Source organism: Vulpes lagopus, chromosome 2, assembly GCF_018345385.1.
Source record: "Vulpes lagopus strain Blue_001 chromosome 2, ASM1834538v1, whole genome shotgun sequence".
Lineage (NCBI taxonomy): Eukaryota > Metazoa > Chordata > Mammalia > Carnivora > Canidae > Vulpes > Vulpes lagopus.
The window spans coordinates 57,204,736-57,275,224 of record NC_054825.1 but is presented as its reverse complement, the minus strand read 5'-3'; the positions used below and the strand labels follow the sequence as shown (position 1 = coordinate 57,275,224).

Here is a 70,489-nt window from a genome sequence, read left to right as displayed (position 1 = left end):
GTGTGAATGGTTTTTATAAACCACAATTTGAGCATTAGGAATGCTCTTTGCTAGTGAGTTGTCCACTGAATCAAAGGGCCAGGAATCAGGGGATGGTAGAGAGTGAGAATGATTCTTCTCAATGTTACACCTAATAACCTACTCACAGAATTTTGACTTCTGTACCTACAACTTCAGGATCTGCTGGTTGGGTCCCAAAGGAAGAAATATGTCCACAAGGAAATGAACAGTACTCTCAAACAACTGGAAATTGAGATTCCCATTTGGGCATCTAGGGTTCTTGTGCCACTGAACCAATGGGAAAGGGGGTTTATTGTATGGACTAGGGTGCTTGATCTCAGTTATCAAGGGAAATATGGCTGTTGCTAAACAATGGAGGGGGCTGGGCTCTCTGGATGCCCCTGTAGTGCTTCCATGTTCAGTAGTTAACAAGGCTACAGTACCTCACCAACAGCAGAATGAATAAGGACTTAGACACTGCAGGAATGAGGTGTAGGGTCTCTCCACCCAGGAAAGAAACCCCAGCCAGCTAACTGACTGAGGGCAATAGGAAAATGATATGGGCTGTAAAAAAAAAAAAGGCCAGAGATAACCATTTGATTTATAAAAAGGAAGATTATGCCAGCTGTTTCTCACATTTTTACATGTTAATCACCATCCCCCTCTCTTCTGTCAAGTGTAAAAATTTTGATGGTGACTGATTTACAAAGAGTCTTAAGATTTCAACATATCCAGGGGGGTTGACTTAACTAGAATTATCATCACCCAGATGTTCATAGTGACTTTTGGGACTTTTCAACTTTATTTTGGGGGACAGATTAAGTATATGTTGTACAAGAACATTTTTGTGTGTGTAAATCACAAAAGAGGCAAAAGGATGGGTGTATATGCTGAGTAGTTCAAGGAGGGTGCTGGATACGGTCTGTTCCTTCAGTTCTGCATCAACTCTTCTGTATTTTCCTCTTTACTTTGTGGTAGGAGATCCACAAGCCACATTTCTCCAGACTCCCTGCAGCTGGATTTCTGTTTAGTCTAACCCTTCAGTAGTGTCACAAGCCATGGTCATGGCAGCTGTGGGAGCTGGGATGCAGCATCAGCATGGTGGCAGCTGTGGCTGACAGGGTAGGCCTGCTGGCTGCTGGTGAGGCAGTTGGTGTCACAGCAGCAGCTTTGGTGGAGTGACTATGGGTCTTCCTGTTTCCCCTTTTGCTCCTTCCAGCAGTGGGGATGGTATGCTGTTCCTTAGTCTTCTTTAGATACACTTACCTTTCCTCTTTTGATCCTCTAGCCCTTTGAACGTCTTTGTAACAAACTCTCTGTATTATGTTCCTTCTGTTTGGAATACTTAATGTGCTTTCTATTTCATGGATTGGAGACTGACTGATACACTTCCTCTAAGGTGCTCTTGGGACCTCCAAACCAGCTGAAGACATAGTATTTTTCTTCAGGGGTCCTAGAGATTGTCAAAACAAGTAGATAATTCAATACTAAATACAGTGGTACAGGAATTCAGGGAAAGTTGAGAAACATGGGAAATAAAAAGGTGAGGGAAAGCCTCTTAGAAGTGATAGGGCTTGGGACACCTGGGTGGCTCAGCGGTTGAGCATCTGCCTTTGGCTTAGGGCATGATCTCGGAGTCCTGGGATCAAGTCCTGCATCGGACTTCCTACATGGAAGGAACCTGCTTCTTTCTCTGCGTCTCTCATGAATAAATAAAATCTTTTTTTTTTTTAAGTGGTGGGGCTCAAGTAGAACAGAGCTGGGAAAAGCAGGGAGAAGAAACAGCAGGTTTCCCCCTAAGCATTATTTTTTAAAAGGTTAATAAAAGGGGGAGGGCACCTGGGTAGCTCAGTTGGTTAAAAGTCTGCTTCTTGCTCAGGTTGTGTTCCTGGGTTCTAGGATGGAGCCCCGCATCTGGCTCTCTGCTGCAGGGAGCCTGTTTCTCCCTCTCCCTCTGCCTGCTGCTCCCCCTGCTTGTGCTGTGTCAAATTATTAAAATCTTAAAAAAAAAAAAAAGGTTAAAATAATTGCGGCAAAATATACATTACATAAATTTTTAAAAAAGATTGGAGAACAAAGACCGTGTCCACTTGCACACGGGTGATGTGGGAGTACAGGGGGAGAGAGAGTCTTAAGCAGACTCTACTGAGCACAGAGCCCAATACAGGGCTTGATCTCACCACCCTGAGATCATGGCCTGAACCAAAATCAAGAGTCGCGGAAGCTTAACTGACTATACCACCCAGGTGCCCCTACATCACATTAAATTTACCACCTTAGCTATTTTAAAGTGTATAGTTCATCGTGGTTCACATTAACTGTTCTCCCAGAACATTTTTCATCTTGCAAAACAAAACTCTGCACCCATCAAACAACAACTAAATCCTCCCAGCCCAAACCTCTGGTAACCACCATTCAAATTTGACTGTTCTAGGTACCTCATCTAGGTGGGACCACACAGTATTTGTTCTTATACTTCACTTAGTATAAAGTCCTCAAGGGCATCCATGCTGTGGCATGTGTGAGAATTTTTATGAAGGCTGAGTGAAGGCTGAGTGATACTGTATTGTATGTATGTATAACCTTTTGTTTATCCACCCATTCACTGATAAGCCCTTGGGTTGCTTCCATCTTTTGACTCTAATGAATAATGCTGTCATGATACTGGTCTATAAATATTTCTTCAGTCTCGGCTTTCAGTTAATTTGGTGGATACCAAGAAGCAGAACTGCTGGCTCCTATGCTAATTCTATTTTAAAATGTTTGAGGAACTGCCATACTGTTTTCCATAGTAGCCATACCATTTTTCATCACACCAACAAGTGCATAAGATTTGCACTTATTAGCAATTTCAGCACTTGTATTGTTTTGATAGTAGCCGTCCTAATGGGTGTAAAGTGGTCTTCATCACTTTTAAGATTTTGTATCTAGCTACGTGGTTTTTGAAAAAGTCTGTAGAAATTATCTGTTTCTGTGGTAATGTGTCTTTTATTCCTATTACTTTAAAAAAATGTCTGTCACTGGTTTTCAGCAATTAGATTATGCTGTGCTTGGTTATCTCATTTGAAGTTGATCAAGCTTCTTTACTGTCACAACAGTTTATGGTTTTCATCAAATTTGAAAAAAAAAATTGGCCATTATTTATTTTTCTCCCTTTATGACAAAAAGAAAATTCTGGATAGGTTTTATTGCTAGGTCAATTTCACTGACCTTTTCTCCTATAGTGTCTAATCAATTAATTTGTCCAATATTTTATTCCATACACTTCTATTCCATTTGACTTAAAACATATTTTTAATTTTTCTGTTTTCAATGCTTGTATAAAATCCACTGTTTTAACATCCTTGTCTGATGTCATCCGTCATCCCTGCCATTTCTGGGTCTTTTCCTATAGACTACTGTTTCTTCTAGTTAGGAGTTACATTTTTCTGCTTCTTGACAAGTCTAGTAATTAGGTACAGGGCATTATGACTTACATCATTGAGAATATGGATTTTGTTTACTTAAGTGTCGGGCTTTGTTTTAGCAGGTATCTGTAGACCAGTTTCATGCCTTTGAATCTTGTATTTAAAGCCTCTTTGCTAGGGTGGGTCTAAGCTAAAGTAGCCTTCACTCCAGGGATATTTTATGGCTACTACTAAGGCATGACCACTCTGGGGTCTCTAATACTCTGGGTGATTACTGAAGACTCTTCACTCTGGCTCCTTGTCCTATGTGAGCTCTAGGAATTGCGGTTTACAACTAATACCCACCCCTGCCCCTCGGCCCCCAGTCACTTCCTGATCTTTTAGAGTGTCACTCTACTTATATAGAGAGTACTCAGTGAAGACTCTAGGGGACCACTGTATTGATTCCTTTCTGGAATTCTGCTAACTTCAATTACCTGAGTGTCCCTAAACTCAGATCTCTAGTATCCATCACTGCAGTTGCACATTTGTTGTTGTGATTAGAACTTTTATGATTTTTCTTTTAGTAATTTTCAAATATGCAATACAGTATTTTTTTACAGTATTGTTAATTATGGTCACCATGTTGTACATTACATCCCTAGGATTTAGTTATAACCAAAATTTGTACCTTTTGACCATCTTTGTACATTTTGCCTACCCACCCCTACTTCCTGCCTTTGGCAACCATTGATCTATTATTTATGAATTTTTTTTTTTAAGATTCCACTTACAAGTGAAATCATACAGAATTTGTCTTTTTCCCCCCACTTAGTATAACTCTCAAGATCCATCTGTCCATCTTGTTATAAATGGCAGGATTTCCTTTTTATGCCTGAAGATTCCATTGTGTATGTATGTATGTATACATATACATTGTGTATATATGTATATACACATATATCACATTTTCTTTTTTCATCTGTTGACAGACACTTAGGCTAGCTCTATGTCTTGGTTATTGTAAATAATGTGGCAATGAACATCGGGTAAATGCCCAAAAGTTGAACTGCTGGGTCATATGGGAATTCTATTTTAAATGTTTTGAGGAATTTCCATATGGTTTTCCATAATGGCTATACCAATCTACATTATCACCAATAGTGCACAAGAGTTCTTCATATCCTAACGCTTTTTTTTTTTATACAAGCCATTCTAATGGTATAATAATATCTCATTGTGGTTTTTTTTTTTTTTTCATTTTTTTTTTCATTGTGGTTTTGATTTGCATTTCCCTGATATTAGTAATGAGGACCCTTTCACATACCTGTTAACCATTTGTATGTCTTCTTTCAGGTCTATTCTAAATCCTCATTTTTTAATTGGTCTACTTTCTATTGAGTTGTAGGAGTTCTTATATATTTTGAGTATTAACACCTTATCAGATAAGATTTGCAAATATTTTTCTTCCATTTACTAAATTGCCTTGTCATTTAGTTGGATACCTGTTTTTGCCTTTAATTTTTAAAAATTTTATTTATTAGAGAAAGAGAATGAATGAGCAGGGGAGAAGCAGAGGGAGAAACCCCCATCTTAAACAGACTCTGCGTTAAGTGCAGACTGAACAGGAGCTTGATCTCAGGACCTTGAGATCATGACTGGAGCTGAAACCAAGAGACAGACTCTTAATCAACTGGGCCTTTGCTCTTTGAGTTAGATCCAAAACAATCACTGCCAAGACTGATGTCAAGGAGCTTACCACCTGTTTTCTTCTAGGAATTTCATGGTTTTAGGTCTTATATTTAAGTCTTTAATTCATTTTGAGGTTTCTTGTTTTGTTTTTAAGTAATCCCTATACCCAATGTGGGGCTTGAATTCAGTCTTGAGATCAAGAGTTGTATGTTCTACTGACTGAGCCAGCCAGGTGCCCCTGAGCTTATTTTTGTGTATTGTAGAAGACAGTGGTTGAGTTTCTTTTTTTTTTTTTTTTTTTTTTAGTGGTTGAGTTTCTTGTTTTGCAAGTGGCTGTTCAGTTTTCTCAACATGATGTATTAAAGAGACTACCATTTCCCCATGAGTATATTCTTGGCTTTTTGGTCATAAATTAAACGTTATCTGCAGGGGGTTTATTTCTGGGCTCTCTGTTCCACTGATCCAGGTGTGTATTTTGATACCATATTGGTTTGACTACTATAGCTTTGTTAATATAATTTGAAATTAGGGAACATGCTGTCTGTAGCTTCGTTCTTAAGATTGTTTTGGGTATCTGAGGTGTCTATGGTCCTTCATCTTGGAAAACAGAATGAATAAAATCATAGGGAGAAAAACATACGACATGTATGTCCATCCCCTTAACTTAGGCAAAGGTTTGGTACTTGTCTATGTATTTCCAGAAGTGGAAAGAATCTCCAATCTGTTTGAAGCCAGTTTCTCCTAGAATAGAACTTTGAGAGGTTCACAATCAGAAAATAAGAGTTGGGACATTCCAGATAGAATACTATTGACAGTCTTTCTGCATAGTGTTCTTGAGCTGATTGCATTAAATTCTTTGCTGCATATTGCCACGTTCCTGTACCTGTTATAAAGTGAAATGCCTTGTCCCAAACCCCATGAAAATTCTACCTATCTATACTTGGAAATTAAGATTCTATTACCACAGCATGTTAAAAAAAAAAAAAAAAAAGCTGGGTGAATTTTCACCAAATTAGAGGGCATTTTTAGAATGGATTGACAAAGGCTTTAAAATCTACTGGAGGGTCCTGGAAGGCTCCATAGAGAGATGGCAGTTATTGTCTAGAATAGCTGGAAGTGAGTTATGAGATTGCTATGTAGGTCCCATATGCCATGATGGTAAGATAATGTGGACAGAGAAAACGATAGTTTAAAAAAGTCCTATATATAATATCTTAGGCCAAATGTTGCATATTATGGGCATTGATTTAAGGGAAAAATAACCCCTTTTATTTAAGAAATTTTCTAACACATATTCAAATAGATGAGTATAAGGAGTCTCATTTATTACTAAACTTTATCAATCCATGGTTAATTTTATTAATATCCACCCTCCATCACTTCACTATTTTGTTTTTGATATAAGTGTCAGGCATCATATAATTTCATTCAAAAAATATTCAGTAGCAAGCAAAGATTTTGATTGGCAAGGTTCTCAATTGGACAACTCCATGTAGTATGCTTCTACATGAATAGAACCAAGAACTTATTAGTGATGCTATGAAGGACAGCTTGAAATTTTATGTACTCTAACTTTACAGCTTTTGGGGTTTTACACTTAACTCTCCTGACTGGCTTTTTCAGCTTGGAAAAGCTGAAATTAAGTTAAGCTGGATCTTAACATTCTTGTGCACTGAATGAGGTTGGATTTATTGGTTGATCTTCAAAGTTTCATCAGCTTTGAAGCTTTTCTGTGAACCTCATCACATGACCAAGAACAAGCATCATGGCCAGCAGGTCTGGACAGATGTCCATATATTTGTTGACGGCCTGAATTGCCAGTTCTGTTGACTTTTTTTTGTGAAATTTCCCTGATTTGGGGGTCTTGCCATCCCACAGTTATTCCTCTAGGCCAAATGTTAACTCCTGCATGGATATTCTATCGTTCCTGCATATTTCAGCTTTGTTTCATGTGTCTTCTCTCCCCAAAGACCATTAAAGGCTAAAAATTTCCCTGCCCAGCTTTAAGACCTCTGGTAATCTGCTCTCATTCTTTCATGTCCAGTTTCCCTTACCATGTGCTCAATTTTATTGAGTCCAAATTTCATTACTAGGCTACAAATAATGGTTTCTCCAGTTGATATATGTGTGTGTGTATAAATATAAAATATAAAACTTTGAAAATTTTACTCTTAAGAATTTAATTACAACCAACTCAAAACTGAAGGCAATCTACCTTCACATTGTAATTATGCCTACCAAAAGATAAATTATTCATTTTTTTTCAAAATTAGCTGAAGATCAAAATAAAGTTGGACAATGACCAATCCACCAAACTCAAAGAGAGAACTGTTTGCCTACTACTTGAGTGTTAAAATAGCATTAGTAATGCATCAATAGTCGATTGATTCTATATTATTACAAAAGTCCAGCTTTTACTCTTAGTCCTAAAAGTAGAAAAACTAATGGGATTTGTTCTTCTTCCACATTAACAGGCAAGTAAACTATCATTGGAGCCTATGGCCAGTTGGGAAAACACAAAGTGGCGTGAGTTCTTGCTGTGACCCTTCTGTAATTCCAGTAAAGTATGAGTACTATTATGGGACTATTAGAACACCTACTGCAATAAAGTGTCAGCTGTGTGATGTTTAAGCAAGTAAGTAGAACCGACAGGAGGAAATGTTAGCTAGGATTACTGCAGTCTTGCCCAAGCAAAAGCAGAAGTGTATACGGTAACTAACCTAGTAAGTACGAGAATGGACTTCAACCGATGGAATGAAGTTCCAATGAAGTTACCTGGATTGAGTACCTGAGTAATGAAATAGACCATGTTCTTCCAGTCTCTTGAGCTGTCTTTCATGTACTTAAAGGACTCCTTTGTAAGAGTTTATCAATATTAGTTACATGCAGAGACAAAACTGGGGTTAAGTTTTGAAGGCTGGGTAGGATTTTGATTTTTAAAAGGAAAGTCCTGGGATGCCTGGGTAGCTCAGCGGTTGAGCATCTGCCTCGGGCTCAGGCCGTGATCCTGGAGTCCTGGGATGAGTCCCACATTGGGCTCCCTGCAGGGAGCCTGCTTCTCTCTCTGCCTGTGTCTCTGCCTCTCTCTGTCTCTCATGAAAAAATAAATCTTAAAATAATAATAATAAAATAAAAGGAAAGCCCTGAGAAATGGAAGAAAACATAACCTAACTTGACTGGAGCAGATTATGTGATGGCTGGTAGGGAATGTTAGGAAGAGAACCCTGGAACAGATTACTAGAATAGACTGCAAAGATAAAAGTTCAGTGTTAATGTGAAAGTTAAGAATTACACTAATATGCAGAGGTAAGACTATAGAAGCACTCAGAGAATGGCATAGGTCATTATTATCCAGTTAGTAGGTCAGGCCAGTCAATTATAACAAATTCCTCACCCAGTGAGGAGAAATGCTTCTGCATTTCTTGGAAACACAATCTACTGATACCATTTACAGGATCTTAAATTCCCAAACAAGTATATAACTTCAGCCCTATTCTTCTTTCTCTAAGATCTCAGTGACTATTACTAGCAGAAGAAAAAATTTAAATTATGACTTACTCTTTAAGAACCAGAAATTTCTACAACTCCTGTTTACTATCAATGCACTTCTCTCCTAACCATTATGTTGGACCTCCAAAAAAAAAAAAAAAAAAAATTGGTTTGGATTAATTGCAATTAAGAAAAATCCTAATTCTGTAACCTTTGGTAATAAAGGTTGACTTTGTTTCTTAATCTGTAAAAAGGGAACAAAGTTGTTCTGAGGTTGTTATGAAGATTATCCAGGAGAATCTATGCAACACATATAGCACTTGGTCTCACTCATAAAGTCAGTTATTGCTTGCTATATTTGTAAGTCTGTGCTAAGTAGATCACACTTGAGCACTAGTTGCCTAAAAATGACACTTGTTATATAAGGTGCTTCTACAAATGAAAAAAGGGGGACTCTGTGTAATATAAAGACCTACTTAACATTTTAATAGGTTTATAAGAAAGCTATTTTGCTTAAGCCCACTGTGAACTCTACTCTCTGAGAGAGAGAGACATTTTTCCTCCCAGTGCAGTAAGGTGGAACTGCCATTGACCACAGGATGGGATTGTTGACTGCCTACCCTCTCTAAATGATAAACAGTGTCAGATCCTTGTTAATAATAGTTGGTCTTGAGCCATCTAGAGTCAGCTGCTGAATTTGTTACTTAACTCTCTCTGGTGCTTGCTATTCTCCCTCTGATATTTTAAAAAGGCCATATTCTTCATTATGTATACCTAGATTGACAAAACAAGGAAAATTTTTCTCCTTCAAGTACACAAAGATATGGCATATATTCAGTAGGACTTTTTAATGGAAGCCTATAAAAGGTGTAGATAATTTTAAAATGTATGAAATATGGCCAGCTTAAATAATTTACACGTCATATAGAGACTAGTTTATGTTGCTAGGTTTTTTAGTTTTGTTTTGGTTATGGGAGCTGTGTAAAGATTGTCTAACTTTTCCTAATTGAGTTGTACTTAGGGTTTTCACAACAATGATTGGTTTTGTACTCTTAAAAGAGATATATATTCCAATCCAGAATATGGTTTTGCCCTACCGATGAAACTACCCTCTACTGACATGAATGCATTTCCTAATTTCCTTTGTATGGCAGATGGTGCTCTTCTAAAATGCCTAGCTAATCTCTTCACATTGCTAATAGCTCTACTACTCATTAATCACATGCAGTTTTAAAATGAGTTTATTCAAGAATGTTCTTAGGAAGGCAACAATGTTTGTCATTAAAAAAAACTGTTTCTTCATGCTGAAAAGGTAATGTAAGAGGCTACAGTTATAAGCTTCTTTCTATTGGAATTCTGGTAGTATATATAGCACAGTGTAGTCATTTCTGCGATGCTAGAATAAATAAAAAAAAGTCTCTTCTATGCTTCTCTTCAAAAACTCGATGAATTATAACAGAAGATGGCATAAAAAAAGCAATTTTTTTTCTATTCATTCTGTAGTATTGGAGCCAGTATCTAGGAAACAGAGGAGAGAAAGAGTAAATTAAAATTTAAATATTTTGACGATATCTTTAACGACTAAAACAGGAACTAATGGTGGTGCTGATGTAAGAGTGGGGAAGAAGAGAAGGTAAGGCTGAGGGAAGCTGATCAAGGAACTGCCCCAAGAACTTAACTTTCCTTTATAAGAGATAATTCTTAGCTCTTCATATTTATGCTGGAGAAAAACCAAATTATATTACTTGGTTCATTATGTAAGTTAACCTGGTTTGGTTCATACAGCTGTTACATGACCATTTTTTCCCTCAGGTCCTCTACTGTCACAAAATTTTAAACCACAAAGGACCGTAACATACATATCAGAAGAAAATTGTACTTTAATTACTGGTGAGAAACAGACCTAAATTCTAGCCACTATCACTCTTCCTATTTCAGAAAGCTGACTTATAGGAAAAATGGGCTTCAGAGCAGCACTCCATTTATCTGGTCACTAAGGAATTTCAGTAGTTTCTCAATTACTGAAACTTCTCCTTTTAAATGTCAAACTTTTTGTATTTTAATTTTGGAGAGAAAACATGCTAAGGTTGTATTCTTTTCTGCTGACCGAATACATGGAACATAATCAAAGCTTTCTTTGAAATCTCAACAGTTTTTTCTTCGATGATCAGTTACCACAGTGTGCTGGAAGTGGGGCAAACTTCTTAGAAGCTAATAGGTTAACACTAATTTACTACTTTGCATCTACTGATTTTTGAAAAAAAAAAAGCTAATCTTACATCTTTAGGCAAGAGTATGACACTCGAAGAACTACCAGACAGGAGCTCCTGTAAGTAAAATATATTTACATGGACTCTTTGATATTAATAATTTGCTCAGGGGCCTCCTTTACTGACTTTTTGGCTTTACATAACTATGGCTCATATGACTGAAATGGACATACTAGTCTTCATCTGTGCTGTCCAACATGGTAGCCATTGGCTAGCTAGTTGTGGTTATTTAAATTAGTTAGCTGATAAAATTAAATAAAAAACAAAACACTAAATTTCTTAATTGCTCTAACACATTTTGAATGCTTCATAGTTATATGTGGCTATTGGAGAGTACAGATGGAGAATGTTTCCATAGGTACAAAAGTTTTTACTCAATAGTAGTACTGGTCTACATCAATAATTTATAGCTTCTGTAGCTCTATCAAAATGAGTTTTACTTGACTGTGGAATTTGGATATTAATCTCAGGGTTAAGAAAAATATGAAAAAAGTATACATTATCTGACATACAGAAATGTTATCGTGTGATCTGGGAAATTACATATATCTTTTCTGTCACTACAGCAAGAAGACAAAGTATTTGATAACCATATTAAAAAGTCATCTTTGCTAGTACAAGTCAGTGTAGTATTGCTAGTTTCAGAGACTTTCTGATATCCGGAAAAAAGAGCCAAAGGTATAACTTTATGCAGCTCTGAAAAATGATGTATTTAACAGATATATAATTACATAATAAAATATTTAAGTGATGTTATCCCCAGACGGTGGTACAAAGTGTGTGTTTTTTTGTCTTCTCTACATTTTTTCAGTGATTAGCTTATTTCTTTTGAAACGCAAAATCTATAAAACAAAATAACCTGAGAAATTTAAGGTATTTCTACATTTTCTTTTCCTTTTCTTTTATAGTATAGTCCTCTATTTAATTTCAGGAACAGCTGTTTTAGACATAATTAGCAGAAAGGAGATAACCATGGAAGAAAAACATATGACTTAAACAAGGTCCTAGGTCTGACATGGAAAATATATCTGCACAGATTAGGGAATGGATTTTTACCAATAGACCTGGTAAGGTTCTTATGGTTATTTAAAAACCTTTCAAATGATTACTTTTAAAATATAAAATGTATAGGCATCCAACAACACCAGAACTAGGATAAACTGTCAAAATTAAACTTAAATACTTCAAATTTGTACCTGAAATGGGAGGGGGGGGATTCCCTAATTTGCTTATTTTTAACCCACATAAATTCAACCTGTGGATGTAGTCTACATGTCATATGAATTGTTCACACCTAAAGTCCTTGAGAGGACTGAGATCTGGAATTCAGAATCCAGCTGAGATAGAAGCCAGATCTCCAGCCATTTCCTCCCTTAATTTCCGAGGAGACTTTCTGGAGACTCACAAAAACAAGATTTTAAGTAGCTTTGCTTTCACAGTAATTAGATAAACACTTACTTTTACCATCACAGGCTACAATTTTCACTTTATCCACTTTAATAAGTTCTGTCACCTCTCTGAATTCAACATCATTCAATACAAAAGTCCACACGTTATCGCAGAATCTGTATGTATTTAGAGAGCCCTTTAAAACAAAACATTTAGATATACCATGAATGCATTTTTTTCCTCAAAGCACTTTGAGAACTCAGCTACCAACCACCTAATTCTTAAAACAGTAGGACTATTTAATGCTTACCTTAAGATTTTCCTTAATTTTCATCCTATCACTTAAAAAAAAACAACCCCTAAATTCTCTAAGAACTAATAGTCTGTAGTTAGCAGACTATTTTCAGCATTGTTAAGATGAAGATTCACAAAGTACTGACCTGAAAAAAGGTGAAAGGAAATTTGTACTTCTACTGCTCTCTTGTGGCACCATGACGGAAGTTCACTTGAATTGTTCTGTAGACACTAAACCTCTTGCAGTAGAAAACCCACATACAGCTATTGATTCTGCCCAACTTTAATAGCCTACTGTTGACCAGAAACTTTACCAATACATAGTCAATTAACACATTCTGTAACATTCAAATATATATGTTGAAATTCTGTTAGCTGTTATATAAATATATATGCTTCACTTACTTTATTGTAAAATTGCTGTATTAAATGCTTTCTTAAATATTTAGATTAAAATAGACAACATAAATAAGAGAGCTCATTGGCTACGTGACTTTTGGTCAACAAAAGCTTAATAAAATGTGAACACAAGATTGGATAATATAATTTAGTGAGCTAGAATCCCTAATAAATATAAAACCTTTATTACTCTATTTTTAGTTATTTAAATATCTTTTTCACTGTCTTCACGAAAGTCATACTCGAATATCTCAAGAATAGGGACTTGATAAAAAATTTTATTTCAAAGAACATAGAAGGAACTTTTGAATATTAAAAAATAATTATGATATTTGGCTTTGGTCAAGTAACTGATTTTAACAGTAACTGATCTGGCCAAACTATCTTCAATGGACTTCTAATAAATACGTGTGTGTGTGTGTGTGTTTTACACTAAACGTGTTAAGATACAAAGTGGAGCTGAGTGAAGTAAGTCAATCGGAGAAGGACAAACATTTATGTTCTCATTCATTTGGGGAATATAAATAATAGTGAAAGGGAATATAAGGGAAGGGAGAAGAAATGTGTGGGAAATATCAGAAAGGGAGACAGAACATAAAGACTCCTAACTCTGGGAAACAAACTAGGGGTGGTGGAAGGGGAGGAGGGTGGGAGGTGAGGGTGAATGGGTGACGGGTACTGAGGGGGCCACTCGACAGGATGAGCATTGGGTGTTATTCTGTATGTTGGTAAATTGAACACCAATAAAAAATAAATTTATTAAAAAAAATAAAACTAGAAGGCATCAAAAAAAAAAGATACAAAATGGAACAGATAGAGAAAAGGAAACTGTCAATTTTTAAGAATGATTTTTCTTGACCATTAATCTTTTAATGCTTGATTACTATTTGAAGTTTAGTATTTTAACACTAAGTAATTGTTACTCTTACCTGCCAGGATACATTCTATCAAAAGCATACATTGCCTCTTTAAAGGCTAGTTCAATATAGATTTTCTCCCTAAAAATTAGTTCAAGGTTCTTGATAAACATATATGTTTGACTTTTCTTTGCTAGTTTTAAAATTCTCATACTCAAGGAAATTTCCCCCCTCATAACATTCTTTTAAATGATCTCAGTTATATGAAATTCATGAGGATTTAAAACAAAAATTTAGCATAAGATTGTTTCAATGGGCCCTTAGGCCAGTAAAAATTATTACAAGCAATATAGATTTAAATGTGATTGAGCAAAATAACTTTGAAAATTAGAAATGATCAATGTGTGATCTCAGAATTGATCAAGTTTGTTTTAACGGAGAGAAAGGTAATGAAAGCCTGAGCTAGAACAGTAGGAAAAGAAAAAACAGGAATGGTAGTCAGATCTGTTCAAAAACTAATTATTTCTAGCTTTTGGAAAATAGACAAACTTATGAAACACTATGCAAGCAACAGTAATGTAAATCATGTTGAATTTCAGCTAAATAGATCCAAACTGGAAACCTACAGTAATACAACATGAAGGCTATTAGGTATCAACATGGGTCAATTTCAAATTAAAGCATCAGGTTTTGAATGACAAACCTGGCAGATCTGTACAAAATAGCAAACTAATTTTGCCAGAATCATTACTGTTGAAAATATAAGAAACTACTGGTAAAATTTTATAGATACATTTTACTCTAGATAACATTTAGGTATATGAAACTGGTAAGAGACTTAAAACTTCCACCCAGACTTTATCCCTTCACTAAACTCGTTCTCTGTCAACCCAATATCCACAACAATGCCTGGTATGTAATGGGCACTGAAATGTTTGTTAAATAAATTTAAAAACATTTTTTTTTAAATTTAAGGAAACCCCCAAACACTATGGTTCTCTTAAAAACAAATTAACCTCTATATTCTTTTCATATACTGTAATCTCTTAATTTTTACCTTATGGTATCCCTTATAACAATGCAAGCATAAATAGAACAGTGTACAATTATATTTGGTTATATTTATTTGACTCCATCAATATCAATGTGGTAAAATTTTTTCTATTCATCATGATACTTTCAATAGGCCTTAGTTTGAATTTACCATCAAGTTAAGAAAGACAATTTTGTTCAGTTTGGGATTACCAAAACAGATCATTATCTACCATGAGTTCAGATCTTCATTAAGAGTAGGTGGGAGGCAACACAAATGTACTTGTCTGGAATGTGTGAAGATCAGAGTTTGAAAAACATTAAGTGAGCCTCAGGGACTAGTCTGTCACTTACCTTCAATCCTGTAGGGAATGGTTTGGGCACTTGAAATAGTAACTCTTCAGGGGAGGCAACCAAACATATATAGGCTGATTTGTGAAACAATGGAATAAAAATCTAAAAACAACTCTATCTCACATTAAGTGGATAAACTTGGTACACAGGTCATTTAAAAGTAAAGTATAATTATTATAAAACAAATTCCAAAATTTGATTAAATCATTGCTTCCTTTTATGATTCACAAATATGTAGAGGTCCTAAAAAGCACCATTTTAACAACCACAGTGCAACCTTCTAGATGTAGGAAAATATTCTTACCCTGAAATTGACTCTGTTCCTAACCCTCTGCGCCAATGCTGAATTTATAGCTTTATCAAACTGAAGTAGAACTTGAAGGGCAAGTTGGGGGGTGATCTGTTGAGACTGAAAAAATAAAGGTCATAAGTCCTCTTAAGGACATTAAAGACAAAATATATACAAATTATAATCTAAAATTTAACTGAGGTTAACCAGAGGCTCTTAAACTAGACTCCCTTATTCTTCTTTGCCATACTGACAATAAAAGCCTGACAGCATTTTCTTGTACTGTCTTGATATAAACATAATTTTGAAAAGAAAACACACACAGTGATGTTACATTGCAAGGACAAACTCTATCATTCCTTTACAGTGTCTGGAAAGAGGCGTTTGATAAACTGAAGGAATAAAGTTTCTTTTAAATAAAAAATGCAGGCCAGGTAATGTATTTTAAAAGAAATCTAATCTCACCAGAGCTCACAAAACATATTAAAACAAATGGAAATACTTAATATGTTCTTAGATGAGTTTCTTTTAAAAGGTCAATTCCCTAAAACTGAAATATAAATTCAAATTTAAATCTCAAAAGACTTTATCAAATTGCCCAAGATTATCTTAAAGCTACAGACCATGCCTTATAAATAAGAGAAAACCAATCATCTCAATTTTTATGTTTAACAAAAAATCTTTGAAAATTTAGACATGTTAAAATCGTCATTTGATCTTCATTGTATCATATGCCCCACAGTCAGGATGGTATAATGCAGAGGAATTTGCACTTATTCATCTAAATAATTTGATTTGCTAGGTCAAAGATTCTAAGGTACTTAACCTCATATCTCTATGCCTGAGAGAAGGGATATAACAAAATTTATTACAGACTCAAATAAAAATTGGTTTTCAGTTTCTCACCTGTATGAGCTCATCAAGGCTCTCCTGGAGACTGTTTCCCAAAGTGGTATTTCTATATAACTGATATGCCATGGCTTAGGAGGAAGAAATTGTTTTTCTTATTCAGGCTTGCATTGATGTCCTAAAAATTTAATATGAAAGTATTAAAGTATTAAACATTATAAATCCCATATGTAACATAGTCTACTTCATTCTAATGAATAGTCTACTTCATAGTCTTTTTTTTTTTTTTTTTGGTAAAGATTTTATTTATTTGAGAGAGAGAGCACCCTTCTGAGAAAGCAGATTCCCCTCTGAGCAGGACCCTGGGATCATGACCTAAGCTGAAGGCAGACGTTTAATCGATGGAGCCACCCAGGCACCCTACTTTATACCTTCTAATGTATGCTAGCAGAATGCTTAATAATTGCAAATTGCTATCTAATTAAGACTTAGAACAGTTAAAAATGATTTTTCTATTTTGACATAGGCATTTATACTTTTATACAAAGCATAGATATATTTATTAAAAGGTACATCTTTACCATTTCTTTTATTTTTTTTAAAGATTTTATTTATTCATGAAAGACACACACACAGAGAGAGAGAGAGGCAGAGACACAGGCAGAAGGAGAAGCAGGCTCCATGCAAGGAGCCCGATGTGGGACTCGATCCCCAGACTCCAGGATAGTGCCCTGGGCCAAAAGCAGGCGCTAAACCGCTGAGCCACCCAGGGATCCCCCTACCATTTCTTTTAAAAGTCTGCCTTTTGACCTAGTCTAGAGTGAATTTACTATGTACTATCATTCCTTTCTCTTTACTGTCAAGTCACTGATCCACACAATCTTCTGCTTACACTTGCATGCCTTCTGCTTCATTTTTTTTTCCTTAACACTGGTATTTTATAGAGTGCCTACCAAGAAGATGGCAGGAGGGAGAGGAAGATGAATAAGGATATGCTCCTGGACTCTAAAAAACTTATACTCTACAGAGGGTATCAGATGTACAAAACAGTATTTAACTCAATAGAAAATAAGCACCATGATAGATCTACACAGTGTATGATGGAGGTTATCTGTGGACTGAGTGAACTCGTTAATGAAGGCTTCCTGATCCTTCAAGCTAGACTTCAGCCAAGCAATGGCGGAAGACCATCTTAGGCTGAAAGAAGAGAATGAGTAAAGCCACAGATCTATGAAATGACAGAGTCTGTAGAGACAGCTATGAATTGTTCCATAGTATTAAGGTGTATGACTAGGAAGTGGTAGGAGATGGAGCTGCAAAAGATGGCATGGGTGTATTTATTCCAACAGGAGGGATGCCAGAGTGAGTGTACTGGAAGATGAGAAGGAGAGGAGGGCTTGAAGAAGGTGCTAGTAGTACAGATTCAACAAATACTGAGCTACAAGTCATACACAAGTTCTCTAACCTCATAGCACTTTTGGCTTAGAGATGGATAGGAGATCTTTTCAGGGAGTTATCAGGTAAAACTCAGCAAAAACAATGGCTAGTTATCAGTCCTCACATTATATATCTGTGGACACTTGACACAGTGGGTCACTTCTGCTTTCTTGAAACCTTTTCTTTGGCTTTTGGGACCCCACGATCTGTTCTCTCCTCCCAACTCACTGGATACAACAATAACTGTTTTCTTTGGCTGGTCCTTCTGCAGGTACCTGGCTTCTACTTGAGTACCCTAAGGCTTCTTAGGTCTTCTCTATATGGTTTACTTCCTTAGTATTAGGCTATCTGCTGACGACTCCCAAATATATATCCCCAGTCCTTCTCCCCTTGTTGCCCTATATAAAATTGCCTCCTTGCCATTGAATGGAAATACCAAGTAGGTAGCTCAAATGAAATGCGTCAAAAACCAAATTCCTGATGCTGTCCCCTTCAAATCTTTTCTGCCCTCACCTTGCCCACCTTACTGAACAGTAAATCTAGTCCAGTGTAAGACACTCCCCAAATTTTACATTCCACATTAGCTTCTCTCTCACTCTGCATCCAATCCATTAGTCTTCTCAACTCTTCTAAGTATAGCCAGAAGCTGACAACTTTTACCATTTCCAGTTAATACCACTAAGTCCCCATCATCTACCACTAAGATCACTGTGATAGCCCCGTAAGAGGTCTCCCTGTTTCTATAATTGCCTATAATACCCCTGCCCCTACAGCAGCCACATTGAGCCTTTTAAAACAAACCACATCACTCATTTATTCAAAACCTCTAATAGCAGCATCTTACTTCAGAATAAAGTCCTTTTAGTGGTTTGCAAGGCTGCTACTTCTCTCAATTTACCTTCCACTTACTCCTTCATTCCCCTCTGTTGCAGCCATACTGGTTCCTTGCTGGTTTTCAATATGGCAAGATAGTCTTGCTTTAGGGCCTTTGCACTGTCAGTCCTTTTTGCTTCAAATGTTCTTCCCACAGCCTTGCATAGGTCACTACCTGATTTAATTTAGATATCTGCTCAAATGTCACTTCATTAGAAAGAACTTCTGTGACCAACCTATAAAAAGGAACTATCTCCCTTCCCCCTTACACTATTGTTTCATTCATACCATTAATTGAAGTTGACAAATACATGCTTATTGTTTCCATCCACTAAAATGGACGTTCCATAAAGCTGGGAACTTTTGTTCAGTTATATATTTGCTATCTAAAACAATGCCTAGTGTACAGTATGTATTCAATAAATATTAGTTAGTGAATAAGTAACTTGGTATGTCTAAATGCTAATATCAAATATTATAAATTTGTCTACGTGTGATAGAAAGTTTTCTACTTTACTGAGGAAAACGAAGCAATGAAAACTTCCAGACTCTCAAAATGGCATCAGACCACCTACCAGGATCTATAAGCACAAACTCTGTCTCCCTACCTGTCACTATAGCCAAATTATCCATGCTGTTACCCAAATACAATCATTCCACCTCTTCATCAAGCCTGTTCTCTCTAGTACACACAAGAATATTGTTCCAACAACTGAATTAGTTCTTTCCCTCACCATCAGACTTCCCATCTCTATGGATTACTGCCATCTGCAAACAGGTGGCTATTTCTCCCACCTTAAAAAAAAAAAAGTCTCAACTCCTTTTTCTCACTAGCTACATTCTATTTCTCTGTTCCTCTGGGCAGCAACACTCCTTAGAGTTGTCTGTACTCACTGTCTCTCATTTCTTTCCTCTCACTTTCTCATAGGCTTTTGCCTCCAACACTCAAATGAAACAGATGATGAAGGTCACCAATGGCATTGGTAAAGCTAATCCAAAACTGTTAGTTCTCACCAGACTTAATCATTTGAGACAGCTACTTACTTTTCTCTGATACAGGATCTTGGCTTAGCTTCTGGGACATCACACTTTTTGGGTTGTTCTCTTAAACTCACTTGTTCATCCTTTTCCTATATCGCTTGTTAGTTATCCTATCCCTGAACTCTGCGTCACAAATTACTGTCCTTGGTCTTCTGCCATCTACACTCATTTGTTAGGATAACATTCAGTCTCAGTCTCATGATTTTAATGATCACTTCTGCTCATTCCCAAATTCTACAGACACACTAGCATATACCTTGACCTTGAACTCACTCCTGGATCCAACAGTCTATTCAACATCTTTATTTTTTGTCTTTCCCATTTTAGTTGATATAACTCCATAATTCTATAGGCTAATGCAAAAACCTTTGAAATTCTCCTCCATTCCTCTCATCTCACCTTTACATTCAATCCCTAGCAAACCCTATAAACTCTATCTTCAAAATGCATGCAGAATCTATCCATTTCTCACCATTTCCACTGTTACCACCCTGGTCTGTGCTATAGTCACCTGCCATCGGATTACTGAAATAGCTTCCTAATTGGCTTTCCTGCTTCCACACTGTTGCTATACTTTAATCCCAACCCAGCAGCCCATATCTCTTTTCTGTTCCAAACCTCCCATGGCTTCCATTTCACTCAATCCTTAAAAAAATCCGGCTATCTATGATCTCTCCAACCATATCTACTATCTCTCCCTTGCTCTCACCTTTCTACAGACACACTGCCTTCCATGTTATTCTTAAAACATGGCAGACACGTACCTCCCTATGTAAGCCTTTGTAAAGACTCCTCTTTCCACCTGGAATACTCTTCCCCTAGATGTCCACTTGGTTGTTTTAACTCCTTTAAAGTATAGGATGTACTTAATAAGGCTTAAACTGATGGCCATACTTAAAATACCAACTTCCACCTCCACTCTAGAACTTCCCAATCTCCCTTTCCCTGCTATGTACTTTTGATGGCACTATCCCCTTCTAACACATTATGTATTTTCTGCATCTTCTAACAGGGACTTTTGTCTGTTTTGTTCACTGAAGTAAAGCAAGTATCTAAAACAAACAGTAACTAACTTGTAATGGAAGCCAAATAAATACTTGTTCAGTAAATTAATGAGAGCAATAAATCAAAGTATGTGATTAGAGATATTGCTATCCCTAATCAAATCAGGGAGGGTTAAAAAGGGCTAGGAGAGGTCCCAATGGAGATATAAACTTGACAAAGGAGGAGGACCAAATCTGTGCCACATTCATTTGACAACAGTCTAAGAATCATCTAGATAATTGCTATAAGTTAACAATGAACTATCAGAGAAATTAAGAAAACAATCCCATTTACAATTGCATCAAAAAGAATAAAATACCTAAAAATTTAACCAAGGTGAAAGTCCTATACACTGAAAACTATAAGATACTGATGAAAGAAATGAAAGACATCAAAAATAAATGGAAAGATATTCCATGCTCACAGGCTGGAAGAATATTGTTAAAATCCCCACACTACCTAAAGCAATCTACACGTTCAATGCAATCCATATCAAAATTCCAATGCCATTTTTCACACAACTCCAACAAACCACAAACAATCCTAAAACTTATACAAAACAATAAAAACCCATATAGCCAAAGCAATCCTGACAAAGAACAACAAAGCTTGAGGCACCAGGCTTCCTGATTGCAAATTACACTACAAAGTTATAGTAATTAAAACATTATGATATTGGCATAAAAACAGACAACTCAGTGGAACAGAATAGAGAGGCCAGAAAGAAACCCACGCTGATATGGTCAATAAATTATGTTTATTGCAGCATTATTTACAATAGCCAAGATATGGAAGCAGTCCATGTGTCCATCTGTAGACAAATGGATAAGGAAAATGTGGTATATATATACACAATGGATTATTACTGAGCCACAGAAAAGGATGATATTATGCCACTTGAGACAACATGGATGGAGCTAGAGTATATTATGCTATGTGAAATAAGTCAGACTGAGAAAGATAAATACCATGATTCTACTCATAAGTGGAACCAGAAAAAAAAAAAAAAACAACCAAATGGATAAACAAGAAGCAAAATCAGGTCAATAAGTATAAGTAGAGACTAATGGTTGCCAGAGGGAAGAGGGGTGAGGAGCTGGATAAAATGGGTGAAGGAGAGGGAGATACAGGCTTCCGGTTATGGAATGACTAAGTCACAGGAATAAAAGGTACAGCATAAGGAATACAGTCAATGATACTGTAAAAGCAATGTAACAGGATAGATGGTACCTACACTTGGGAACAGAGCATAATGTGTATAAACTTGTCAGATTACTAAATTGTACAACTGAAACTAATGTAACATTGTGTGTCAACTAGACTCAAAACCCCCCACAAAACTGTGATGTATATATACAAAGAAATATTACTCAGCCATAGAAAAGAGTATCTTGCCATTTGTGACACTGATGAACCCAGAGGGATGGAAGAATGGTTTGACAGCCTCAGATAAAGACAATATCTTATGATTTCTTTCACCTACAGGTGGATTAGGGAAAAACCAAACCAAACCAAACCAAACCAAACCAAACCAAAACCAGGCTCTTAAATACAGGGAACTGGTGGTTGCCAGAAGGAAGGCAGGTGGAGGGAACGGGCAAAATAGATAAAGGGGATTAAGCAGTACAAACTTCCAGTTATAAAATAAGTCACAGAAATGAAAAGTACAACACAGAGAATCCAATTAATAATATTGTAATAACATCATATGGTGACAGATAGTAACTATACTTATCATGGTGAGTACTGAGTATAAAATTGTCAAATTGGTATGCCTGAAATTAACACTATATGTTACTTATACTTAAAAAGAATAGATTACAGACATAAGTTGTTATATATAAGCTTATGGTAATTACAGAGCAAAAACCTATAGTAAAAACACAAAAGGTAAAGGATACCACTAAAGAAAGTCATCAAACCATAAGAGAGCAAGAAATGAAGGAAGTACAAAAACAGCTAGCAAACAATTAAATGGCAGTAAGTACATACCTATCAATAATAACTTTAACTGTAAATGCACTACACTCTTCAATCAAAAGACACACAGTGGCAGAGTTAAAAAAAAAAAGGCCCATCTATATGCTGCCTACAAGAGATTCACTTTAGATGTAAGACATAAACAGATGGAAAGTAGAGACAGAAAAAGATATTCCATGCAAATGGAAACCAAAAGAAAGCTAGTGTAGCTATAGTTATATATAAGAATAGACTTTAAAACACAAAGACTGTAATAAAAGATGGGTGTCACATAATGATAAAGGGGTCTATCCAACACAGTACAGAACATTTGGAAATGCTTGTGCACTCAGCATAGGAATACCTAGACATAGAAAGAAAATATTAAAAAATAGACCTAAAGGGAGAAATAGCAATAATAGGAGATTTCAATATTTCATTTACATCAATGCATACATCATCCAGATAGAAAGAAAATTAGTAAGGAAACATTGGTCTTAGAACAACATGTTAGACCAGATGGACTTAACATATATACATATATACAGAGCATTCTGTCCAAAAGCAATAGAATATACATTCTTCTCACATGCATAGGCAACATTCTCCAGCATAGATCGATCATAGGTTAGGCCACAAAACAAGCCAATGAATTTAGGTGGACTGAAATCATATCAAGCACCTTATATGACCATGCTATGAAACTAGAAATTAATTACATAAAGAAACTAGAAAACTCACATTGTGTGGAGATTATACAATATGTTACTGAATAACCAATGGGTCAAAGGAGAAATCAAAGAGAAGTAAAAAATGCCTTGAGATAAATGAAAATGAACATATAACATACCAAAGTTTGTTGGATACATCAAAAGCAGTTGTAAGAGGGAAGTTCATATTGATAAATGTCTACTTTGAGAAATAAGTTTCACAAATAACCTGACTTTACACCTCAAGAAATTGGACACCCAAACACACACACACACACACACACAAAATAAATGAAGCACAAAATTAGCAGAAGGAAGAAAAAAGATTGAAATGAAATAGAGATTTAAAAGACTTAACAATTATCAATGAAACAAAGAGCTGGCTCTTTGGAAAGATAAACAATATTGACAAGCCTATAGTTAAACTCACCTAGAAAAAAAATGCAAATAAAACCAGAAACGAAAGACATGTTACAACTGACATCACAAAAATAGAAAGGATCTTAAGAGACTGCTATGAACAATTATATGCCAACAAACTGGACAACCTAGAAGAAATTAATTCCTTAAAACACAGAACCGAATAATGATGAAATAGAAAATCTGAACACACCAATTACTCATAAGGAGATTTAACCAGTAAACAAACAACTTCCAACAGAAGTCCAGGACCAGATAGTTTCACTGATAAATTCTACCTAACATTCAAAGAAGAATTAATACCTATCCTTCTCAAACTCTTTCAAAAATAGAAGAGGAGGGTCATGGGACTGTGCCCTCACTGGGCTCCCCACTCAGCAGGGAGTCAGCTTGAAGAGTCTCTCCCTCTGCCTCTCTCTCAACTTGGGCATGTGCTTGTGTGCTTGCGCACTCTCTCTCTCTAATAAATAAATAAATCATAAAAAACAACCCAGAAGAGCAATAAACTCTTTCAAACTTATTTTTTAGAGTCCAGCATTACCCTGAAACCAAAACCAGACAAGGATGCCACAAGAAAATAAATTGCAGATCAACATCCCTGATGAATATACATGCAAAAATTCTCAATTAATATTAGCAAACTGAATTCAATGATACATTAAAAGGATAATACACCACGATCAAGGGGGGATGTATTCAAGGGATGTAAGAATGGTTCGAGAGCCTCAAATCTGCCAATGTGAGACACCATATTAACAAAATGAAGGATAAAAATCATACGATCATTCCAATACATGCGGAAAAAGCATTTGACAGAATTCAACATCCATTTATGATAATAACTCTCAACAAAGTAGATTTAGAGAGAACATACCACAACATAATAAAGGCCATACAGGACAAGCCCAAAGCTAACATCACAGTCAGCAGTGATAAGCTGAAAGCCTTTCCTCTGAGGTCACAAACAAGACCCTAATGCTCAACAAAGTCCTGGAAGTCTTTTCAGAACAATTAGACAAGAGATAGAAATAAAAGCCATCCAAACTGGAAAGGAAAAAGTCAAACTAAGAACAAACTATCAGAAAAATAAAACAATTACATTTGCAACTGCATCAAAAGGAACAACATACCTAGAAATAAATTTAACCAAGGAGGTGAAAGACATGTATGTTGAAAACTACATTAATAAGAGAAACTTGGGGGGGGGGGAATAATAAGAGAAACTTAAGACACAAATAAATGGAAAAGCATTCTAGGCTCATGGATTAGAAGAATCAGTATTATTAATATGTCCTTACTAGTCAAAACAATGTACAGATTCAATGCAATCCCTATATCAAAATTCCAATGGCATTTTTCAAAGACACAGAACAATCTTAAAATTTGTATGGAAACACCAAACCCCCAAATAGCCAAAGCAACCTTGAGAAAGAAGAACAAAGCTGGAGGAATCATCCTCCCTGATCCCACAATATAACAAAGCTATCGTAATCAAAACAGTATAGTACTGGGATAAAACAGATACATCAATAGAACATAACCGCTCAGAAATGAACCCATGGGGGATCCCTGGGTGGTGCAGCAGTTTGGTGCCTGCCTTTGGCCCAGGACCCGATCCTGGAGACCCGGGATCGAATCCCACGTCGGGCTCCCGATGCATGGAGCCTGCTTCTCCCTCTGCCTGTGTCTCTGCCTCTCTCTCTCTCTCTCTCTGTGTGACTATCATAAATAAATAAAAAATTAAAAAAAAAAAAAGAAAGAAATGAACCCATGCATATATGCTCGATGAATTTACAAGAAAGAAGCCAAGGCTATCTAATAGGGGAAAGGACTGTATCTTCAGTAAGTGGTGTTGAGAAAACAGAAAACTGCACAAATACATGCAAAAGAATGAAACTGGACAACTTACACACTATACACAATAATCAACTCAAAATGGATTAAACGGTTGAATGTAAGACTGAAACTATAAAACTCCTAGGAGAAAACACAGACTACAGTAAGTTCCTTGACACTGGTGCTATTTTTTGAATCTGATATGAAAAGTAAAATCAGAAAAAGCAAAAAATATTTAAGTGTGTCTACATCATACTAAAAAGCTTCTGCACAGCAAAGGAAACCAATAAAACAAAAAGGCAACCCACTGAATGGAAGAAAATATTTCCAAATCACATATAAAAATATTATAAAAAATACATAAAGATTTCATACAACTCAATAGCAAAAGAACAAATAACTCAATTTAAAAATTGGCAGAAGAGCTCAGCTGGTCCACCTGAGACCCCCTGAGCGCCACCCCTATTCCCCTGCGCGGTCCCATTTCCGCTCCAACAAGATGAAAGAAACTATCATGAACCAAGAGAAACTCGCCAAACTGCAAGCACAAGTGTGCATTGGTGGGAAAGGAACTGCTCGCCAAAAGCAGAAGGTGGTTCATAGAACAACTACAGCAGATGATAAAAAAACTTCAGTTCTCCTTAAAGAATTTAGGGGTAAACAATATCTCTGGTATTGAAGAAGTGAGTATGTTCACAAACCAAGGAACGGTGATCCACTTTAGCAGCCCTAAAGTTCAGGCATCGCTTGCAGTGAACCCTTTCACCATTACAGGCCATGCTGAGACAAAGCAGTGGACAGAAATGCTGCTACCCCAGGATCTTAAACCAGCTTGGTGCACACAGTCTGCCTAGTTTAAGAAGACTGGCTGAAGCTCTGCCCAAACAATCTGTGGATGGGACAGCACCACTTGCTACCGGAGAGGATGATGACGATGAAGTTCCAGATCCTGTGGAGAACTTTGATGAAGCTTCCAAGAATGAAAGAGACTGAATTGAGTCAACTTCTGAAGAAGCTGAAACCTGAAGAAGTTACTGGGAGCTGCTATTTTATATTATTACAACTGCTTTTTAAAATTTTGTTCATGGATCTGATAACATCTAGATCTCTAATATTTTTAAGCCCAAGCCCCTTGGACACTGCAGCTCTTTTCAGTTTTTGCTTATACACAATTCATTCTTTGCAGCCAATTAAGCTGAAGAAGCCTGGCTATAAAATTTGAAACAAGGTAATAAAGTTCTTTGCCTAGGGGAAAAAAAATTGGCAGAAGATCTGAATAGACATTTTCCCAAAGAAGACATACCAGCCGCCAGCAGACATACGGAAAGATGCTCAACATCACTAATCATCAGGGAAATGGAAATCAAAATCAGTGATACATCATCTCATACCTGCCGAAATGGCTGGTATCAAGAAGACAAGAAATAACAAGCGTTGGTGAGGATGTGGAGAAAAGGGAACCCTAGTGCACTACTGGTGGGAATGTAAATTGGTGCAGCCACTTGGAAAAAAAGTATGGAGGGTCTTCAAAAAGTTAAAAACATAACCCCGGTATGATACAGCAATCCCATTTCTGAGTGTTTAGCCCCCCAAAATAAAAACACTAACTCCAAAAGCTATCTGCACTCCATGTTCACTGCAGCATTATTTACAACAGCCAAGCTACAGGAGCTAAGGGGTCCATCAAGGGGTAAAGGCGAGAGATAAAGAAACTGTGGATATATTACAATGGAATAGTATTCAGCCATAAAAAGAACGAAATCTTGCCATTTATAGCAACAGGGACAGACATCATGCGCGCTATCATTAAATGAAGTTACGTGAGAGAGGGAAAGGCAAATATCCTAAGATACTGGATATGTGTGGAATCTAAAACCAAAAAGAAAAAATAAGCGAGTAGATTCAGAGAACAAATGGGTGGTTGCAGGGGCCGGGGCACACAGGTTTGATTCATTCAAAAAAAAAAAAATGCCGACTTTTATATGTTTATATATTTGCTGAATACACAATGTAAGAGTTAAATATTAAAGTTGAGAGGACGAGTGAACTGGAAGGTTGAGCACAAGGCATAGAGCCAAAGTAAAGAGGATCGAAGTAGTAATACACAAACAAGAGCTGTACGTAAAAAACAAAAGGCAACCCACCGAACGGGAGAGACTGTCTGCAAGTCATGTATCTGATAAGAAATTAAGATCCAAAATATATAAAGAATTCAGTCAGCTCGAAAGCAAACAACCAGCCTGATCAAAAACGGGGCAGATCTGAATAGACATTTTTCCCAAAGAACACATACACATCGGCAAGGCACACGGGAAAAGATGCTTAACACCACGGATCGTCAGAGAAACGCAAATTAAAACCACGTTGAGAGATCACCTCGCACCTGTTATAACGGCCGTTATCACGAAGACGAGAGAAGCGCTGGCGAGAAGGAAGAGAAAACGGGACCCTTGCGCACGGTTGGCGGGGCTGTGGACTGCTGCAGACACGGGGGGGGGGCAGGGTGGAGGCTCCTCCAAATAAATAAAATGAATAAATGAACACAGAACCACCGAATGATCCGGCAATTCCGCTCCTGGTATCTACGCGAAGAAACCGAAAACACTAACCCGAAGCTAATGTCATGTGTCAATAATACCTCAGTACATAAATACTAGTTCGAAAACCAGCTCTACGTTACTCAAACATTTGCTAAAGTTACTTGTTTTAATGATCTTAGATTCTTAAAAATTCCTCGCGGGATGTTCCGATCTATGGACCCGGAGGCGCCGCGTCAGTTTCGGGCTCCTCCACCCCGCGGCTCAGGGTGGAAAACGACGAGGGTCCCACGTTCGCGAGCGGCTCCGGAGCGCCAGTGCCCGCCGGGCGGGCCACCGAGCGGACACTCGTCACCACCCGCGAGGCCGGCCTCAGGCAGCAAGGCCGCACGGGAAGGGGCGCCCGGGGAACGCGTCCCCCCGTCCGGCTGGGCGCGTAACGACGTGCGCCCGGCTACACCCTCCGTGCGGGGCGGAGGGCTTCCCCAGGCCCGAGGCGCTGGCGCCGGGGACCCAAGCCTCCCCCCGCCTCCCGCACCTGACACTCGCGGGGACCCGCCGCGGGGCTCTCCCGGCAGCGAGGTCGCCGACCGGCCCACCCCGGCCCCCGGCCCCCGGCCCCCGGCCCCCGCGGGGCGGCAGGGAGCGCGGGCCCGGCTCAGCCAGTACCTGTGGGGAAGGCGCTTCCCGCCGCGGAGCGGACCGAAGCGGAGCGGCCAGCGGCCCAGCAGGAAGCAGCCACTTCCCGACCGCCTCTTCGGCCGCCGCGGGAGCCGCAGAGCTGCGCCGGCGACCCGGAAGTGCTCGCCGAACCTGGAAGTGACCGCCCGCCCCGCCCCGCCCCGCCCCGCCGCGCCCGCAGCTGCTCCCACACGCCACTCCGGCCGGCCCGGGAAGGAAGGGCGGGCGCGGCGAGGGGCGCGGCGAGGGGCGCGGCGAGGGGCGCGGCGAGGGGCGCGGCGAGGGGCGCGGCGAGGGGCGCGGCGAGGGGCGCGGCGAGGGGCGCGGCGAGGGGCGCGGCGAGGGGCGGCGGCTCTCCAGCCCCGGGCCCGCGGACTGGCTCCCGTCCCTTCCGGGTGATTCACCAGGTTTACTAAATCGTCAGGGAATTATGGTTTAGAGACTCATCTTATCCACGGGTAGGTACGCGATTAGGGATGCTAGGGCAGCCACATCTCAGGCCTGAAGTGCGTTCGGGGCAGTACTGTTGAAGACCCTGCAATACTAAATTGAAGACAAATTGCGAAGATTAGAGCAGGATTTCTTTACCATTCAAAATAGGGCTGATATTCACTTAGCCTAGCAAGCTCCTGTGATTCCTGAAGAATTTTAATGTGGGAAAAATCCATATTTAAAATTTGTACCTAATGGAAGATAAGCATTTCAATATACATTGAGTTTACAAAAATCCAAATGGCATCCTAAATGTGGATTAAAGGCAGCAATATGTGGACAGCCGTTTGCCATTAAACAGCTGAACAGTGATTACGGAGAAAAGACATAAACAAGTGTTACTAAGTGGAATCTCCCGAGCAGATCTATAAGCTAAACAGTCTCATTTATGCCATGTTTTCAGCCACTTATTGAACTGATTTTACTGTTGGATTCCCCACTACGAAAATGATTCTAAACTGTGAAGTACAAAGTGTGATAGTTAAGGTAATGTTTAAAACTCAAGCAGGATGGACACCTCAACTTCCTTGAAAAATAGGAAGTAGCACCCAGACTACAGAAAATGGTCGAAAGCTATTTGAAAGGCTTATGAGATAATTCACTGTAAAAACTCAGTCGCATAATGGGAGACAAAAAAAATGTAATGAGTCAAAAACAAACTTTCCAATTAATTTATTTAAGTTCATTAACGTTGCAAAAATATGATGTGCAACAAATCAGGACACTGTATTCCTAACAAGTCAAAGGAAAATAAAAGATCACATCTCCTTTGTAAATCAAGACCAACCCTATTATTTCTTACAGGGACCATATCAACATCTTGCACACCTCATCAGAACTGAATTTCTCACACTGTAAAATGAAAGCACCAAGCTAGGCAACATCAACTGAATAGTAGTGAAATGGTCACAGCACACTGTGTCTAAATGGCAGCATGTGAACTTACATTAAGATAAATATTTGAATTTTTGAAATCTGTATCAAAGTGTGTAGGTGTCTAACATACTCTGAATTGTGTTCTATGTGAATAGTGTTCTGAACACCTCCAATATTTACTTAGCGAGGTTTATGTAAATAAACAGTTTAAGGGGTATAACTTTAGAAAGTTCGCATACAAAAAGTGCAGTGGAATAGCTAATTAGTATTATTTTCCAAGTTCCTCCTTAGCCATAGTGATTGTGAAAACAGAAAGATTTCAAAATGTAAATATTTTAAACTCTTGTAGAATGTCTTGCGAGATAGAATCAGCTATATGAAGCAAACAGCTCAGGATACTTGCTTATCAATCTGAAAGCTTAATTAAACCCTTGATTTTTATTGGATGTTTAAGTGCTTCATGTGACCTTTTCAAAGTATTCTTAAAAGTAATTCTCAAAACATAAGTGAGTAGATCTTTATCATACATAGTTGCAAGAAAGTAACAGCTATGTTCAAATTTTAGTGTCACTTCTCATGCTCAACACATTACTTGTTTTCAAACACCATTTAGACCTTTAAAGGAAAGTTACATCACTGGGACTCACCACTGATCTAATTCATTCACAATTCTGGGATGGGGAAGAGAGGAGTGAAGGGCTCCCTAGATAATTCTTCTGTACATTTAGAACACTGAGTAGATAATCTCCCACTTCCCTTACTAGCTGACCTTCTCAGGCAAGTCTAACTTCTTCATGCTTTCCCCCAGCAACTCAAATCACAAATTCCTGTTCCCTGTGACAAGGATAAACTCTAAAAGAATAGTTGGTCTAACTAATATGCACATAAACTCCTCTATTCCTTCCTTTTGAGGTTACCCATTTCTCAAATATCTAAATAGGATGAGAAAAAATAAGCAAGAAAACAAGATGCAATGGATTAACAAGTCCAGGGATTAATCCCCAGGGCTGGGGTGTGAGCACCCTATTTTCAGCCTATCTTCTTCCTTCTGATGGAGCAATGTTAGTAATTTTCCACATATAACACGGAAAAAAGGACGAAGCTACTGTCACCTTATATACACCTTTACTGATATCAGAAAACTGGCCTATTCAATCCAGTAATATCCTAATACTAATTTACCTCTCAATTGAAGAAATCTAAAAAAGCCCCTTCTGCACTAAATCAAACACTTGCAAATTCCTTGAGCACTCACATAAAAACAGCCAAAGAGTAATGCTACAGTCATCTACAAATATCTTATGAAGAAGCAGATCCTTACCTTTTTAAATCCTGAATTTGCAGTTGAGGAAATTCTAGCCACTGATATATACCTGTTAATCAGCAAATTTCAGTATCCCGTGCAGTTATTAAAATTGTGCTGTCCATTTTGGAAAACTACATTAATGTTTACCAACCATAAAATATGAAAAATAACCTAGTCTTAAACTTTAATCTGAGCACTGTAATTATTGACTCTTTCTGTTCAAGCTTGCTTCTATGAAGAGACAAAGCAGGGGAAAATATAAATTCTCATTATCTAAATATATTCTCAGCCTTTGCCCCCTTCACTCCAGTCGTAACTCATATTGTGTGAAGCCTGCAGGTTTTCCAGTTGGATACAAGAAAGCTTGTTACATGGTGTACAGAGCTGCCATACACAGTACTTCCCTTAACAGGGACACATTCAGTGACATCTGAAGTTAGAGCTACTCTTTACCCCTTTAAAGTTCTTTCTCCTATATCCTTGCTTTGTTATCTTCCTTTCAAACTACCCCCTAGGCCCTCCTTAAAATCCTATCCTCACCCCCTCACCCCAGTTAATGGCTATTAAGCTTCAAGTGTAAGGCCAATATAGCATTTTCCGTGATGCTTCTTAGGAATATAACCAAGCAGAACACAAGCAAATTACTTTATATAGAGAAACTTTTGATTAAAAACAGGCACTCAGAGCCCAAGTATAACAAACTATAGTGACAAAAATAAAATTAAACCAGTTAAGTTAGATCCATGATCCCAACAGAAAGATAAAAATAATACAATTTTATGTACTTTCCCTTCAATCAGCAATTGAAAATTAAAATTGAATGATACGGGGGAAATGTCACATAGTAACACATTATAAATAACAAACTTCATTAAGTGCGCTTTTCCTCTAACCTACCAGTTATGATTTTAAGCCTTATAGTAATGAAGCATTTATTACAGGGCATGTCCCTATATCAGATTCCATTAAGGTGTAGGTTAGAGCAGGTGGTCTTTTAATCAAACGATTCACAGCACATTCCTTTTGTTATATCCCAGGCGTTAACACTGTTCCTTCTGAATTTTAATGTTCTAATAGATTAAAGGCTACTTGTACTTAAAAAAAACTATTTAGGAAAATGCACCACTTTTGCAACAAGTTGTATCTATAGTTAGGAACAATGCTTGCAAAAGCAAAAGTGAATAAACAAACTGTTGAACCTGAAGAACTGTGCACTTTATGTGGAGGAAAACTACCTATGTAAAAAGCTCAGCAAATTTTGAACAGGATAAAGACCTACAGGTGAAAGACTACTTAAAGAAGTTTATAGATATAGACTCTAATAACAATTAAATTCCATGATTCTTTATTCATAATTCTCATATGGTAAATTCAGAAGGAATACCTAAATTGTTATTATTAGTTCGCTTTTTCAACACAAACTGTTTTTAAGGAACGAGCAAGCAATAATAGTTTTGGCTTTATTTGCTATAATGACATTAATTTAGAATCTGCCTATGGCTGCTAGGATCCATGTGAAAGTCAGAAGGCTGTTGAGGAACATCTCATCCTGGGAATCCTCCAGCTCCCATAACTGGACTTAGGTTAACATGCCAAGTTTATAACTGAAGAGGACAAAAAAGTAAAGGAAAATTCTCTTTTTTAATAGAAGCTTTATATGAAAAATGGCAATGGTAAATGCCACATGTGTGTTCAGTCTGGGACAGAATAAATCCTAAAAGCTTAGCTCTCATCTGCTTCAATTTTCTAGCCTAGGACATTCTTTTGTAAATTATCTTATAGGAAGGGCTGGGGTGTGATAGCACCCTCACATTTGTTGGAAAACTAATTTCTTCACGTGTGTATGAGTCACAAAACATGACAGACCAATCTGTTGTTTCAGGATGACTGTGTGGGTAATTAAGTTCTAATTGGGCACCTCAGTACAATGTACTTCAATATAAGTCAAGGTACTTAATGAATTAAACAAAAACTTTATATGCTTGTATTAAATGTCGTCCAAGACAGCATAATGTTGTTAGCATAATGATGCGCTAAGACTTACAAAATAACTTACAGTACTGTCAAAATGATTCAACAGAAAATGTGAATACACACATATCTGATTAGGTCAAACAACTACCTACTATCAAGTTTAAGTAACCGAGAAACACAAGTATTTTGGTAAAGTGCCCACATTGAGAGCAGTTGAAAAAGCAGCCCCTATTTTCTACAGAAAAATAGTGACAGTGAATAACTCATCACATTCTCTGAATACTACACTGCACTCACAAATTCTGGAGAGTGATACCCTGGACACAGCTTATTTCACATTAGTGAACAGAACAGACCTAAAAGTTTTATAAAGTTCTGACTTTTGGCCAGAAGATAAAATGTCCCATATATACATATATATATATATACACAAACCCCACTTCTTAGCCTCTTAAATTCTCTAGTTCTAAAAATGGCTTTTTGACTTGTCTTGAAAGTTTAAAAAGGAAAAAGTGTGCAATACATTTGTATTTGCCCTTCTGAATTAAGAAACACTATTAAATGAGAAAAAAGGCTTAGGATAGTATTAATCTACTTAGATTATGTACATGACCTTTGGGTATTCATGAGAACCAGTTTAACTGTCCCTCACTTTATGAGCAACTCTGTTTTCTAAGTCACCCAGGAAATGTATCTAACCATTTACAAAAACAAAACTTCAAACATGCACTTTACAAATCATGGTCTTATTTACCTGCATATTCTTCCATAAGACAGGTACACATTAAAAAATATTGCTCAGAAACATAAAAATATATATTATCTCTTTCCTTTACCATTTAGGCATATAAATATTTTACAGAAGATGATGCATCATTCAACAAACAAATGCAAAAACTGCTTTATATAAAGTGTGGTTCTCTGCTATTTAGCAATATAAAATATAAATGATTACAATATAATTAGCTAGAAAAGAGCTAAATTCAAGAGATTTGCAAACCAATACAGCAGTGAACAGTCCCTTATACAAAAGTCCATTAAGGAAGAGTCAAGTCAATTTTGTAACAGGTTACATAAAGATCAGGGCCAATAAATGCATTATAAATGCAAAAAAGAGCACTGCTTCATCAGCACATTCTTCAGTCTTGTTTGGACTAGACGCCAAACTTACTGTTCACTTTTCGGTTCATCTTGTTTTCCATTAAGCTCTTGATCAACTCTGTTTAATGAAAAAGAATATAGATAATAAGACACCAGGAACTAGACAATTTTCTGATAATTGTGACTACTTTTAGCATAGAATATTATTCTGTTAAAAACAAAGCTTTGCAAAGAAGCAGACATAGTAAAAAGGTTACCAAACATTTCCCCAACCAGGAAAGATAATTTTTAAAGACAAGAGGACACTGGCAAGAAATGTGACCCTTGGTTTGCCTAAAGGCTATAAAATATTTTACATACAAATACCCAAATTAACTTTATTAAAAGTTCAAATTACAACAGGTAATTAAAATCTTGCACTGCAGCATGGGTGGGGCATAAATCTAAGTGATGAGAGTGGCAGGAAAAACAACTCCCTCAAAAATGATTTTCTTAACTGAAATATTAAAATGCCACTAATGCCACCAATTGATCAATGTTTTTAAATTCAGTGATAAAAATGCTATTTATAGAAACCATAGTTATTCTCCAAAATTTACTGGTATACTTAGAATATAAATGCCTTTCACTTATGTTGATAGTAAGAAGCCATCAAATTTAATAATTGGAAATATCTAGAAGTGGTTAAAAATCAGACTGGATTAGTAGTGGGTTGTATAGAGATCACATCAAAATTTAGGCAAGTGGGGATTAGAAGAATTATGTTAATTACAACACAATTACAAACAACATTTTAAAGATAATGTACAATAGTCTATTACTACTATATTTGTACTTGTTTGAATTACTGATAGAGGGGAGTTTAAAACAATTTGGTATAATATACGAAGATACTTTTCATACTTGTTTCCATTACTATGATCACCACCACCCATTACTAGGATCACCTGAACATTTAGTAAATGAGGCCTAAAAGTCTTGGTCTGTGGTAAAACCAGATTAATAACATCTAAAAACATTTTTTATGCTGGTACCAGAAATTTGAAAGGTATATAGTCTTGATAAGACATGCAATGTACATCTAGTCTTTTCGACATCTGAAATAAATTTATGAACTAATTTCACAGTTGCTTTATTTTTAAACTACTATATTTAAACAAACATTTTAACAATTGCGATCTCTCTGGCTACACTTGCGCTAAGCTGTTTGAAAGAAATATCTACAACATTTAGAACTACTATACTTCCACGCTCAGTTTTGAAGCCTCCTTATTAAGTACTCATCATAGAGATTTCACCTTAAGTACACTCCTCCACATACAGCCTCTGTTAAATTTTTAAAAACGTGTTCCTTTATTTTTAAAACTTGACTGTTACCATTTTCAAGCTGACAAGGATTTATTTTTTTAAGACAAAAAAACTGTGCAAAAATTAAGAAGTACCTGAAACATATACGTAATGATTCTATTAAGGTTAAACAAAAGTAAAAAAAAAAAAAAGAAAAGAAAAAATAAAGATATAACAGTATTGGTAGGTATCGAGCAATATATTTAAATAAAAAGTATTGTTCCACTGTTTTCTGATACCTAAATTCCAGGTAATTAAATACTAAGAACTTCATAAAAAAGGCACAAATACAGCAGATTTTATCAACAAAGGCAATTCATTTTGAAATCCATGAAGCAGCTGGCTTCAATATACAATTACAGACTATATTTTTTATTTCAGTTATCTCTTTGGCAAGTATACACTAGTACCTAGAAAGGAAAAAAAATTAACAGTATCTAAAATTACTGTCCACATCTCTATGTTAAAGTGTTTGTTACACTAAGTGTCATAAAAAATGTAAAGCTATGATTCCATCACATGGTCAGCTGAATTCTTGCTCATCAACAGAGTCAAAATGTGTTCAAATAATGTTTCAGTTCCTTATAATTACTTCCTTAGAATAGCTAGTGTTAATAACTACATAACAAATCTTTCACCTTAACTCTTAAGAGAGGCTGTTTCAAAGCTGTTTTGCTAATTTGTCATTATTAAAAAAAAAAAATCCATTAACAAGTCAACTCCAAATCCTATAGTTCTAAAGTACTATATAAAATGGTAACTATTTTATACCTTGCCTTTCATCTTCTAAGCCGAGATATTAATAGCTAATAGTTTGTTATGCTCAAAGCAGTATTCAAAATCAAAGATGGAAAGCAGAGTGTTTAACTATTTAATGGTATGTTGAATTTTAGGTATTTTATCATATGTAGAATTTGACTGGTTAGCAGGCCATTTAAGCACATAGGGAAATCAATGTTGGTTAGCCAAAGAATATGTGCATTGCAAATATAATCATAAACCCCAGGGAAATACACCAATTCTTTAAAAAAGTACATATGTATTTATCAAAAGCACTAGATAGACATTTAAACAATATGGTGAAACAGATACAGCCTTAGAGGGAATTGGGTTTCCAAATAACATTCTTAGCAAAATTGCTCTGGTTTTGTCATCAGCATATATAACATGAAGGAGTGAGGAGGGGTTATGGCCTTTATTCCTAATTGGCATTAAAATGGTGTTAGAACAGGGTGAATCCAAGCCATATTCAGCATCAGGAACTTTGGATTCACTCTGTATTTGGATTCTGGGGTATGTTTATATTTACAAATGCTATTATCTTTGTCTACAAGCTAACCAACCAATAAGGAAGAGTTAGTCTGTGCAATGCAAATGGACTAGTCTAGATGCAACCCAGTCAAGGTGTGCATATACCTTTTTTGTTTCTTTTTTAACTTTTCTTCTTCATACCTTGGTAGGGAAGAGTTATTTCAGTAAATATACATGTTATAAAGATGAACAAAATTTGAAAAAAAAAAAAGCACCAACAATAAGCTCATAGAAGTCTGCAGGCAAAACCAAAAATATTTAGCACACTATGTAGAAAGTGAAAACTGACCAAAGAAATCTGGCTTTGACACATTAAACAGACTAAACCTTAGATTAGTAGACCAAAAAACTTTTTCTACATCATAGCAGTGTGATACCGAAGGATTTATGTTAATAGCCTTCTACCAAATTCCAATGGAATGAACCAAAGTTAGGCTGATATAAATAATACTGTATTTCTTCAGTAATGGGATTATTCAATGCTAGGATGGGTTTATTCAAATTTGGAGAGCAGCATGTTTAAGTTTGGAGAATGTTCTTTACTAATGACCAACCAGGAAATCACCTTAGACTGTAAATAGTCTTTAAAAATAAAAATTAATCACAACCAGAAATAATCCTTCCTGCTTCTTCAGTTGATACACTGAAGAAAATGGTGACTTATGTGGAAGGTGCTAGAAAACACTTCTTTCCCTTTTCCTTAGTTTATAAAAACAAGAGCAGTTACAAAATATTTATCATGTAGGAAGTGAAAAAGAATGAATATTGAAAAATATTTACCTCTTGCACATCAAAATATAAAGATCCAATACAATTAAAGAAATAAAACAAAACATACTGTTTTATGCATTCTGGTATGCCAACATATTCCATGGGGACAAGTTCCGCTAGTTCTGCCAAATTAAAGACGTATCTAATTTTTTGGCTGAATTTTGAGCTATGGAAGAAAATAAAAATAATTACCTCAATATTCTGATCAACAAAAGTGACAAGAAATTCATATAAGGACTTTGTGTTTTTGTTTATGGTTTTCTTTTTTAAAATGCTCTCAGAAAATTACCTAATAAAGGGTCTTGTAACAGCTAGAAGTGTTCTGATAAACCATGAGGGATGTACAATGATTAGTGATTTTAGGTTTTTCCGTAACCTGGAGTTAAAAGAAAAAAGAAAAAGAAATAAAAATTTAAAAGCTCTATAAAGTCTAATGCTAGAAGAAAAGGTAAGGCATTACTAAGTATGCGCAACTTTACACAAAACCCCCTCATCCTTAAGTTCATTTAGATGTGATATGCCTAAAGACGAGAAAATACACTTTTCAATTCTGACGGTCTCTCCTACTGCTACGAGATGAACTTTATTTCATCTGGTTAAATTTTTGTCCACGGTACAGCCTGTTGTTAAATGTCTCCTAGATACATTCACTTGTTTTTAGGATTCTGTCAATACTGAATACAGAAGTAAGCTGTTTTCATTCTTCTGGACAAGAGCGGAACTGGTATTGATTTCTTCAATCACCACAAAAAGCACTGTGCAGGCAGAAAGCTGGGAGTCCAGATCACCACAGGAACAGGAAATGTAAATCAGATCTAACACATTCTTAGGGGGTCTAAAATTCTGAATAAAAATTAAAGGATTACTCTGGATGGTTAAAAAGACCAAATAACACTGCTGTTTTATCATGCATACTCCACAAATAAAGTGGTCATTACGTGTTTTGTTTTGTTTTGTTTTGTTTTAAATCGTAAGAACTAGCCCATGCCATGTCTAGGTATTTAGAGAAAACTACTAATGAGTCAGAGTTCATTAAATAAGTTCAAATTAGCTATAATCAAATCAAACCAATTGGAGATTCAAAGTTCCTTCCATCAGTAAGGATGACTAATTCCCAGGAGAATATACTCCCCTGGAGCTCATTCCAAAGTAAGATTAAAGCTAAGCATCTTAAAAACCATAAAATATGCTAAGCACTATGAGTTAGGCAAAACAGAATGTATTAAAACAGGAAATGTTTTCCACCCTTTTCCAAAATGTAAATTATAGGAAAACGTGGTATAAATAGGAGAAATAAAGAACTATACTATAGGTTTGTTTTAAGGAATTATTATTATTTTTTTAAAAAGACTTTATTTATTTATTCATGAGAGATACAGAAAGAGAAGCAGAGACACAGGCAGAGGGAGAAGCAAGCTCCATGCAGGAAGCCTGATGTGGGACTCGATCCTGGGAATCCCGGATCAGGCCCTGAGCTGAGCCACCCAGGCATCCCAGGAATTATTCTTTATAAAACAGATCAAAACTAATTTCCCTCACGATATTCTAAAATACTGAATTGAAAAAACAGAAATGTGTTATGAAATTAACAAATACAATTATGGTGTCTTTAAGTGGCAACTGGAAATAAAATTTAATAAAGCTATTATAAAAATTATTCAGACTAGTTCTCAATGTGTATTTACAATACCTTCTATCAATTTGCTGATAGCACTTCCTCAGCCATCCCAGGCTGGGCATTTTTCTTCGAGTTGTAGCACCGTTTAAATAAACTATCATGTAGTTTTCTGCTACTAACAGCTCCAAAGTGCCAATAACATACCTGTAGAAACAAATAAGTTTAATCCTTAAATATTGCTTTGCAAAACCAAACAAAATTATCCAAATTATATAATGCCCTTCCTTCCCCTTTAATGACAGCAAAGCCAACTAAAACTTCAGAACTGCCTTAGTTAGTACTATGATTATATATAAAAGAGAGTAATTTTTTTTAGAAATACATATTTAAAAGTTTATAGATGGAAACGACATGATTTCTGGGACTTGCTTCAAAGTTACAATGGGAAGAACATGCACTTCTGAGAATGAAGTATAAACTGATTAATTATGGAAGATGATTCATACACAAAAATTCAATATACTTCTCTTTACCTTTATTTATGTTTGAAATTTTCCTCAGTAAGATTTTTAAAAACACCACTAACTTAAGAAATAGAATGACTCCGTGGGAATAGAACTAAATCAGTTCAGTTACATTTGGCTTTTTGGGAGTAAATACAGTTTAGCCATATGATTTGGTGATAAAAGTAATTTCTTTACACTTAATGTGTCCTCAAATGTAACATAAAGAAATTGGAACAGGGATCCCTGGGTGGCGCAGCAGTTTAGTGCCTGCCTTTGGCCCAGGGCAGGATCCTGGAGACCCGGGATCGAATCCCACGTTGGGCTCCCGGTGCATGGAGCCTGCTTCTCCCTCTGCCTGTGTCTCTGCCTCTCTCTCTCTCCCTCTCTCTCTGTGTGACTATCATAAATAAATAAAAACTAAAAAAAAAAAAAAAAGTTGGAAAAGATAAACTAAAATATTCCTTCCAGTTTTAAACTGACAATTTTTCTGTTGAGTTGGAAAATGAATAGTTTCATAATGCCAAAGAATAAGGACTTAAAGAAGCAGAATGGGGATAATTATAATCTTTTCCCAGTTAAATTCACTTCCTTAAATTGGAGATTAATTAACCAGAATTCTGTCCAAATTTTTTTGTGAAGATATACTTACTTAAAGAGATTGTCCATCAGGTATCTATAGTTAGGTTGACCACTTTCAGGCATAAAACAGACAGCAAACACAACAATGGCATTTAATCCATCCCCATAATATCCTGAAAAAGAAATTTAAAATCACCAGCATGATTTTACTTTTTCAGAGGAAATCTGTACAGTTGATAGACTATAGTGGTTCATGATCCACAAATTTTTTTGATCAAAAAAGCATGGTTTCTTTTTTAACCTTATATAGTTTTATAAAGATCTTTAACCCCTGAAGAGGAAACAGTGGGCATAAAAACCAGAAAGCCCCTTAAAGTGGCACAATCAGAAAGGCAGCCTTATTTTTAGCAAATAGACAAATGAAGTGATGTAATCCAGGCAAGCCTAATACAAAAAGGTCTGCAATAAAAGAATCTTATGCAAGTAATGGTTTAAGTGGGTGGTTTTTATTTTTATTTTTAAAAAAGATTTTATTTATTTATTCATGAGAGACACAGAGAGAAGCAGAGACACAGGCAGAAGGAGAAGAAGCAGGCTCCATGAAGGGAGCCTGATGCAGGACTCGACCCCAGATCCCAGGATCACGCCCTAAGCCAAAAGCAGCTGCTCAACTGCTGAGCCACCCAGGAGTCCCAAAGTGGGTGCTTTTTAAAAAATAGTTTTACACTCAACAATGTCTACCATTTTGTAGATTACTTGTAAAGTATTAAAAACTAAGATCATATCTCTATTTAACTGAAGAAAAAGTGTTAAAATGTGTATGTTTATTATAATCTCTAGATAATAAGCTGTATCCAGTAACAGATTGTTTTAACTTTCATTTCTATTGTTTATAAACGTGCACTGAAAAGGTTTAAACATTTCAAGAACATTAGCATCTTCAATACCTTTCTCAACTTCTTAGTCAGAAAACACTGTGATAATTCAATAGGATAAAATGGTCCTAATTATTTCCCACTAATCCAAACAAAGCACTATTTCTGAAAGACACTAGGTTTAAACCATGAGGCAGCCCTTACAACTTGCTTCTTAAGAACTAGCTGAATTAATGCAAATCGGTGGACTTCCTGATCCAGATTATCCTGTTTTCTTCATCTGAATAGGATTAAATTAGGCGGAATAATGTAACTGCAAATATTCAAGTGATTTGCTTTTAGATGAATAAAGACTACAGAAATACAGAGGAGAATGCATGGATAAAAAGGGGAGAAAGTCCCAGTTTTGAAAGGGGAGACGTCTAGAGATAGGGCAAAAGATAGTTTTCACTATATACTCTTTTGAATATACTGTGTTATTGTACTAATGATTTTTTTTTAATTTTTTTTATTTATTTATTTATGATAGTCACAGAGAGAGAGAGAGGCAGAGACACAGACGGAGGGAGAAGCAGGCTCCACGCACCGGGAGCCCGATGTGGGATTCGATCCCGGGTCTCCAGGATCGCGCCCCAGGCCAAAGGCAGGCGCCAAACCGCTGCGCCACCCAGGGATCCCTGTACTAATGATTTTTAAATTTGGTTTTATCCTTTTACTTCAAATCTGTCGTTTCTAAAATGAATGATAAAAATTTAAAAAAATAAAATGAATGATAAATGTTTATTACATATTTTTCTTAACTCAAGGGAGAGTTTCTTTATGCATTTACATTTCTGATACAGCACTAAAAAGTAAGGACAATTTTGATAGCTCTTACCTCCATGGCTGATAACTTTTTTATAGGGTTCAATTGCCTTCATATCAACCCTGTGGTCCTGTTCTCCAATTCTGAACATACGCCAGCGTCGTCCATCTTCTTTTTCCTCTGCTGCTGTGTATTCAGTAATTGAGCCTTTCCTAATAATTTCAGTAGTTTTGGGTTTTGGAAGATCATCTGTCAAAATAAAAAGTTTTTGAATCACAAATTTTTATACAATAAAAATCAAATTAACATGTTAACCACTTTACTATCTAATTAGATTGTTCAGAGAATTTTTCATTATACCTTCTTTGGAATTTTAAGTATTTCTTCTATAATAGAGAAAAAGGCTTGTTATTGATATGAGGCCATTTTACATTTTTGGAAATCGTGGTTAACTTTTTTTGTATTGCCTAATTCAGAAAGTACCTAATCACAGTGCAATGTATATTCATGAACTCAAAAAAGATAATTCATAAGCCATTAAAATCTTAGTACATCAGTCTTATAATGCCATTCCAGATTCTATTTACAACATTGTTCTTGGTAGTTACTACTATAGGTTATTTAAAGCAATCGAGAGCTAATTGTTTGTTACTAAGTATGTAAATTATTCCCCAAACACTATAATATCAGATAGAAAGTGGTTAACCAGTTGGTGATTATTTATCATTGATCAGTTTTATTGAGCAGAAATTTACTGAGAATACTCTGAAGTGTACATGCAAAAGTCTATTTTAAATTGACATTAGCCAAAGCAGAAGCACCAATGATTAGGTGTAATTTATATTTCAAGATTGCATTTTAGTGGATTTTAAATGAAGTAATGATTTTTGAAATTTTAGTATTATAGTCCTTACCAAAAGATGGGGAAAGGGGGAACCTACGGCATGTTAGTTGTTTTGTTTCCAAGATAAAGCTGTTAACGGAAAATATCCTTCCAGGAAATGACTACAGCAGCATTAAAGAAAGAAGAGACAAAACACATAGGCAGAAAACTATTTCAGTATCTTTTTAAAATATTGCTTATTACTGGAGTGCTTACTGAACCAGTAAAACAGGGAAGAAAAAAGGAACAAAGATACAGCATACCAAGGATCTTACTCTTTACTGCAGATAAGACACATAGTGCTAAACACTGTTTTGAAATAAAAATCATTTTAAAGATGGAATATACAAACAACTATACAAAGACACTGTACCCAGCAATTATCTAACTAAAGAAAGCATCAAAGCAAAACACATGCCAATTCTTTTGAATTCAAACTAACTGATGAGAAGGAATGTAAAGTCTGGGGACCAAGAGGATACATGAATCATGCTGGCTGCTTACATGGTACAGCACTACCAGGTAAACCTAGTTTAAAAAAATCACCCTTCAGAGCTCTCTCTGTAAACCCTTAACTACTTTTAGCATATTCCCTATAGTACATGTCTCTTCGAAGCTTTTTTCTTAGCTGACTGATGGAATAAAAGAACATGCCATAGTTACAAGGAATATTTTAGAAACAACATGAAAAAAGTAACTTTACAACACTGGGCAATTAGGAAAGAAAATAAAGCCACTTGTGTCATCTACTAAAAATAGTTTTGAAAGTCATGAGAATATTGAGTGCTAGCAGAATTTCCTATCTTAGTAACAATAATATAGTAGGAACTTTAAAATGAGTAACTTCATGTTTCAACACAATCCCTTAACCATTGATTTTAGCTTCATGATCAACTTTTAAATTTTCAATTATCCTAATAGGAGACCACTATTCAAAAAAACACATATATATACAGACACAAACATTTATTAATGCAGGTCAGATAAAAACAATGAAACATTTACCTTCCCACTCAAATTCATTACTGTTCTCCGATGGTGTGTCTAAGCCATCTAAGTCAATCTCCCCACTTTCATCCAAATCATCTGACAGCACAGAGCCATCGCTAGGATCCAGGGTCAGGCTAATGTCTGGAGCCATGAGTTTCTTTCTGACTTTATTTCCATTAACTTCTAGAGAGTATGGAATGGGTTAAAAAAAAAAAAAGTGAATAGATTAGAAGAAATGTTTACATGCTCAACTTGAGTAAGAGGAAAAAAAACGTTTTTAAGTATTTATTTTTTAGGGTGGCTCAGTTGGTTAAGCCTCTGCTCATGACCTCACAGTCCTGGAAGCAAGCCCCATGTCAGGCTCTCTGCTCAGTGAAGAATCTGCTTCTGCTTCTCCCTCTCCCACTGGCTTGTGCTCTTTCTCTTTCTCACGCCGTCTCTCTCTCAAATAAATAAATATCTTTAAAAAATGTTTATATATTTTTTAGAAAGAGTAAGAGTGTAAGCATGTGAGTGGGGAAAGGGGCAGAAGAAGAGGGAGAATTATAGGCAGGCTCCATGCCCAGTGCAGAACCCAGCACAAGGTTCGATCTCACAATCTTGGGATCATGACCTGAGCTGAAATCAAGAGTTAGAAGCTTAACTGACTGAGCCACCCAGGCTCCCCAAATAAGGGAAAAATTCTAACCATTTCATTCTTAAGAAAAGTAACATTAAGCAAACACAATCCCAAAGTATTAATTTACAAACCTTGGATTTTGATCATTATTGCTTCTATATCATGGCAAGACGACATATCCCAGCAAGGATATATCTTTTTAAGTAACAGAGGCAGACATTATAGTGAGTTTTTACTGCTAAAAATGATCTCCTCTCAACCTTTTATTATAGAAATTTCCAAAACCTAAGGGTATGCTTTTGGAAAGTTAAATTTCCAAAGCATTAAAAAATGCTTTCTTAAAACATTCAACTTCTCCTTTGGCTCTGTATAATAGAACAAAAAGTATTCTTTTTTTTTTCCTTGACAAATTAATGTGTTCAAAAATAGCACAAAGTCTACCATTTCATTGAAACCAAAGTGCCAAGTTCTTACCAGGCTGGCTCTCTGGTCCAGTTACAGCTAAAATATCTGCTTCCATACCATCATCCTCTGGTAAAGGTCTAGAAGATACAGACATAATTTTTAATTCACAAATTAAAATTTTTTTTGAAGTTCAAAGAGCTATTAAAAATATCTTAGAGAACCAATTATGTGGAACACTGAATAAAATAGTTTCTAAAGCTTCGGTAATTTACAAATGACTTTTTTTTTTTTAAATTAATTTTTATTGGTGTTCAATTTACCAACATACAGAAAAACACCCAGTGCTCATCCCGTCAACAAATGACTTTTAAAGAAAAAATTTTCAAACTATCAGAGATGATTTACATATTTACATAAGTAGCACATAAAAGTAGATATAAATTCCTTATGTAACTGCTGTTAAATACAACTACAAGACAAATCTAAAAATTATAAACAACCTAAAAAGCATAGAACTCAAATGCACGAGTTTAATGTGATATATAATACAATGTGTGGTAAACTGTCCCTCACATGGGAGTATGGTAACGATGGCTACAATTCTTTTGAGCTCAGCATTTCTATATTACTACTATTATCACCATGTGCTATGCAATGACTTAGTACTCCCACCAGCTGTCCATATTCTGTTAATGGACCTTCACCTTCTTATGCACTGGGATGGTCTTCTGACCAAGATGGTATGGAAGCACCATTTAAATATAAGGTCTGCCTTTGCCCTTTTTCTCTTAACCCAGCTGGCACCAATACAATTGTAAATACAAATGCAAACCAAAGTAGTTGGCCAGATGATCTAAAAAATCCTTTTTATTTAATAAGTTTTTCCTTAAAATGGAAGCACAAAATTAAACAATCCTTACATCCAAAGACTCCCTTCTTCCAGGAACCTCTCAGACTCCAGCTTAAGAAATACCATATTTAAGCATTTTTTGTAACAGTCAACATTCTGAAATTTAAATGTTGAAACAAAAATAAAAGATTATGAAACATCACATACATATTTAGTGAAAGATAAGGTATAAGATAATTCCTCTAACTGTTGGAATTTTCATTTTCTAGCATCAAATGAACACCTTTTGATACTGGGTTTCTGTAAGAAGTTTAATACTCATTTAATTAAATAAGTGGTATCTCAATAAAGACATTTTGAAGTTTTGTTTTAAATTTGTCTTCATTTGAAAGTACTGCTCACATTGGAAAATCTTCATCTTGCCATTCTTCTTTAAGTTCCACACCTTCCATCCTCAGCTTAGATTCAATATCAACTACAAACTCTTGATAATCCAGAGAGCCAATGTTCTGTGAAAAGAGAAAAATTTATAACAATGTATTTACCATGTTACTTTTTATCTGCTGAAAAGGTACAACAAAGTTATACCTTAGTTCACACTTCCACCCTGGTTATGAAATCAATTTATTGAGCTGCAACTACCATTAAAAAAAAAAAGAAAGAAAGAAAGAAAGAAAGAAAAAGAATGAAACTCAGAGTATATATATATATATATATATATATATATGTATATATATATATACACACACACTAGTGAAGTAAGTACTATTTGTTGTAAGGGTATTACGCAGTGAAAATATGTTTTCAGTTACATATATGCATGTGTGTCGTAGGTTGTGATTTAAATTTTATTAAATTTTGTGAATTACGTAAAAACAACTGGCGGGGGGTGGTGGTGAGCGGAAGTAAATATATTCTCTATTCTAGACCCATAATTAAATTTTCTGTCCTCTGGATAGAAGTTGATCCTAGAAACTGAACACTAATAAATCACATTTACATCCACGATTCAGTAAAGCCAAGTGGTATGTATCCTGTATTTTTTTTAAACTGAGGTATAATTAACATTTTTAAATTGAAGTATAATTAACATGTGTGCTGTTTTCTATACTTCCATCTGTGTAGCTTCAACACCATAATTCCAGAGCCACGTAAGGAAGGCTACTCAGTAACTATCCAGTAAATGAATGCGACGTATCTATACTAAACTTTTCTCATGTAGTTCAGCATAAGTTTTCAGACACTGAACTTAGTGAATATTTCTACTCATGCAACTATATGTGCTAACCTAGGCCATTCAGTTTTAGTTTTAGTCTGTCCAAGGAAGGGTGTGGGTGCCTACATCCTCACTTTACAAAGTGAAGAATGCAGGGATTGGTTTGGTTGATGGAATAAGAACTAGAGGTTTAAGATTATTTAAGAAGTCATAAAGATCAACTGGTTAATGAGTGCAACAAAAACTGTGATACTTTAGGGGATAAGATAATAAGCTAATATTTAGTTCAACTGCATTAGAGCAAGTCACTAGATGACTATAGTTATTGGTTTTCTTTTTTAATTTTTAAAGATTTTATTTATTTATTCATGAGAGACACACACAGAGAGGCAGAGAAATAGACAGACGGAGAAGCAAGCTCCCCGTGGGGAGCCCGATGTGGGACTCCATCCCGGAACAGGATCATGGCCCTGAGCCAAAGGCAGATGCTCAAGGCGTCCCTAAAGTTATTGTCTTAAAAAAGCAGTAAAACATGTATTTCTTAAGAGATAGAAAGTATCACTACAAGTATTAAAAACTAAGCAAAAAGTGGTTGGCTCCAGTGGAAAAAGAAAGAGGGGGAGATGGCAAGAATGACTGATGCTTTTCATAGTAAATCCTAAACTATTTGACTTTTATTTTTTTTTTCTATTTGACTTTTAAAATCATGTATATTGACTTTTAAAAACTTTCAATTAAAACAAATGGTGACACCCATTCACTTCAATTAGTTTTCTAAAACAAAGACACAATATCTCCACACACTAGTGTAATACGCAGCCATAAAGAAGGGAAATTTTGCCATTTGCAACAATATGGGTGGATCAAGGATATAATGCTAAGTGAAAAAAATCAGAGAAAGACAAATATCGTATGATTTCACTCATATGTGGCATTTAAGAAACAAATGAACAAAATAAAAAGACAAAAAAAAACAAGACTCAAGTATATAGAACTGGTAAGGAGGTGAGTGGGAAGTGAGTGAAAGAGGTGAAGAGGATTAAGAGTATACTTATCATCATGAGCACTGAGTAACCTACAGAATTGCTGAATATTGTACACCTGAAACTAATATAACTAGTATAACACTGTTAATTATACTGGAATAAAAAAAATAAAAATTAAAAAAAATTAAAAAATTAAACAAAGATGTGGTCGTGGTTTATAGCTGCTTTATTTGCTGTCATTACAACACTCAAAAGATGTACAAAGCTGTACAAAAAAGTATTATGTTCTAGCACAACAACAAAATCACACTGGCAATCTTTTAAAGTGTTAGATTTCACACGGTAAACTATATCTGGGAGGCTCTCTTCTCAGTTTGAATTCTTACTTATGCTCAAGGAAGGGTTTCACACATTCTTAAAAGTTTTAAATTTTCAAGGACCCACTGTGAAGCACAGAAAAAAATGGCAAACGCTCTTTTCTTCACCAACATATTTGCTTGGAAAACTCAGTATTTGCATATGTAAGTCATTTTTAATTCTCTGGGAAAACACTGAGCCAGGCAATGTTGAGAAATTAATGGAAAACACACCTAAAATATAGCAATCTTGAGTTCTTTACCACGTTCTCTGTTTCTAATACATACATAGACTACACCTTAACACAGGTCTTCAATGATCACCTTATAGATTGTTCTCTGATGGTAACTCTCTCTGTAAAGAAAAAATAAAAAAAGGATACCTATCTTACCAATCTCTTCTATTTAGAACACAGAACTAGTATAAAAGACCAAAAGATGATGGCCATAAAGCCCAAATACTTAACGCCTATTAACTTAGAAACTAATTCTCAAGTGAGACTGAAACACTATCACTAAAGGTTTAAAACTATCTCTTTCAGAAGTTTTTAATTCACTGTACTCAATTTTTTTCAGAAGTCTTGTGTAATCACTTAAAAGTGAATATACTTCCGAAATTCAATAATCAGAAAAAGTTTCCATTATTTTGTTTCACCTTTTTGTACGTATTGGAAAAATATCAGGATGTTCTTGTTGCCTTTTTCAAATATCCCACATACTTAGAAAAATATTTAATATCTCATAAATAAAAGCAGAGACTGAAAGTTGCTATCACTATATTCCCAACACCTAGCACAGTGCATGGCACATAAGCCTGTAAATGTTAGTTACAAGTAAGACTATTATAAGGTAAGACACTGGATAGCAAGCCAATGTTTTGCTCTACCTCTTAGGCTTATTTTTCTTATTAAACTATATAAATAGGCTTCCTGTTGTTTTACTCTCAAAAAGTGTAATGAAAATATTTAGAGCAACCCACATACATGCAATTATCAATTTCTGTTGGTAAAATTATTCCTTATTTCTTTTTTTTTTTAAGATTTTATTTATTTATTCATAAAGACACAGAGAGAGAGGCAGAGAAACAGGCAGAGGGAGAAGCAGGCTCCATGCAGGGAACCTGATATGGGACTCGATCCCGGGTCTCCAGGATCACACCCCGGGCTGCAGGTGGTGCTAAACCGCTGCGCCACCAGGGCTGCCCTTATTCCTTATTTCTAAGAGAAATATGTAACTTGTGAAATTCTATAAGACAAATGATGTCCTTTAGTTCCCCTACTACTTGAAGAAGTTTATCACTTGAAAATAACTCCTTCAAGTGTTTCAGCCAATTCATTCCATTTTTATTTCAAAATCATACTGAAGCATGTCATGTTAATACAGCACATGGACATGGATATTTAGTTTGGGGATAATTATTTAAGCTAAACAGAACCAGTAGGAGACAGCAGACAGACTCAATCTTGCCTATTTCACCATAAATTGTAGAGAGAAAAGTACACTAGGTAGACAAAAAGTTCAAACAATTGAGAGAGTATTGTTCTTGGAAGCACTTAATCATCAGCAGCTGTAAGAACAGGAAACAAACAAGAAAGGAGCAATATAAGCACAACCACTTTGAAGGAAATCAGGACACCGCTGACTCACAAGTTAACTGTGGCTGTTTCCCATTTTTTGTTCATAGATTTGGTAAATTAGAATGGAGGAAATTACACTTTAAGATGCCATTTGTTAAAATAACCAAATGCAACAAGAATAACTTGATTTCTCAGCATACTGGTGGTACCGGGAGCACATGATTGCTTATGCCAGTTACCAGCAGAAGGCATACAGATAAATTCAAAACACCGGCTCACATCAGTGAGGTTAAAAATCAAGGAGAATGGATTACCTCCTGAGACAACTTCCAGAAGGGAGGTGTGGCAGTAAATTCAACCAAGATAAAGAAGGGGATTTCCCTATAAACTCAGCAATATAAGCAAAAATTAAATATTAAAATCACATTTACAACTGTCTGAATTATAAATTATAATCTTACATGCCACTTTACTATTATGTAGTTTAACAGTGCTGCTAGAATAGGTGCTAGTAACTACCATCTATGCTGAAATCAATTATAGTTGGCAGAAGGAAATGTCCAGGCAAGTCTTTTACTTCTGCATTTAAACAGAAGGGCTTCATTCTAAGTATTTGTGTTCACTTTTCCCTAGGAGGCTGGCAGCACTGGTAGCGTTCCTGGAAAATACTTTAGGCCAGCCTATATTTATGTTTACAAAGATCACCAAAACACCTCCAGAAAAATCTTATACGCTTGTCACTGCTTCCTTGAAAGCAGGGTCATACTAGTTTCTAAGACCGAAATGACAGTGAGATGTCACCTTACACCTGTCAGAATGGCCGTTCTTGAATAGACAAGAAATAGCAAGTGTTGGCAAGGATGTGCAGAAAAAGGAGTGCCTGTGCACTGTTGATAGGCATGTAAATTGGTACAGCCACTATGGAAAACAGTATGGAGGTTCCCTGAAAAATTAAAAGGAACTACCATTTGATCCAGCAATTTTGGGTATTTATCTGAAGGAAACAAAATCATTATCTCAATAAGGTATATGCAGCCCCATGTTCATAGCAGCATTATTTACAATCGCCAAGATATGGAGGCAACCTGTTTCCACCGATAAATGAATGGATTAAAAAATTGTGGTATACCGGGCAGCCCGGGTGGCTCAGCAGTTTAGCACCATCTTCAGCCCAGGGCCTGATCCTGGAGACCCGGGATCGAGTCCCACATCAGGCTCCTGCATGGAGCCTGCTTCTCCCTCTGCCTGTGTCTCTGCCTCTCTCTCTCTCTCTGTCTCTCATGAATATATAAATAAAATCTAAAAAAAAAAATTGTGGTATACATATACAATGGAATATTATTCAACCATAAAAAGAATGAAATCTTGCCAGTTGGGACAACATGGATACACCTTGGGGGCATTATGCTATATAAAGTAAGTTAGAGAAAGACAAATACTATAAGGTCTCACTTACTTGTGGAATCTTAAAACACACACACACACACACACACACACACACCAAGTTCAAAGATGTAAAGAACAGACTGGTGGATGCCAGAGGAGAGAGGGGTTGGAGGAATGGGTGAAGGGGGTCAAACTTCCAGTTATAAAATAAATCCTAAGGATGTAATGTATAGCGTGTCGTGTTGATTATAGTTAATAATACTGTATCACAGGGGCGTCTGGGTAGCTCATTGGTTGAGCGTCAGCCTTGGGCTCAGGGTGTGATCCCAGAGTCCCAGGATCGAGTCCTGCATCGGGCTCCCTGCAGGGAGCCTGCTTCTCCCTCTGCCAGCTCTGTCTGGCCTTCCTTTTTCAGATGCCTTCCTCCATCACAGCTCCTACTGGCGTTACTCCAGAGGCAATGAAAAGAACCACTTTCCTTTTGGCATTTACTAACCACTTGTACATTCATCATCCAGTATGTTCCAATCAACAGCTTTTGTGAGGTACGAAATATGGGTGTTATTTATCCCCGTTTTAGCTTACATATGAGGCAAATGACCCTACATTTTGGGTCCCAGATTAAATGCAGCCTGTTTCTAATACAGCACACTGTCTCCAGTTCACTGGCAACTTTATACAGCATAAGCCTGTAATGCCAGACTTGGTTACATTTAACTTCAAAGGTCCTCTAATGCTTAAAGACTACAACAGCACTGACTAATGACCATCTAGCTCAAGATCCATGTTTGCAGAAGTGGACCTGTCATACTTCCTGTATTACCCCAACAATGTTAGGCGGCAATAGAGGAGATTATGAAAATAAGAATAGTCTAGAAGAAATGTAAAATGACGAGAACTAAGTAAAAGGTGTCCAAGATCAAGATGATAGTATACAAGCTAACTAAACGGGGTAACTGAAGTTATCCATTTACAAGTTGCAGAAACTCTTATAAAATTTTAGAGAAGGAATATGTTTCGCTGAAAACGTAACTAGGCATTAAGATAAATAGAGATCCTAATTTAAAATGGTGAGGAGGAGGGGAAAAAAAAAGGCAACTGTAAAGTGCAATCACACACTTCAGTCAACTAAACTCTAAGGCAGGCACTATGTCAACCAGGAGGAACTGGGCAAAAGCTGTGCTCTCAGAGGGCTCCCGCCAACTGGCAGACGAGGGAAGTTTCAAAGCAACGTTAACAGATCCGAACAGATTCCTGATTTAACTGGAGCTGATCTAGGAGATTTCCAGCTGCATGAGAGACGCCCAGGAAACGCAAACCATTAAGCAAAAGGTGATGTCTGAATCCACGCAGGAACTGGGCTTTTATACGTAGGAAGGTCCTCTAAAGCCCTCATTACCAAGTGCCGCTTCCGCGTCTATTCCCCGAGGGTACTGGGCACATCAGACGTCCGAGTTTCTTTGTTCTGCACCGGGACTGACGCTGGTCTTAAATACGCGACCGAAGCGGCCCGGTCACCGCACCCAGACCAGGGCGTGTGCAGGGGGGCCCAGCGGGGGAGGGGGGGACAACTCCCACCCCGAACACAACAGCACAAACGGAAAAGGGGTGGCCGGGTGGCGGGTAAGCCTAGGGAAGGCAAACAGGAGCCGAGCCAAGGGCGGGGGCCTAAGCTGGGCGGGGATCCGGGAAGCGCGTCCCGGGCAAGCTCCCTGGCGGCCCGCTCCACCCGTGGCCCTCCGCGCTTCCCCTCTCGGGCTGTCCGGGGGGCACGCACCCCTCAGACGTCCGCCGCAGGCCTGCTCTCAGCCCAGCCCCGCCGTGCCCAGCCCTCCCGGGCCGCACTCACCCCGGAGGAAGCCTTGGCCCCCTCGTCTTCCTCGCCCCTCCAGGCCGGCGACGTGGGGCTGACGGCCAGGGCGCAGGAGGTAGCGCCGAGAGGAGCCCGCTCCCCTCGGACTGCAGCGGAGACCCGGGCCCAGTGCCCTGGCTACAGCTGCAGCGACAGCAGCTGACCCGGACGCAGACAGCCGCCGGGGCGGAAGTGACGGAACCCCGACCTCCTTCGGGCGCGGGGGCCCGCGGAGACGGAGGGGGAGGGGGCGTCTTCGGCCCTTGCCCCGCCCCCTCGGCCGCGCGGACTGACGCATGCGCATTCCGCCCGGGCTGGCCGCGCTTCCTCTCCTCCCGCTGAGACCCGGCCCTTGACTCTCAAAGGGACGTTTCTACATCCCTTCTGTGGGCTTTATTGATCCTTAGAATAATTTTATAGCATAGAATGGGTGAAAGCAGGGGAGGAAGAATCTCCGAGGCCTCATCTAGGGGAAGCCAGACCTCGGAAGAGTCCTTACCGTGAAGACAACCGGGGCTGCCGGGCTCTGTGCGGGGAGCCGCCGGGCTGGTTGTTTTGAGTGAACAGCCGGGTGTGGCCCGTGCTCTGGGAAGGTGAAACAACCAGAGTACAGGTATTTTATCAGTGGACTCAGCCGCCGTAAAGGTGCTGTAAGATTACCGTCACGTTTTCCAGACGCTGTTGCTGTTCCCGTCCGGCCGTGCGCAGGGGGCGGAAGGGCGCAGGCCGGCGGCCCCCTCGCGCCCGGCGCAGCGGCGCAGGTGTGCAGACGTGCGGCGGGAGTCCCCACGGAGGCGCAGCCGTCCGCCGATTGGACGGTGCATCTGGGAACGGGAAGAGGGAGCTTGGGGGCAACCGAAAAATGTCCATCACTGACCCGAAATGCGGCTCCCCGGTTTACAGGGTTTTGGCAACATGCACCCATTCTTGGTAAGGGGGGCGGAGGGGGGGTCGACACTCTGTCTCATCTCTGAAAACAGGGAACAGTAATACCTACTTCCTAGGGCTTTTGTGAGATAAAGTGCTGTTTATTAGACATATGACGGCGTACTATCATCATACGTGTTTGATAATATTTTCCTCCAAGCAGTTTTGTGAAGTTAGCTGGCGGAGAAAACAAGACGGATCAGCTGATAAGCAGAGCCTTAGCTAAACAATTTCTTGGATCGTGCTTACGTCAGCGATTTTATCTTAAGTTTCAGATTTTTTTCCCCCCCGTAGTTTCCTATTTTGCTTTTTTCAGCCCTGCAATGAGGAGCATTCCTCACAAGGTGGCAGCAAGTCATTTGAAATTATATACAGTTATGTGGGGTTGGTTTTTGTTTTTTTGTTTTTTTGTGTTTTTTTGTTTTTGCCATCTTTCTTTTTCATTTCTATGACTTGATTGTCCAGTTAGTTTGGTCGGTGTTTGCTTTGGTCTTGAGTAGTCCACTCTACAATTTATCTTCTTATCCTCATCTCATGAATTAGCTATACTTATTGTTGAAACATAGGAAACTATAGAGAAGGTATACATTTAGGTATATCCTTTCAGATTTTTGTATACATATAACTATATAAATAGCACACATGTTTCTATAAAAATGAAATAAGTACCTAGTAGTTGATAATATTTTTAAAAAGATTTTATTTATTCATGAGAGACATAGGCAGAGGCAGAGGCATTGGCAGAGGCATTGCAGGGAGCCTGATGGCAGACTGGATCCCAGGACCCTGGGATGATGACCTGAGCTGAAGGCGGACGCTCAACCACTGAGCCACCCCAGTGCCCCAGTTTATAATCTTTTTTTTTTTTTTCATTTAAAAATGAAAAGTGGAGTGTCTGGGTCACTCAGTCTCCAACTCTTGATCTCAGCCCAGGTCTTGATCTCAGGGTCATGAATTCAAGTCCTGCATTGGGCTCTATGCTGGGGAGCCTACTTAAAATAAATAAAATAAGACAAGATAAAATTAAATAAAATATAAAAAATAAAAATACATACTGAACTCCTCAATGCCATCATTTTTATTATGGATAAATTTGTATTAACAATTCTTTATTGAACAAATTTAGTTGCTCCATTTTTTTAATAGTTGAAAACCACACTATAGAATGTCCAAAAAAGTTCAAAACATAAGACTAACTGATTTTTCAAACAACACACTAGGTATATTTTCAAATAATATGCTCAATATATATTTTTTCAGCTTTTAGGTGAAATACCTCTAAGCCATGGGTCAAATTGTTAGCCTGAAAAAAGTATAATAAAAACACAGTTTTCAGGATGCCTGGGTGGCTCAGCGGTTGAGCATCTGTCTTGGGCTCAGGTTATAATCCCAGGGTCCTGGGATAGAATCCTGCATCAGCCTCCCTGCAGGGAGCCTGCTTCTCCCTCTGCCTTTGTCTCTGCTTCTCTCTGTGTCTCTCATGAATAAATTAAAATTTTTTAAAAAAACCCCACAGTTTTCCATGTATTTACAGATTTTTTGGATAATTTTTAGTATATTTTTATGATCACTTGATTTCTTCTATGTGTCTCCTTGAATAGGCAGATACTTGGAATATTAAAATTGGAAAATAATTTAGAAGAAAAAAAGTGTGGCTTTAGAACATATCATCTAGGGATCCCTGGGTGGCTTAGCGGTTTGACGCCTGCCTTTGGCCCAGGGCGCGATCCTGGAGTCCCGGGATCAAGTCCCGTGTTGGGCTCCTGGCATGGAGCCTGCAAAGAAATGCAGCAAAACAATTTGGTGAATTGAGGTGACGTTGGTACTTCCAAAGTGCAGCTAAATAGACAGGAGCTAAACAAATGGCGGGGGAGTGGGGGAGTTGGGGCCAGTCAAGGAAGACTTTCTGAAGGGGGTCAACTCGAGCTTAGTAATAAAAGGAAGATCTTCCAAACTGAGGGAATGGCTTATGCAAATGTGCAGAGACTTCAAGAAACTGCCCCTTTTTCTTCATGACTGGAGCCCAAGCAGTTGGAGGATAAATGAGTGTGAATGGCCGGTATCAAAAATAAGTCATTCAAGGCCAGATGAAAGGGGGAGCTTTTTTTTTAGTGCTAAGGGTTTACTCACAGCCAATATGATGAACAACATGGAAAAGCAACCAATTATTATAACTGTGCTCCAAAAGAAGAGATTGAAACATGTTCCTCACAATAACAGCATTATTAGTATAAGTTCTGAGAGAACCACTTTGAAAAAGGCACCCCTCTTTTGAGCATATATTTTAGTATGTGTGTTAATTCATTCACATTACTTTGCCATACTTCATACATCAAAACAAAAGTACTTAGCCAAAATAGACTTAGAGAGTGCTGAGTCTTTATCTCCTCATCTCTACTGCCTCCTTGGATCCGAGAGATAGGATGAGAGATGATGAAGAAGGTATACCAGGGATCCCTGGGTGGTGCAGCGGTTTAGCGCCTGCCTTTGGCCCAGGGCGCGATCCTGGAGACCCAGGATCGAATCCCACGTCAGGCTCCTGGTGCATGGAGCCTGCTTCTCCCTCTGCCTATGTATGACTCTATGACTATCATAAATAAAAATTAAAAAAAAGAAGAAGGTATACCAGACAACACTAAGAAAATGCTTGTGTAAATTCAAATTTTAGAAGGCAGAATGTACATTAAACAAAACTCTTGAATAATGCTGCACTCCCCACTGTATAATTTTATAGACAGATTGTTCTTCTGGCTTACGAGCAAATAAATTCAGTGATGTTGGGCAGCTCACTCATAGTTTTTGAAAAAAATGTGAAATATCCTTTTTACATGGGCTGAAGATGTCTTTGCTAGTTGAGCTTGAGGGTAAAACTGGATACAATTATATATTCATTTAATTATTCATAACTTGAGTCTGAAATGTATGTATATATATTTTTCACTTATTCACTTTATAAAATTCTAAACTAAACCCAGCAGCAGTTTTATCTTTAGCATGGTGACAAGTTTCTTGTCGACAATGAACCAGTAAAAGAAATTATTCCAGAGAGAATTTGTGCTTCCCTATTTCAAAAAATCAAATTGGATTGCACACATATATTACACATCACTGTTACAAGATGCTTCCACATTTCACAGAGCACATAGACGGAAGCAGCAGCACACATTTTAAAGAAATATTTCCATACGCAAAATTAGATTATGGCCATTCAAGAGGAAAACTAGGCTAATTTGCCAGAGAATTTTAGTCCATGGGACTTTAAGTATTCATCTCATTCAGGGAAATAGGTTATGGTTGAAGTCATGTGAGAGCAAGAGCTCAGATCTGGAGTGAGCCGTGTTTGTTGAAGATGAGAGAGGATGTGTATTTCATTCAACATAAATTTAAAAAGTCTAGAGTTACCTTAGATTACTCACTAAAACTAATAATCTTCGAGTCCATATTCAAGTCCTCGGTGAAGCTATTTCTGCAATGTCACAAAAGAAATAACAAATATGAGTTTAGAAGTATCTGAAGGCATGCATTTTATAATATAAAAAAACAAAATTTGGCCATATCAGAGCAACAATAAATTGGAGATCATGGCTGAGATTTGGAAAGAAGGTGGACAGAGTCCATCTACTCTGAAAGGGTCATTATGAAAAACCACTCCCCTTATTAATTAATGCTCTTGCAAAAGTACTGAGAGATAGTATCCCATGCTTGATTTATTACCGAGTAAAGGCTAATTTTTAAAGAAGGAAGTAGATTTTTCTCTCAGAATGACATCGATATTTAGAAACATGCAAATAAGTGATAGCCTCCATTAGAGAAAAGCAGTTTGATTGACTGATTGACGATGACGATGATGATTTTTTCCAGTGATAGTGCTTTTTAAATTCTTTCTGAGCTGGGTAAATAAAAATGAGAATATAGTAAGGCAAACTGTTCTGTAGTCAGTTACAGTAACTGCATCCAGATTAATACAAAATTAGATATAACACTGTCATTCACCAAAGCAGTTATCATTTATCAGCATCTTTATTTTATTTTTTTTAAAGATTTTATTTATTTATTCATGAGAGACACAGAGAGAGAGAAAGGCAGAGACATAGGCAGAGAGAGAGAGAGGCAGGCTCTATCAGGGAGCCCAACATGGGACTCAATCCCGGGTCTCCAGGATCACACCCTGGGCTGAAGGTGGTGCTAAACCGCTGAGCCACCCAGGGATCCCCTTATCTGCATCTTTAGAGTCAAAGTACAATCTTATTTGTTTCAAGAAAACAGATCTATTTCAAAGTGCAGAAACAATTGTTGGATGGATTGGGAACTACATTCTATTTAACAAAGTGTTAACATGGCTCTACGCGTAAGGCGTTTTTCTTTTACAAGAGCTAACGAGGCACTGTGTGTACACTTTTCTTTAATACAAGTGTAAAAATTAGAAAGTGATATCACCTAAATCACTATTGCAAGAGGCTAAATGTTCTATAAACGTATTTCCAAAAATACTTCCTAAAAGTTAACTACAAGTAAGAGAATCTAGATGATTATTTACATTTTAAAATAGGTAACAATGCAGGTAAGAGGTACTAATGATTCTTTTTCATGAATGTCAGTACAACTGAGGAGGAAGTCTACGGTGGGCTACAGTCTCTGTGACCTTGGGCAAGTTCCGGGTCTTTCTCAGATTTTCAACTTCCTTGTCAGTAATCCATACAGTACCAAAGACTCATTTTACCCCATTTTGCCAAAAGCTGGACTTATCATTTCCTTACATTTTAGAAACGTTACATGGATATTTAAGTACAAACACCTGAAAATGACACAACTTTCATATTATTGTCTTGACTTAAAAAAATAGAATAAAAAATCCAATCAAATGCATGCATCAAATCCATGCCATGTAATAGGAAATATACTTTAAATAATCAGAATATTTCCCAGGGATATGGGTATCGACAGTTTGCAGGTTTGCACACTACAATAGGTAGTGCCCTGAACTCAGAATCAGCAAATTTCCTTTCCAATTCCACTCTGACTGTGGAGGATCTCCCCCACACCCCGTATGCACTATGCACTCCCTAAGACTGGGAAAAGGCAAGGGCGAATGAAGAAAGAGATGGTAATCTCAGAGAGTCTTGGGCATGGCCTTGAAGTGATCATTTTTGTTTAAGGACCAGCCTGAAAATGAGGAATTCCTTCCACATTTAGTTTATGAGACTGTCTCTTTATAAAGAATTTGCTTCAATTCTTACCTGACACGGAGGGACAGAGGACCCCTGCTGAAATGAAATCGCTTGAAACTTGTTCCTCTTTTTCATTTTAATATTTTTTTGTGTGTGTGTTTTGACTATTAAAAAAAAGACATTTTCTAGCAAGCCGATTTCTTGGCACAGCTATATATTTTTTAAAAGTATTAATAGAAACGGATATATTTTTAGGTTCTTATAGCTAGAGTATGTTTTCTAAAGGTGTCCCAGGAGCCTTGGAGATAAGGAATCTTTTTGTTAAATTAATAAATCTATCAAAAAATAATCTCATTTTAATTTACTTCAGAACAAAAAGTCACAGGTTGTGGTCTTCACTGCCCATCATCCCCCACATCCTCATAAATGGATTTGGTATTTAATTTTTGATCCAGGAAAGACTAATTCATTTTTATCTTCATTTAATTTTAATAGTCAAGGAGTAGTCTATAGAGATTGAATAAATTTAATCCTTCTGCAATTAGTGCCAAATTAATTCATTCTGGATGTGGATAACTAAAGAAATACAGACCCTCCCACACACTGACAGAAACCTTTATCAGGTTTAATGTTTCATGTAAATGATCCTACTTGAAAGGAAGCTTGTTTTGTTTCTCTCTCCTCCCTTTCTGTCCTTGTTTCCTTGTTAATTGTTTGTTTTGAAACCTAAACTTTCTCTTGGCTTCTCTGAGGACTATAGCCTTCACTGAATCAACTGCGTGATCCTACAAAGATAACATTCTGCCACTGATTTGGCTCCTTTGGGTGGAGAAATTAAGTTTTTCCCCTAATACGTTTTACAACAGCATAACTTATGTGGGATGCTCCAGAGAGGATGATATGGTCAGGCATCATGAGAATGATCTGGATACTGTTGTGTGCAGCAAGGGGATGGGATTATGGTAAATAACCATTGGTTTCACACAGCATGATCCATCTGGATCACCCCGGATTTGTCACCCAGAGATGCCTTTTCTAAGCAGGAATGTTGTCCCTATGGGGAAGCCCAAATACAATAAGCTACCAAGCCCATCATCATCCAAAACATCTAAAATACCCTTCCTTCTCTCTTGCCTCTAAAATCAACATTTGAGGTTATATGATTGACATCTACATAGGTTTTATAATTAACTATCTTAACACATGAAGAATATAACAATCTAATATACTTTTCTTGATTTCTAGTACAGCTATAAAAGCATACAGGCTATTACTAAACATGACTCATCAAGATTTTTTAAAAAGATAATTTAGTTATCTCTTGTCAAGTCACTATTTAATGTTACTTTCTATATTTGCTGTGATAAGCATTAAAATCTGTATATTGGTTGATAAATCATTGTTTAGGAGTGTCTAAAGGGTTCAGTAAATTGTATGAAATTGCCATAGTGTAATAAATGGTTATTTGATAATGAATGAAATTGTTTGAAAATACTGTTAAAATGTCAAGTTTAAACATATAGATCATCACTCAAAAGGAAGGCAAACATGGAAACCACAGTGACATCATAAATATACTGCAATAAACACATTTATTTATATCGGGCAAGTTGTAGGTACTTTGTATAAATGTGTACAAATTGATATATGAAGTTAATTTCAATCTGTAAAAGTAATTGCATTGGTTTAACTTATTTAACTCTCCTTACAATAATATTTATTGCAGAAAAGAAGGTAAAGAAATAAATGATGATAAATAGATAAAATACATAGGAAATGGGAATTGTTTTACAATTTAATTACACTGTCACATAAAATTATCACACAAATACACCAACCCGACAGCGGAAATACATTAAAACTCTATTATCCAATGCAGAGAACAGTTTTTTGTTTGTCTTTATTTCATTCGCACATTTAAAATAATTTTTATTTTTTTCTACTAGCGTAAAACGTGAAACAATCTCAAGAGCAAAAAGAGTAAGTCAGGAACAAGAATTTTCTAAAGGAAATGTTCTATTTTGTACAATATTGTGAAGATTGACATAAAAATCTAAGGAAAGAGTAGCAAAAGCATTCCCAGTCCCCCATGATAGGTATATTGAAGAAATAAACTCAGGAGCTCAATAGAAAATGAAGTTAATTGATTTATTTTTAAATATTTTATTTTTTAATTTTTAAAAGTAATCTCCATACCTACTGTGGGGCTCAAACTCACAACCCCAAGATCAAGAGTCACATGCCCTAACAACTAAGTCAGCCAGGCACCCCTGAAGTTAGTTGATTGGTGAGACTTATGCAGAAGTCATAAGATGTGTCCATAACTTAGTAACTGTACATCTTAAATGACAGAACATTTCATTCTGGGCTAAATAAATACACATGGCAAAGATCCATTGGTTTTAAAAAACTAACTTAAACATTTGCTCCCTAATATTCACTAAGCATATGCTTAGGGGTGTTTGGCTCTGTCCCAGAAAAGCTGATCACCTTAGAGGGGAGATGAGACATGTTCATGAGAAATAAGGCATTTATGTTAGGCTTGGTTACTTAATTATTGATCTGAATGTCGGGTTATTTTGCTCTAAGTTTCTTAGCCATGAATTGGGACCAGAATATAGTGTCACAAAACTGCCCAGTAAAATTCTTAAAACTTGGTATCAATTCCTGTCTTTGATATCTAATTCTAAAATTCTGCAACACATTTAAGATCTACTCCTGTAACATATATAGGTTATTAGGACAAGAAAAATTTTATTTGTTCTATGGAAACACAAAATTTATAACGAAGAGTACATGATTTAATTTGGGAAAATTGAACATGATAATTAAGCTAAACTAGTCAAAGGGAAAAAAGTCATTGAAGGGATGGGTGAGGATTGAAAAGAATTATGAGGGTGAAAGCTTGAAGGTTTGATGCAATTAATAATAGAAAGTGATTCAAAAGCATATCATGCAATTTCTTTATGAGGGTCAAATATTTAACCATGGATAATAAACTAACATTTTAGGTGATATTTAGTTTTTATGAAACAAAGCCATATTTCTCTTTTCTCTCTCATTTTTCTCAATATCCACTAAAAAGGCAACTATGTAGGTCTTTCAGTTTGGGGATTAAGTAAGACACTGTAAACACAATTCTTGGATCATAACAAATTGGATTTATTCTTCTAATTTGTTATAAAATGCCAAATGGGGCAGCATAAATGATGAGTGAGTGAAAAAACAGAAATTTTCATGGACTAATTGATCAGACAAGACTTATCTGAAATTAATTATGCAGTTCTCTAAATTTAAAAGATCTCTAATAAATTTCTAATCACTAGTATTTGAAGCATCTGTAGTGCTATAGGTCTTACAGAGTTATTTTAAAATTTTGTCTGCTGATATGCTATGCATATGTATAGATTTTCATTTTATATATATTTATGTATAAGTTCTGTTACATGTACATTTCCAATGAGCTTATTTTTCTTCTCAAATAAAACAAGCAGAAGGTATTATGGACATACAGTTGCACCAGCATTGACATTGTTTAAACATTTTAAAATGATAAAATAGAAAGAGCCCATTTTTAGTATGTTACTTCCATTTTTATTGCTGTTAAAAGATTATTTTTAATAAGTCAGATTTAGTGATGAGAAAGATGTAAATATAATTCTTATCAGAGAGAGCTGTATCTGATTTTTCTTAATGGCATGATGTATAGTAATTAAAGGTATTCTAAATCCTAAGAGTTTCTAGGCTCATTTGTCTTCACCTGGTGAATTCATTTATAAAAGAAAAGAAGTAGACATTGAAATAGGTAAAATACAATAATAAAAGTAATTCAAACATGACAATGGAAAATGGAGATGTTTAAAAAGAAAATTTAGAGTATCGGATATTGATGAGAGTAGAATCATAAAATGTTATTCCTAGAATGGTTTTCATCTTCCTATAAATTAAATAAATTGACTCACTTCTGAACGTTAGAGTCTTCAAAATGATATGTATATACTGAAAATATGATCTTTTTTATTGGCTATTGCTACAGAAAGGGTCATAAGTAATGCCAGCCATTAGTAGAGTTTAGAAGACATCATTTATTATACTTTAGAATGGTCTGTTATATACAATCGTTATTTAAGAAAATATTGAACATGGGATGTAGTTAATTTTTAACATATTGGAAATATTGTTAATTTTAAATTCAAATTCCTTATTCTCAAAGGGAACAGTGCATAATCATTTTAAAAAATTTATACCCCTGTCTTAAATTTAAAGACAAAACTCAAGACAACCAACATAGCAGAACAGAAATGCCTGCCTCTCTCTGAACATATAAAACGCCATCATGCTAAAATACAACTCTTTTGTTTCATTTTTTTAAAAGATTTTATTTTTAAGTAGTCTCTACATCCAACGTGGAGCCCCAACTCAACCCCAAGATCAAGAGTCACATGCTCTACCGATTGAGCCAACAAACACTCCTGCTTTTATTTCTAACATCCTCTTAGCATTAATGCTTTTGCTAATGCTAGTACTATTGCTCCTTCCTGACCCACCATGACACCAATTTCTCATTTGACATGCTTTCCTACACTGTGCGTTTGGGTGCCTGGAGAAGTTTTGTGTGCTTACGTATGAAATTTTAAGGAGAGAATAGGGTAAATCCTCCTCTTTTTCTTTCTCTTTCTTTCTTTCTCTTTCTTTCTTTCTTTCTTTCTTTCTTTCTTTCTTTCTTTCTTTCTTTTTCTTTCTTTCTTCTTTCTTTCTTTCTCTCTCTCTCTTTCTTCTTTCTTTCTTTCATTTCTTTCTTTCTTTCTTTCTTTCTTTCTTTCTTTCTTTCTTTCTTTCTTTCTCTTTATTTCTTTTTTTAAGATTTTATTTATTCATAGAGACACACACACACAGAGAGGCAGAGACACAGGCAGAGGGAGAAGCAGGCTCCATACAGGAAGCTGGACGTGGGACTCGATCCCAGGTCTCCAGGATCACACCCCAGGCTGCTGGTGGCGCTAAACCACTGCGCCACTGGGGCTGCCCTCCTCCTCTTTTTCTCCCTAAGATCAGAGATGAGCCTTAGAATAGTCCACTCTCTCTGCTCATATAGAAATTAGTTGTGTCTGCATTTACATCAGTAGAAATATGAATATGGGAATACTGCATGGGCTTTCCTAAGACTTGACCTGTCGTAGATACCTGTGTATGTATACCCATAGGTAGAGACCCCTCCAAGATATGGAAAGAAGGGGTAACATTGTCCAGGGTACTGTGTTTGGAGTGGTTCTAAACTCTTTCTGGGTTTAAGCAGGAATTCCTACGTGGCACCAGGGAGAGTAGAGGAGGAAGGAATGTTACCAGTTGGTGCTAAAAACAGATTGGAGGCCCTGGCATACACCTGCATAAATATGCTGTCTGGGTTTGGCAGGCCCTCCTTGCTTTCAGGCCTCTTTACTGTCTTGAACATGAGCTGTTAAAGTATTTTCTTCTCTTATTTTCCTCTGTAGAACAACCATTGCTGTTGTTGCCATCAGATTTTCGTGTACAAATCAATTATTTTACTTAATTTAATACATACGTATTTCTTGATGAATTTGGAGGTAAGAATTTGGAGAAAGAGGATAACATTATTGTGTTTTGCCTCCAGCCTTAAAAAGCTCTAAAGATCTGGGCAGGAGCCTATTTCATGGGACGGATAATGAAGCTATAATAGAGTGCTTGTTAGTATATTGTAATTTTTGCTTGCTTTATTTCCCCTTAAGTCTGACTTATCAAGGTATAATTTACATATATTAAAATTTACCCCATTTAGATGTATAGATCTAGAAAATTTCAAAAATGTATATAGACTTGAGAATACCACCACAGGGGCACCTGGGTGATGCAGTTGGTTGAGTGTGTGACTCTTAGTTTCTGCTCAGGTCATGATCTCAGGGTTGTGAGATTAGCCCCACACTGGGCTCCACATTTAGCTGGAAGTCTGCTTGGGATTCTCTCCCTCCCACGTCCTCTCCCTCTGCTCCTCCTCTTCATTTTTAAAAAAAAAATTTTTTAATTATTATTATTTTTTATTTATGATAGTCACACAGAGAGAGAGAGAGAGGCAGAGACACAGGCAGAGAGAGAAGCAGGCTCCATGCACCGGGAGCCCGACGTGGGACTCGATCCTGGGTCTCCAGGATCGTGCCCTGGGCCAAAGGCAGGCGCTAAACCGCTGCGCCACCCAGGGTTCCCTCCTCCTCTTCATTAAGATAAACAAATAAATCTTTAAAAAAAGAAAAAGAAAATACCACCACAAACAAGATACAATGTATTTGTATTATCCTGAGAAGTTCCCTTTTACCTGCCCTTACCCTAGTCCCTGGAAACCATTGATCTACGCCGTGTCCCCATAGTTTTGCCATTTGATAATGTCATACAAATGAAATCAGACAGCATGTAGTCTTTTGAGTTTGGCGCCTTTTAGCATAACGCTTTTTGAGACTTACCTGTGTTGTTGCATATATTAGGAGTTGGTTTTGTTTTACTGCTAAGTAGTATTCCATTGTATACAATAATTTATCCATTAATTGATAGGTCCTTGAGTTACTTCCATTTTTTGATGATTTTGAATAAAGCTGCTATAAACATTTAAGTACAGGCTTTGTGTCTTATATGTCTTTATTTTGCGGGGTGGGGGGCACTAAATACCCAAGAATGGTTTCTGAGTTGTCTGGTAAGTTGATTTTTAACTTTATGATAAACTGCCAAATGTTTCCCAAAGTAGCTACACAACCTCTCATGCCCCCTGCGATGCATGCCAGTTATAACTACTCTTCATCCTTCTTGATATTGTCAGTTTGTCCTGATTTGAGCCAGTTTAACAGGTGTATAGTGAAGTACCTTGTAATTGAATTAAATCATCTCATATTTACAACATTTGATTCTATGGATCAAGTCAGTGAAGTTTAAATGATTCTGTCCACAAGGAGCTTGTTTTCCAGGTCAGAACCGAACACAAAATCATACAAAAATCAAATGGAATAGTTCAATAGTAGTCCAAAAGAATTGTAAGAAAGATAGCAGAAGGAAGTTCATGACTGACTTCCAATGAATTGTTCAGTTAATCATCCCTATAGCAGTTTACCATCCCTGAATGTTTTTGTGAATGCCAGGTCTAATGGACTCTTCCTTCACAATCTGTTACTAGTTTTTCCCTCCCGATTTTGACTGTTAACACATCACTACAGGCCTTTATCCTCTCATCCTAGATTACTATAGCAAATTCTAACTGGTTTTGTGTCCTCTGGATTCTTTTTACTACAATCAGACCTAATTATATCCACTAAACTAATCTACCTAAAACAGTATTCTGTTGCTTCATAACAAATCACCACACACTTAGTGACTTAAACCAACACTCTTTAATTATTAGTCCACAGTTCTGGAGGTGAGAAGTCTAGACACAGTGTGATTGGGCTCTCTGCTTAGAGTCTCACAAAGCTAAAGCCAAGGTGTTGGCTGCTTGCTAAAACCAAGGTTGAGCTGCTTTCCCATCTGGGGCCTTCTTCTGAGCTTATGTGTCAGTGTTCAATTCCTTGTGGTTGTAGGACTCAGGTTCCCATTTCCTACTGGCTGTCAACTGGGAGATGTTCTCGGTTCCTTGAAGTCACTTTCATTTTCCTTGACAGGTGGCCTTTTTATCTTCAAACATAGCAATGGAAAGTCTCCCTTAATTAAATCCTTCTCATGCCTCAAATCTTTCTTTCTAAGCAGAGCTCAATCCTATTTAAGTGTTTAGCAGATTAGGTCATGTCCACCCAGGATAATCTACTTTTCTTAGATTGAACTATTCCATAAAACATACCAAAAGTTTTAAAAAGATTTTATTTATTTATTTATTTATTTGAGAAAGAGAGCAAGAGAGAGAGATTGAGAACATAACCAAAGGGAGTGGCAGGTGGAAACGGAGAAGCAGACACCCTGCTGAGCAGGGAGCCCAATGTGGGGCTTGATACCAGGACCCTGGGATCATGACCTGAACTGAAGGCAGACGCTTAACCAGTTGAGCCACCCAGGTGTCCCAAACATAAACTAATTATGATTGTGATATCTCGTTAACACTCAAGTGCAGGAATTAGACAAGGTGTATATCTCAGGGAAGGGGAATACTAATAAATTACAATATTGGGTTAGATCTAGGTCAAGAAATTATGTCTATGTCCTTTCTTATTTTTCCATAAATTGTATCCCTAGACCAAAGCATCTTTGAACTTGAGTGGAGGAGCTCCACCCCAGTCATGTCCTCAAAGGGTGAGAAGGGCACTAGTCCTCCATCTCTTCTTGGGTCCTTTCTCTGGTATTCCATAGAAGCCAAACTACAGACCTCTTCTATATGCTTCCAGACCCAGAGTGCACCCCATAGTTTTAGCTCTAGTCATTGCAAGGTTTTGAGAAGAGGATGGACATGATTTGATGTACATTCTAGAGAATTATTCTAGCTGTTGCCTTGAGAATAGACTTTGGTGATCAGTGGTGCAGTTGAGGAAACCAGAGTGGAGGCAAGGAGACCAGTGAGGAGGCCACTGTACTGATCCAAGTCAGAGATGATGGTGGCTTAGACCAATAGGAGGAAAAGCAAAGAATCAAAGATGACTGCTAGAGTTCTCTGAACAGCTAGGTGGGTGGGATGCTAGTCACTAAAACTGGGGAAAAGCTACATCTCTTTCCCAATGAGTAAGGTGGTTGCCCAACCCCAGGTGATTAGGGTTTGTTATGGGCACCTGACTACAGGTGTAAAGCAAGCATTTAGTTGTAATTTGGCCTCCAACATAAGGTTAGAGGTCTACTGGAGCAAAGGATCAGAGCTCCCAAAAAAGGATGGGCTTCTCTAAAATTGGAGTGGATTAACCTGGATTGGGAGTGATAAAGTGACCCCTGGGTATTGATAGTTGAGGACTGATGTACTCTAGACCCAGCCTAAGTGTTTCTTTCTGAACATTCAAGGCCATGTGCTTGCCTGCATCAGCCTGTGTCCAGTGTATCTAGGGTGCAGCCCTTTTCTCTGTGACACCTCTGATTTAATCCTGTTACCTTGGCGGTTAGCCTTGGCATCCACACCACCCATAAGAAATCAAAGGATAATTCAGATTCATAACCAAAGTGTCATTTAGGGCATGTTTCTGTGCGTAGAAAGTGAAATCAATGTTGAGGCAATTAAGAGAATTATTCAGGCAAAGACATTTCTTCCTCCCTTATATGGATATTTCATGAAAAATTTCTAGGCCTGCCATTAACTAGCTCATTACTTTAATTAACCACTTCATTATGTAAGTGTAGACACAGCCTTAAAATTATTTGTACTGTTTCTTCCTGTGTGTAAATAACTGTGAAGTAAAAATATTAATTTATGAATGTAATTGTGTAGGTGATCACTCCACATTTACTCAGCACTAGCAATTAGTGCATGCAAATCAGCTAAGACAAAAGTCTCTCTGATGCTGTTCAGAATACAGGAAGAGTTAATTTGCAAGAATGCCTGTTTCTGGCCTGTCTGATTCTCAAAAGTCACGTTCTTGCCTCTGAAAACCAGAAACTGACCATATTTGTTGTGTGCTTTCTGATCACTGTTAATGCTCTTGCAAACAGAGAAAATAAAATGCTAACAAATCATCATCCATTACCTAATTATATTTACCTAGACAGATAAGGTTGTGGGGGAAAGAGTAGATTTTTTTTTTTTTTTAAGAAAAGGCGTTTCTTATTTGGGCAAGCAAAGATAAAATTTATAGCTTAATTATTCCTCATAGTACCATACAGAGCATTTTCTGTTAATCATACCCAAGTCCTGAGATGTTTTTCCTCCCAAAGAGGTGTAAAATGTGTGTTGATTCCCAATTAAATCAGTTCCCCCTCCAGTGGGGATAGTGCTAATGGGATTTAAACGTTCCTGAGGTTTCACTAGGGCCCACATTAGGAAAAATCCTGACGTAGATGGAATATCAGCAACATAAATATCAACCAACAGAGAAGCGTACAACTGTCTCTGACATCTCACATTGTGGATGCTGTTAGAATTAGAATTTTTCATTAAAAATCATGCTTATGGCCAAATAGCAGCAGTTGAGTTATCTTGATCATTGGACAATATTTGGAATATCATTAGAAATATTTATTTCTAGGTTATTTATTTAAAAATATACTATGCTACATTTTTTAAAATAAGATTTTATTTATTTGACACACAGAGAGAGTAGAAGCAGTAGGAGTGGTAGGGAGGGAGAGGGAGAAGCAGACTCCTCGCTGAGCAGGGAGCCCAATGTGGAACTTGATCCCAGGACCCTGAGATCATGACCTGAGACAAAGGCAGATGCTAAACTGACTTAGCCACCCAGGTGTCCCTTAAAGTTTTATAAGATACATTCACAAGTCTGTGTAAACTGAGCTACATCCCATGGCCTTTGTGACCACCTATATTATTCACTCTTTGTGTGTCACGGGAAGCACTCCAGCTCGGGTCTCCTCAAGTTGACAGCTACCTTGAAAAGGTACAGAAGGTACAGATTGGAGTGGTTCAAGGAGATGGAGGTAGGTATACAGTCTACTTCTTAGTTAATCATGAGTTTAAGATTTCCATTTTTATTTTTATTATTTATTTTTTAAATATTTTATTTAAAATTTGAGAGAAAGAAAGTGAGAGCATGAGTTGGGGGAGAGGGAGAAGAAGTGGGAGAAGCAGACTCCCCACTGAGCAGGGAGCCTCACATGGGGCTCCATCCCAGCACCCCCGGATCATGACCTGAGCCAAAGGCAGAGCTTAACTGACTGAGCCACCCAGGTGCCCCTTGAAGTTTCAATTTTTGTTCTCCAATTTATTGCAATTCCTGGCGTCTCCACCAGAGAGAGCAAGGT

General features: G+C 37.1%; 2 protein-coding genes and 1 pseudogene across 7 annotated transcripts; 1 reads left to right on the top strand and 2 right to left on the bottom strand.

Annotated features, from left to right (window-relative positions):
• Positions 1-9,792: 9,792 nt before the first annotated feature.
• GTF2A2 (general transcription factor IIA subunit 2) lies at positions 9,793-28,983 on the bottom strand. The gene is made up of 5 exons (XM_041743979.1): positions 28,827-28,983; positions 16,358-16,478; positions 15,467-15,571; positions 12,296-12,422; positions 9,793-10,085 (listed from the first exon to the last, which is right to left on the bottom strand). The coding sequence occupies exons 2-5, from the start codon at positions 16,427-16,429 to the stop codon at positions 10,060-10,062; spliced, it is 330 nt and encodes a 109-aa protein (XP_041599913.1). The 5' UTR covers positions 16,430-16,478; positions 28,827-28,983; the 3' UTR covers positions 9,793-10,059.
• On the top strand, positions 25,434-27,121 carry LOC121484567 (annotated as a pseudogene).
• A 1,004-nt stretch (positions 28,984-29,987) lies between the features above and the next one.
• Positions 29,988-53,718, bottom strand: BNIP2 (BCL2 interacting protein 2). 6 transcript variants are annotated; one of them, XM_041744047.1, is made up of 11 exons: positions 53,517-53,718; positions 46,549-46,655; positions 45,366-45,433; positions 44,288-44,452; positions 42,472-42,648; positions 40,790-40,892; positions 39,707-39,838; positions 38,306-38,392; positions 38,084-38,182; positions 37,351-37,386; positions 29,988-34,705 (listed from the first exon to the last, which is right to left on the bottom strand). In XM_041744047.1, exons 2-11 carry the CDS (start codon positions 46,596-46,598, stop codon positions 34,654-34,656), a joined length of 969 nt encoding a protein of 322 aa, XP_041599981.1. In that variant the 5' UTR covers positions 46,599-46,655; positions 53,517-53,718; the 3' UTR covers positions 29,988-34,653. The 6 variants fall into 6 exon arrangements, with proteins under 6 accessions (XP_041599981.1, XP_041599985.1, XP_041599980.1 ...); XM_041744051.1 differs by lacking the exon at positions 45,366-45,433 and adding an exon at positions 43,314-43,404 and having other exon boundaries at positions 44,288-44,455; XM_041744046.1 differs by having other exon boundaries at positions 44,288-44,455; positions 53,517-53,717.
• Positions 53,719-70,489: the final 16,771 nt, after the last annotated feature.

Coding starts and splice junctions, on each gene's coding strand:
- BNIP2 (XM_041744046.1), bottom strand. CDS start 46,598: ATGGAAGGTGTGGAACTTAAAGAAGAATGGCAAGATGAAGATTTTCCA. Junction 37,387..38,083: donor ATACCAGAATGCATAAAACA/GTATGTTTTGTT, acceptor TTCCCTACCAAG/GTATGAAGAAGAAAAGTTAA. Junction 34,706..37,350: donor TTAAAAAAGAAACAAAAAAG/GTATATGCACAC, acceptor TTCATTAAACAG/AGTTGATCAAGAGCTTAATG.
- GTF2A2 (XM_041743979.1), bottom strand. CDS start 16,429: ATGGCATATCAGTTATATAGAAATACCACTTTGGGAAACAGTCTCCAG. Junction 15,572..16,357: donor GCCTTGATGAGCTCATACAG/GTGAGAAACTGA, acceptor TTATTTTTTCAG/TCTCAACAGATCACCCCCCA. Junction 10,086..12,295: donor TGTAGCCTGTGATGGTAAAA/GTAAGTGTTTAT, acceptor TCTGTTTCCTAG/ATACTGGCTCCAATACTACA.